Consider the following 53,433-nt stretch of genomic DNA (forward strand, 5'->3'; position numbering starts at 1 on the left):
GGGAAAAGAGCAATCTCTGGAGATCTTGAATGTTGTTAAGGCAACAGAAATAGGTAGGTGGCGTGGCCCCTTGCTGCAAAAAAGCAAAGTGGAGTGAGTGAGCATAAAACTGCACTGGTCAATTTAACACTTATTTAAAGTGTTTGAATTTAATTTAAAATTAAATTAAACAATTTAAATTAAACAATTAACAATTTAAATTTAGCAATTAATTTAAATTTAACAGACATCATAACAATAATGTTTAAAATACAATAATCAGACATTTTTCATGTTCCTGCAGTGTACTTAAATGGATAAAATTGGTTCATACCTGGCTTTTTGCAGATATGACATAATTAAAAAATTAAGACACACTTATAATGAAAAGAAAGCCACCTAAAGGCGCAGCAGGGAAATGACTAGTAAGACAGAGGTTGATGGTTTGATTTCCCGCTGGTATGCTTCCCAGACTATAGGAAACACCTATATCAGGCAGCAGTGATATAGGAAGGTGCTGAAAGGCATCATCTCATACTGCACAGGAAGAAGCAATGGTAAACCCCTCCTGTTTTCTACCAACGACAACCACAGGGCTCTGTGGTCGCCAGGAGTTGACACCCTTTCAAATGGAAAGAACAGCTTTGTTCCTACAAGAAGATGAAACTCTTATTGATTGACAGTAAATGTCTGTAATATGTAAAGCAAACCTGAAACCAGAACCTTTGTTTTGGCAAGAAATCTCCTAGAGCAGGCAGCTGAATATTGGACATTTTTGTCTGTTCATATTTATGTATGCCATTTAATTTGAAAGGATGGCTTTGCTTTGCACTGGCAACAGTAACAGAGAAGAAAGGAAAAGCATTTAAGCCTTAAGCTTCATGTTTCTGTTTAAGAATAAAGCCAGCTGGGCAATAGGTCTGGCTAGAGCAATGGCACATTGAGCGGGTCTTGTGATATGTGAGGAAGTTCTCAAGTTGGGAAAGTAAAAGAGCAGTGGGAGGAATCATCTAACTGGAAAAGGACCTCCTATGAAGTTCATTGATGCAAAGGAAGCCAGCTCATACGTTTTGCTAGACGGCAGCAGAGATGGTTGTCTGGTTCTCGCTTGGAAGGGAGTCTTGTGGGCTCTCATTTTCCTCAGCCGAAATGAGCCAGGAGGTCATGCCAGCTTCCAACATACTTTTTGGAGTAAAACGTCCGTGTGTCCTCATGATTAATCATGTCAGGAATGAAGCCAGAATGAAGCCAGAAGAGTCCAAAATCAATATGCCCTTGGAACTAAAGTACCAGGGTCATTGGCAGGGAAAACTTTGCCAGAAAGCGGTTGTGCTCTAATGGCTTAATTTTTCCCATTCATTGTGCTTACAAACTGGGTCCCACAGCAGCAATGTGTTCTTCTTGGTGTCAACATTTTTAAAAGGAAATACCTAGGCATGTGCATGAATGGAGGTCTATGCACTGGTCCGAATTTGGACTGGTTTGTGGTTCCACATACTGGTTCGTTCTGGTTTGGTCCAAACACAAACCAGTTAGGCGGTTTGAGAGCAGCACCTTTAAAAATGAGTAAGCAGGTCTCTACCTGTGTGCCCGCTGCTCCAAGCAGCTTCTTGCTGCAGCGGCACTCTCCCCAGCAGCCCACACACTCCAGGAAGCTGTCTGGAGCAGCAATCATGCACGTAAGAATCTGTTTGCTTACTTTTAAAGGTGCCACTCACCCTCACCCCCACCCCCACCCCCGGTACCATCCTTGAACTGCCAAACCAGTTTGTGGTTGGACCAAACTGGTTCGTGGAACCCTGAACCAATCCGAATTCGGACTGTGCACACGCCTAGAAACACCTGGAGCGGGGTGGGTGGTGGGTGGAGAGAGGTTGTTTGTACACTTGGTAAACATAATGATATTGGATCTAAAATGTTTCTCAAAGATAATGAATTTCAGCCTCAGAGAAGTTTCACTGTGCTGGAGAGGACAAGGCACTGCTGAGAAACTATGCACGAACTGGCACTGATTATCATGTGCCTCCCCCATCACCTTACTCCACTTTAACACCTTAATCCTGCTGGGAATTATGACCCCACAATTGCCACCAATTGGACTCCAAGGTACAGCCAGAGTACAGACCTTCCTCATGCCTTCCAGCCTCTGGGTGGAAAAGCTGCTCTCCTGCCACTCCTGAGAGCAGATGCAGTTCAGATCCACACTGGAAATGTGGGCACAAATTCAAGTGAGAATGGAACATGTTGAAGCCATGTGGAAAACATTAGGCATGCAAAGAAGAGAGCTCAGCCAAACCCACAGCCTCCTCTCCAGCTTGTCATCTCTTCAAAGAAAATACTCAAGTTTAGGGGAAGTGTGGAAGCAGTGGATTGAGGGTAAGTCTGCAAGAAGATTTTTATGGGTCTTGGGTATTTGATAAAGTACAGTTGTGCAAGTAAATGGCACCCATGTACAGTGTATATTGATGCCCTTCCTGTCCATAAAGCAGAAACCAATGAGAGTCACATGGGAAGTACAATCTACAGCAGAGCCACACTGTTGATGTGCTATTTCACACTGTACATTCTAATATCCCCACTGTTTCCTGTACCTCCAGTTTAATGCCAAAACCTGGAACTGAGAGGGAAGAAGCTCCTGTATGGACCTGCTTTGAGGATGAACAGATGTTAAATTTCATTTACAATGTGAAATGCTGGTGCTGCATGGGGGCCATAGCTGGGGGAGAGCGCAGTAGGCATGTGCTGATAGCTGGGGTCGGGGGTGAACACTGTGAGTATGGCAATGGCGGCAAGCAGAGGAGGGACAGGGATGGACCTGCTTGCCTCCGTGGCTGTGGAAGCCCTCAGCTGTAAGGGGACTGTGCTCTGATTCAGATGCCGAATTGCATTTTGGCACATCCCTAACTTTTATCTCTTTTAGAATATTTCAACAAGATCCCAGTAGCCATTCACCGAGCCCCCAGTGAAGGATTTTTATGAAATGTGTTGGATTCAATAAAACAGTGAGTTTCATGGCTCATTCTTGACTAGAGATGTGCAAATTGAGTTGAATCAAATCAAATCGATTCAAGCTTAAATCAGGGTGATTCAAGTGATTCTAACTCAAATCAAATTGCCCCTAAAATAAGGAGCCTGATTTGAGTTTGAATCGAATCAACGCTGATTCAAGCTCAAATAAATTTGTGATTCAAATGGTGAGCACCATTTTGGAGGGCTGTCTTTCCCTTGCTGGTTGGTTTTCTGGAACTGGCTTCCAGTTGGCTTGAGATCTCCTTGCTTCTTGGTTGGCTTGTTATCATTCAAATCAAGTGTTGTCATAGGCAACTGTTCCCCCATTGGCTGGTGGGAGGGATCAGGGAGTGGAGTGGCCAAAGGAGGGATTTTCAAAATGTATTTAAGGGGCTGTTTGGAGACAGAGAGCCATTTGTGCCTCAGGAGAGAAGGATCAGAGACTGCAGCAGCAATGAGAGCAGAGACTGGTGGTGGTGGTCTGGGCCTGCCTGCCTGCCTGGCCCAGTGAGTGGAGGGAAAGAGAGAGAGAGAGAGGCTGTTCAGCGTGAAGTGCTGGGATCAAGCCTGATCTCAGCGCTGCCTCGGCCCAAAGCCTGGGAATTTACACCAGGCTTTAACCTGGGTTTAAGGGTGTGAGCGCGTTGCATTGAAGATGCATTGAGGGGCTCCTGGCACGATGGATTGAGGGATGCCGGAGGACTTCCTCCTCTGGTTCCCTGCTGTGCTACTTGCTGCAGTACAGCTCATGTGCTGCACAAGTGGCAGAGCCTGTAAGAAAATTTCTGTGCGGGGAGGCAGGCCGGAGCCTGCTTCCCTTCCAGCCCTCCACCCTGCCAGCAGTTTTGAGCATGTGTATGACCTTAGAGCAGGGCTGCACAACTCAAATGCCCTAGTGGGCCAGAACCATCTACAACTTGTCATGCAGGGACCAAGGTCAATTTTTTGCACATTATTACATTAAAATAAAAATATTATTTGTTACTTGTGGATCTATTCCCTCTGTCAATTGACCCAAGAATGGTGACCAGAAAATAGGTCCTGTACCTGCGCAGTCAGTGGAGCCCCTGGAGTGCAAGCCAGCCCCATATAAATGCCAGTCCCCTCCTCTCCCTAAACTGTTGTTGCTTTCAGGCTGCAATGCTAGGCATGCTTACATGGGAGTAAACCTCACTGGGTACACCATGGTGCATATTTCTGAGAAAACATATATAGGATGGCTCTATAAGTCAGTTTCCTGCTCCTGTGTTGCTGCAGGATACCTGGGGGCCAGTAAAATAGTCCCTGCGGGCTGAATTCGGCCCCCGGGCCTTATGTTGTGCAGGCCTGACTTAGAGAGTGCCTGCTGGCTTATCTGTCTCTCTAATTTGTTTATCCTTTTAATTTGCAATGCCAACAACTAGTTTTATTTTCTTTTTCTAATTTGATGACTCACTCATGGACAAAACATATTCTCTCTTTTGTTCTTCTTTTGCAATTCTGCCCTCCCCATATTCAGAATTTTACTCTAATCTAGGGCTTGGGGGGGGGGCAGAAGAGGGAAATTGTGCTGCCATGTATAGAGGGGGCCCCATCCAAAGTATTGTTCAGTATTTGAAATGATTAGACAAGTGAAAATTGTGCAAAGAGGAATTATGTGGCATCATAGCACAATGTTGCACAATCGGTGTTGTGCAATTTTTGCACTTGCACAACAGTGTCAAGGACTGTTCTGGGTGAGTGGGTGGGGAGAGGGAAGTACTGCTTCAGAAAAGTAATTGCAACACACACTCCCCGCCAATTCTGTTTGAGAAATCTCATATGTGGAGCCCAGTTTGCCCACCTGGAAATGCACTTTGCCCCTTCTATGTCCTCCCTCAGTTGTTTTGTGGTGCCGCCACTCAGCAGCATACTTGCGCAACTGTACAAATGTTATGTTCCACCATGTGGATTCCACCGTGTGGATTGTGCTGCTCTTTGGAAACCGAATCATGTTTTGGTACATCCCTAAAAAACACCCTTAAACTTCCAATATATTTATTTATCTATTTATTTATCATATTTCTATACCACCTGATATGTACATCTCTAGACGATGTACAAAATTTAAAATATTTATAAGTTACAAATTAAAATACATGACAATGAAAACCATAGAATAAAATAGCTATTAAAACAAGGTTTTAAAATTATTAAAATTCATTCTAATTAAAAGCCTGCAAAAACAGGAGAGTCTTGAGGTTCTTCCTGAAAACAAACAGAGAAGGAGATGCTCTTATTTCAGTAGGGAGCATATTCCAAAGCCCTGGGGCAGCCACAGAGAAAGCCCGTTCAATATATCAACAAGATCCCATATGTATGTGGTCCCATCAGAGTATCCCTCCTCCTGATATTTGCCCACTGTTTTGGGCTGTAAGCTCCTTGGCAGCGTAGCCCTCTGCAGCTCAGTAAGTCACCTTTGGTTGTACTCAAACCCCACTTTCTAATCACAGTATCTGCTCCTTGTGCAAGGGGGGCACAATTTTAGCCAATTAGGACTTCCTTTTAAAATGTTCCTACACCCCTTGCAAATCTGCACCTGAGGATTCAAGTATCCTCAGGAGCAGATTTTAGAGGTGGCGTGGGTGGGGGGAGGACTGGAGGAAAGGAAGAATCAGCAAAAATGTAAATCCCCTCTCACGAGAGCACTACTTGTGGGGTTTGGATACAATCCCATGTACGCTGATGGTGTGGTATAAATAAATATGTCTTTTCTTAAAAACAGATTTGCAGAATGGGAGGTACCATTGGGGGAAATATAGGATGTAGCGGAACACATGAAAGGACTGAAAGCATAAGTTTGAATGCAGAATTTGAAACATTTCAAAGCGAGCCCAGCATGAATTACAACTGTGATTTTCAGACCAAAGGCAAATATATATTTCTCTGCAGTTTCTAGATATATTTGCATTTGTATTGGAGGCACATGTTGCTCTGAAAAGGTCTCTGAACTCAGTAGCAATACTTATAGGTGGTGGGTGGTGGTAGTAGTAGTAGATGATCAATTTGAAGTTTTTGAACAACAATGTATAAAGGATTATGAGATAAGAAATGGGAACAAGGGTTTAATTTGCTGAAACACAGCAGAATACCTCAAACATGTAGGAAAGGTAAAGAAAAAACAGAAATCATCATATCATGCAAATTAAGTAGGGGAAAAGACAAAATTATGAGAAAAAAGTACATTTCACTTAAAGGCACAATAGTTGGACAAAAGGAAATGCCTGTAAAATTACAATCACAGAAACTAGAAATCCAAAATGTTTGAATTTATGCGCTGCTGGATGGGACAGAAGGGGACAAACTTTGTAGCTAGATAAATGGGTTTGATTAGGGCAGTAGATGAATGATAACCTGCAAGTATCTTGTTCATCCATCCAAGGGTTGGAAGCAGCTGAGAATGAAAAGGAACCTGAGGATTCAAAATAACAAAACAAATTTTAACATCTGAGTCTTTGGACAATGGTGTTGATCTAAAATGGCCTGGAAGGTGATCTAGGACATAAGCAAAATAGGAAAGCAGCAATGGGGACAGAAAGCAACCTTTTATAATGACCAGCAGGGAAATGCTTGACTAACAAGCAGAAGGTTGCCAGTTCGAATACCCGCTGGTACTATATAGGGCAGCAGTGATATAGGAAGATGCTGAAAGGCATAATCTCGTACTGTGCGGGAGGAGGCAATGGTAAACCCCTCCTGTATTCTACCAAAGAAAACCACTATTTATTTATTTCATTTCATTTCTAAACCGCCCCATCCAGAGGCTCTGTGGGTGCCAGGAGTCAAAATCAACTTGACGGCACACTTTACCTTTAAAGAGAAACAAGATCTAAGAAGGGGGTTGAATGCAGGGGGAGAGAAGATAATCAATCCTAATTAGTTTTAACCATATGAATGTTGGGTTTTAGAATATTGATTATAGAAAATCTTATTTCTTGTTCTACTTTGCTCTAATTTGTTTATATTGTTTACTAATCACATCCTAACATGATTGCCATTAAGATCATTACTTAGAATATTGAGGCACTGAGCGCATCAACAAGAGATGGTACATTTTTCTCCCAGCTGCAGAGAATGAATGCAGAAACTGATTTGCTTCAGTGGCTTTCTAAAAGAAGGCAGGAGCTTATATGCCAGAATGCTCTAGGATGGGGAAGGCTCTGGATTGTGGATTTTCTTCTTAAGTCAGGGGGATAGCAATTTTGATACAGGAGAAGTTGGTGCATGAAATCAGAAATTCTATAACAGATGGAAATGGGAGTTAGCTGACTGTTGCAGATAGCACAGAGGATCATCTATATATTTGGACTTAACAGTAATTCTTCTGCTTTCCTCCACAAGTTATTTCAGGATTTTTATTCTTTGGAGCTCACTCCCTATTAATTGGGGATGACTTTAACACAGTGTTGGATATATTCCTGTATTATAATGCATATCAGCTTGCTTGACAATGAAACTCAAGTCAGGAATAAAATCTTGCTCTATCCATAAGATAAAGAACTTCAGAATATAGACAGCATTTGAAGCATCCTACAGTCTTCAGGCAACACATCTTTATACTTTCTAGTTGCAAAGACTCTTCATTTTAAATACCTATTTCACATGTTGATTATAAATAATGGGCTTACTTTTGTGTAACATCAATTGTGCAATTTTTGTCTTTGCACAATTTTCACAGTTTAGCAACTACATGTATGCAACATTACTGGGCTGATGTGCTCTTGCATGATGTGTCAGCTAATATAATTAAGTGGGGGAGGCGATACTATAGACTTCACCTTTGGAACTGAAGATAGTAGACAAAAAAATCAGGAAAGCAAGAGAGTAAACAAAGATGGCTTCCATCCACAGCCCACAGTCAATAGATTTTTACTAGTCCAGGGAAATTTGTTGGTGTTCAGATCAGAACAATTTTCAGTGTAGTAACAATGCACAACACACCCATATGCATAAGTCAGTGCCTGGAAAGAGAATATTGGGGATCCAACCTGCCTGGAAGCCATGCTTTCTGACCTACAGGTCCAGCCCTCTGATACCAGATACTGGGGGACAGGCTCTATGGGGAGAAGAGGCTCAGATGTGCATGCTCGCTCAGATGTGCTCTCAGCAGATCCCCAGTATTTCCATTTCTTCCAAGACCAAAATCTGGCATTAAACATGGGTTTGAGCGAGCCTGAGCCCTGGGTCAAAGTAAGCAGATTATTCTGTGCAGACTACACTCCTCTGGCACACATGATATGTACAGAGGCGTAACTATAGGGGGGGCAGGGGGGGCATGTGCCCCAGGCGCCATCTTTTCTGGTCACGTGGGGGGCGCCGCCATGACAAAAATTTTTTTTAAAATTTTTTTAAATTTTTTTGTTAATACAAAAGTTTCCTGCTCAGTGCAGCAGCGCTGCAGCAGTCAAGGGAGCACGTCAGCGCCCCCTCCCCCATGAGCGGTCCCTTCCGTGACGCCCGCGCCCCCCCCCATTGCTTTGCTGTCGCCTGGCGGCCAGTCAGTGGCTTGGCGGCGGCGGGCGCTTGTGAGGAAAAACCTAAGTATAATGTAGTATGTTGGGGGCGCGGGGGGGGGGTGCCATTTCAGTGCTTGCCCCGGGCGCCGTTTTCTGGATATGTAGCACATATTAGCACTGGCCTACAGTAAGACAAAACTACCTGGGGAAGAAAATAGAATAAATTCTCCAGTGAGAGCTGATTGGGGTCTGATGGTGGATAAGACACAATAAATATTTCAACAGCAAAGTGCTTCCTGGAGAGAAAATGTCTGGGTGCTTTGAAGCAAAACAACAGGAACTGCCTTTGACAACAGTAATTGTGTTTGCATAAAGAGAAGGTCATGAACACGTGTTATTCCGCTTGCCTTGGCTCTGGCTCCATGAAAATGAGCCACTGTGGCTAGGAAAGCTCTAACCGAATCCACAGATCCACTAATTTCTGACATATCGTATTGCAGTGGTTGCCATAAAAGTGTCAGCTTTTTTACCCACTCACCACAAACTGGTATCTGAAGGACCACAGCACTTCCTTTCCAAGTTTTCTAGGGAAATAAAACCACAGCATTGAAAGGACTAGGAGTAGTGGGGCATTTTCACTGTTATCTCTCAGCTGCCCAGTGAGGAAGTGCGAACAATACCAGCAGCCCAACACCCATTGTCTTTGAAAGGGGGAAGCTGGAAACAAGCTAGTCCCACAAAGAAGGCAGAAACATCTTGAGATGCTCAAGACATTCATAGCAAGTCGGACTTCCTGGGCTAATAAAGCCAATGGAAAGGTTCTCATTCAGTCCATCCAGCCCCCAATTCAGTCACTCAAATCTTCTATATATATATTTCTCCAAGGCGTACCCGTCGCTCAGCCCATGTGTGGCAGCTCTCACAAGAGTTTGCGAGCAGCTGTCTGGATAGGGAAGGGGCAGGAAAATGGCAGTGGCAGCAGCAGCAGTGGGTGGGCATGGAAGGAAAGCACCGGCCAGGGAAAGCTGGCAAGGGAAAGCGCTGCCGACGGGCGGGGAGGGAAAGTGCCCATCAGGCCAGGCGGGTGGGGAAGGAAAGTGCCCACCAGGCCAGGCGGGTGGGGAAGGAAAGTGCTGGCCAGACCTCCTGGCGAGGGAAAGTGCTGCCGGTAGGTGAGGAGGGAAAGCGGACTGGGAGGGGGGAAACAGACTGGGGCTGAAGGGAGTGGGAGGAAAGGAGAGTGGACTGGAGCTGAAGGGAGAGGGACAATGAAGATGGGGAGATCTAAGGGTACAGATGCTCTGCGCCACATCAGCTAGTTTTAATTATTTCAACTGGGATAGGATGAATCCCCTAATTTATCTAAAATGTGCTAAGGTTGCCATGAATAATCCATCTACAGTCCCAGACATGCAAAAGATTTCAATTTGCTGTTTGTATAGCTTTTGAAAATTTTGTTTTAGAGGTACAAAATTGTTCAGAAGAAAGTTCTCTGCTTATTTTGGGCATCAGTTGCCAAGTTTCCAACCAGACAAAAGAACCAGCAACTCATTTTAATGGCCCATATTTTGCACAGCATCATGAGGGTGGTATGACCTGCCCACACTGCTGTGAGTGTCGGCTATATGCCAGGGGTTCTGCAAATATTTCACGTAGCACGCTCGGATTCCAGAAGCACTGCTTAGATTGGATTTGGAATATATTTTTGTTCCTCATGTTTTTCACCCTTTATTATTATTATCATTATTTTTATTATTTTATTTTATTAAGAACTCTGTTTTTGGATCAGGGTGTCAAGTAAGAATTGCTTCTCATACAGAGTTTTTTCTAGGGAAAATATATGCACTTCACAAGAGCGGTGCAAATATTTATGAGGCTGTAAATACAGGAGTCACAAAGTTGACATCAACTAGGTTTTGCATGTCCTTTCTCTGCATGGACGGTGCCACCTGCACTTATTCTCCCTCTGCTATGGATTGTACATAGGCACACTGAATGTGGCTTTTCAGAGATCAATGCCACTGAATCAGCTCAGCAGAAATCCCCCAAAAGCCTTGTACAGCAGGCCATACAGAACAGTTCAGGTTTTGTACAATCTGGCTCATCTGACCTTCCTCAAGTCTGCCTGACCCCAATCAATCTTACAGTTTAGAGACAGAGCAGTACTGATTGCCATGTGTGGTTGGCTGGCTAGAAGCAGGGGAATGGAACTTGTTCACCATTGTAAAGCCAGCTCCCCTCCTACAAGGAATGGCATGATTCATGTTCAGGTGTTAGTTCCACATGCCCAAGCTTTGAGTTCACCTTGAGTGAAACCTTTCTGTGGCTTTGCTGTTGGCAGAACGCCCCTCATTAACACAGCTGGTTTTTTTAAACCGTCATTTAAGATTAGCTTAAAAAAAAAAAAAGACAAAAATAATAATGACGTGGCTTGGGGGGCAAGAATGAAAACAAACCATGTTCTCCATGAATGTTGTGCCACCAGGCCAGTCTGCACATTTCTGTGCATTTGTGTTTTGACTTATAAAAACGATGAATGCCAGTAGGGTTATGCATATTTGTTGTGCATGTTTCTTATGATACACCATACAGGCCACACAGTATCATTCCAAGCCAAGAACCAACTTTTTAAAAAATTAACCCTTCAAGGGCAATCCAGCCTTACAGCACTTCAATACTGTCTTTCTCTTTGGACTCAATGGGGCATTATTAGCAGCAGGATTATTGAAAGCAGAACTCTCCGACTTTACAATGAAACCTCTGTGCAAGGCAAAATGTTGCATCGGCTGTTTGCATGGGCTGTTGGTTCCCTTCCTCTGTTTCCCCCACACCCTTTTAACCTCCCATCCCACCTAACATGAAGTCAAAGCAAATATATGAAAGGAGTTTAATAAGCCCCATATCACCTTCCTTATAGCAAGACTTCTGACCTAACGGGGCAATTGGGTCCTGGCCTAAATTACAGAGGGCATTGATCTCCTAGCCTTAGATCTTTAAGAGCTTCCGTTCTGCCTAGCTGATGTGTAGTCCCCACCCCCTGCTTTATTGGGCTTTCGATTAAAGAGGCTAGGAAAGTCAGAAACAAAAATTAAAAAAGCAGTGAAAGCAACTCCTTTGAAACCCATAAAACCTAAGCAAAGGATTCAAAGCTACATGGCTGTCAGGTTTGCTTTGGCTTAGCTAACTATTATGCGGCCATCCATTTCAGTCAATTTTGCTTTTTAAAAAAACACAAAGTTTTCTCTTCGTGCTTTTCTTGCATTAGCCTCAGTTTAACATCAGTAGCACAACATTTCATCTCCACATAATGATGGTTTAAACAAACAACCAGGAGATAGGTGTGCAGCAGTGCTGGAGAGATGAAGTATACCGCTTTTAAAGAACAAAACGCTATTTTTTAAAGCATGCATAGGAGAGGATAACCTGTGTCACTCATCAGTAGTTAAATTGCAAGCACTATTCATTTAGGGAGGAGTGACGTTTACATACATCATTAGTGACTGATGAGCTAGCTAGGGGGGGAATGCATTATTTGGTGATAACACTGAAGTGTGGATGTTGGAAAAATATCATGAGTCCTTTCAGATGGCAATGAACTGTGTGCACAAGTTCTAAGTGAGAACTTGAACAAGTTCAAGAAGCTTGTGCACAAGTTCTAAGTGAGAACTCACCCTCCACACACTCTTGCAGGCTTCTGTCCTCTTTCCAAGGAGAATCTTGTGCTGTGTTCAGATGCCTGGTAGAGATCTAATGCAATTTTCACAATGCCAGCTGCTGGCCAGGTGCTTTCCTAGAATAGCCCACCCTTTTCCAGATTTGCCAGAAAAGTTGTAATGAAAGGCGGGTTGTTCTCAAACAGCAAAAGTTGACCAGTAGGTGGAGCTACAAAAACTTGCATGAGGTCCCAGCTTCATGTCTGAACTGGAAGCCAGCAGGAGTGTGTGTGGAGGTGAGTAAGCTCTCACTTAAAATTTGCATGCAGGCTTCTCACAATGAAATTCATTGCTATCTGGAAGGACCCCACATGTCTGCAAGAGAAGTGCTACTGAGTCGAAAGACATATTTGTTTTTGTTTCTTTTTTTGCAATAAAGCGGTAACAACTGCACATTTTTTACATAAATAAATGACTGGTGGGGTAAGCCCCTGTAGCACTTTTTCTGTTAACAATGGGATCTCAGTGTTTCCATTATATACATCTCAACTGATGGAGATGTATTCATAATGGTCCATGTGTTGCACAGCTATGAGGGCAATGCTGAACTGCCTGTGCTGCTGTGGGCATCTAAAAAAGTGCTGGGGGTCTTGCACTGTTGCACAAGAGTGCAAATACTTCAAGTGGCATGCCCAAACTCCGAAAGTGCTTCTTGAATTGGAAAAAGCATTGCTTGATGTATTTCCATTCTCTCATCTATGAAAATACATGGTAGCTACTGCATAATATAGGACACAGATCTGAAATATGTCCCTTCCTTCCTTCCTTAATAGAATAACCACCATGTGAATTGCTATTACTGGCAGATGTTCACACTGTAGTGGCTGATGAGGAGCCAATGAACATGGAGGACTCACACAAAGTAGTTATATTAATTCTCCTGGGTGTGCCTTGGAATGTGTGTCCCAGCTCCCAGCTGATTGGCTGGGCGGCAAAGGCACCTGATTGGTTGAGGCGCACCCAGGAGAATTGGCCGAGCGGCCGTGGAGGCAACGGTGGGCCCAGCCGTGGTGGCGATGGTGGGCCAGGCCGTGGCAGCAGTTGCAGCGGGTTGGCCATGAAGGCGAGGCAGCAGAGGCAGGCTGGGTTGCGGCGGGCGTGACCGCGGCGGCGGCACCTCGGCCCAGCAGCCTGGGCCTGGCTGGAGACTGGGGTAGGTGGTGGGGGGGAGAGGTAGCCGGCCCCAAAGAGCGCACAGATGCTCTGTGTGGGGGTTGGCTAGTAGTACATATTGTACATATGTAAGTTTCCGTGTTCAGTCCCCAACATTTCTCAGGTAGCAGTAGCAGGAAAGGCCTTTGCCAGAGTCCTTGGATTATTATTGCAAGTCAGAATAGTACTAGGCTAAATGGACCCATGATCTGACTCATTGAGGTCATTCACACAATCGAAAACTGTGTTCTACCCAGGTTTGGGAGCTGTGTGTACTCCCAGTTTTTGATTGTGTGGAAGCAAGGTTAGAGGAAAACCTGGGTAGAAGTGATTGTGTGGAAGCAAGGTAGGAGAAAAAGCTACCCAGGTTTTCCTCTAACCTTCCTTCCACACAATCACTTCTACCCAGGTTTTCCTAACCTTGCTTCCACACAATCAAAAATTGGGAGTACACACAGCTCCCAAACCTGGGTAAAACACAGTTTTCAATTGTGTGAATGACCTCATTGTGTAAAGCAGCTTCATATGAAAGAGGATGTGTGTGGACTGCTGAGTGCAAGCATCAGTGGTGGCAAACACAACTCAACAGTTTACATAAAGCCTGCACTACTAGACTAAAGGAATTTAAAAATGAAGGTAAAACTAAATATCTGTCATTAGGATGACCATAGACAGCATCTCTAAGCATGATGGAAGTACTATGTGGGCAAAAGGTAACATGTAATAACTCCTCCCTGAGATGAATAAGCTCAGTTTATTTCTGCCAAAGATAATGCCCAGGTTCCCTTGGACTCTTACACGTTATGTTTGTACTTAGATTGTTCTGCTATTATTGTTTGTGATGTTAGTCTGCATTGACTTTACCCAGTTGTTATTTCTTACCAGTGACTAAACCTACATTTTCTCTTCCATGTGCACTGGGTTATGTGAGCCCCTGGGAGGTCTGGGCTGTCCTTTGCCATTTTAGAGCAGTATTTACTCATCTCTTACCGTCCAAGATTCACCCTAATCATTTAAAGATATATATTCTAATTGCATCACTGAGCACACACATCACTCTGGAACAGCGCAATTACACATAGACCAAACAAAGGAGCAAAGAATTCTTTGAGATGGACAAGAAGAGCACAGTAGTACATCTGACTTTGTCCATACAAGGCAGACTTGATAGCTGATTCACAAGATTCTTGCCGATAGGCATTTTGCCACAGCAAGGTAAAGGAGGGGACTATGCCTATTGTTGCAATTGTCCCTGTAGCACTACAGTACTGACTCCAATCTCCAGACATTATTTGTACAGGGAACACACAAACCTATGGGTAGTAAAGTTCAATTTAGCACTGCTACATACAGAATAACTAATAGACCAGATAAGCAGGCCTTTGAAATGGTAACCATATATTATACATGCCCGTGGTTTCCTCCACCAACATGATAGCTAACAACTGAATTCTAAAAAATGTAATTTTTTTTTAATGTAGTCAGACTTTAAGAAATGTAATCTAAATGTAGCTATGAGCTGCTTGAGAAGCCTTGGGCAAGATAGTACTTTTAGAGGCATTATCAGTATGTTCTTGAAATTTCTGACCCTTTATGAAAATATGAATTGTATGTTCAAAATGAAATATGTAAATGAGATAAAATAACGAACAGAAGGAAATTCCACCAAGTTGGTGTTGACTCTTAGCGACCACATAGATAGATTCTCTCCAGTCCAGGATGATCTGTCTTCAACTTGGCCTTTAAGGTCTCTCAGTGGTGCATTCATTGCTGTCGTAACAGAATCCATCCACCTTGCTGCTGGCCGTCCTCTTCTCTTTCCAACTTTTTCCAGCATTGTGGATTACTCAAGGGAGCTTGGTCTTCACATAATGTGTCCGAAGTATGATAGTTTGAGACTGGTCATTTGTGCCTTGAGTGAAAATTCTGGATTGATTTGTTCTATGATCCATTTGTTTTTTTTCCTGGCTGTCCATGATAGCCTCAAAAGTCTTCTCCAGCACCAAAGTTCAAAAGCGTCAATGCTTTTTCTATCTTGCTTCTTCAAAGTCCAGCTTTCGCATCCATAGAGTGTCATGGGAAAAACCATTGTCTGAACGATTCTAATCTTTGTAGGTATAGAAAGGTCATGGCATCTAAATACCCTTTCCAAAGCCTTCATTGCTACCCTACCAAGTGCTAGTCTGTGGTTTATTTCTTGACTGCTGGATCCTTCACTGTTGATTGTCGATCCTAAAAGGCAGAAGCTATCCACCACTTCAATGTCTTCATTATCAATTCTAAGGCTGCTTGCTGTACCCGTTGTCATTAGTTTAGTGTAACAGAAGGAAATAATCTAAACAAAATAAGGGTGCATAATACTCTCTAACTGTGGTAGAAGTGAACTGAACATCTATTTGCTGCCTTCTTAGGCATTTACTACCAGGATAAAGAATATGATTTAACAATGACAGGTCCACCACAAAATGTCCGTCTGTCTTCACCTTAAGGTTAAATGTCTTGGGCCTGTCTGTGTGTTCAGATGTCATATTGATGCACCATCCACTGACATGTTGGCCCTGTGACATAACCCAAAATATCTTCCTTGGTTCATTTTCCTTGCTCCCATGTTAAGAGTTATTATATAGGTAGACAGATGCCGTGATGGTACTGTACGTTAAGAAGTGAGCAAACTATGTTTTCATGTTGACTGCTGGCATGAATGAGGACTGCATGGAAAGAGCTGTTTGCTGCCGTGGCAGGTTACAAGTGGACCACTTCTCATTTTACAGTCGTTATTGGGATATATAGCATTATACTAAATTGTGAGGACAAGATTGGGGTGGTGTGAACTGTGAATCCTGAAGTTCTTGGAGGGAGGATGAAATAAAAATGCAGCCAATCAAAATAAGTAAAAATGTTGGTTCATGATTAGTAAAAGAAGTTATCACATTGATTGAGATCCAGACTGCAGATTTTTGGATGAATCAAAATGCTGAATCCCATTAAAATGATATACTAAGAATTACATTCCTGACAAAGCAAACTTGAGTATTACCAGATTACTTGTTGTCTAGAAACAGCTGTCAAAGAACTATCATAGAGTCAGAATTAAACTACCCAGCAGCTCAGCTAAAATAGGCCAGGCCATTTTACTGACTGTCATAAAGATTATGAATAATACAAATGGACATGGCTGTAAGGCATTCTCCACATACCACTGTTTTCTGTCAGTGTCTGGGGAAAGCAGGAAAATGCTGACATCTACTGCAATTATGTCCAAGCCTATAACTGCAGTCTGACGAAGTGCTCAGCACCTTTTGCTCTCATGGCACGGAAATATATATATATATATAAAGACTCTGCAAATTCATCTGAGAGTTCACTGAACATCTAATGAGCTCGTGCTCCTAAGCCTCTTTTACAGTATTTAATTAGTGTATTTATCATATCCGAACATCCTATCTTTCCCTCAAGTTGTTCAGCTTAGTGTACACAGGAGACAGTCACATTTCATCCTTAAATGAAGGATAGGGACATAGGAAACTGCCATATACTGAGTCAGACCATTGGTCTATCTAGCTCAGTATTGTCTTCACAGACTGGCAGCGGCTTCTCCAAGGTTGCAGGCAGAGAGGGAACTTGAAACCTTCTGCTCTTCTCAGAGCGGCTTCATCCCCTGAGGCGAATATCTTGTAGTGCTCACACATCAAGTCTCCCATTCATATGCAACCAGGGCAGACCCTGCTTAGCTATGGGGACAAGTCATGCTTGCTACCACAAGACCAGCTCTCCAAGGATGGGTTGGCAGGGTTCAGGGATTAACAGTAGCAGTCACTAAGACCAGGACAGCACTTGCTCAAGTGCCCGTCCCCACAGCTTTCTTGCATGGAGCATTCTCTCTCTCTCCCCTTAGCCTGCCATTACCCCTGCTAACTTGGCAAAGAGGCACCTTTTAACGTGGTGATTCTCTTTATTTAGCAGGGGGAGAGTAACTGACCCTATTCACCCCCTGCACAGTAGCTCCAGTGACTGTTGCTGCTGTCTATCTTATGTTTCTTTTTAGACTGTGAGCCCTTTGGGGACAGGGTTCCATCTTATTTGATTGTTATTTCTCTGTGTAAACTGCCCTGAGTCATTTTTGGAAGGGCAGTATAATAATTGAATGAATGAATGAAACTGCACTAATATCACATGCAGCCTCCTTGCTATGCGCTGTGCTGTGGCAGTTGCTCATAACACCTGTTAACTTGCCAAAGAGGCACCTTTTAACGTGGTGATTCTCTTTATTTAGCAGGGGGAGAGTAACTGGCCCTATCCACCCCCCGCACAGTACCTCCAGTGACTGTTGCTGGTGTCTATCTTATGTTTCTTTTTAGATTGTGAGCCCTTTGGGGACAGGGATCCATCTTATTTATTTATTATTTATTATTTCTCTGTGTAAACTGCCCTGAGCCATTTTTGGACGGGCAGTATAGAAATCAAATAAATTAAACAAACAAACAAACAAGACAGGTTTATCAGGAATATGCAGATAGGGGAGGGCAAAGGATGCTGGGGGGTCTGCCCCACCACGATCAGGGAAGATGTCACGAAGGGAGACCCTGGCAGAGTACTCCAGCCAGACTCATCACAAAACTGTTGCAAGCAGCTTGCTGCCCGGTAGGCTATCACTCTCATGAGAAGGCCAGTCTATTGGAGAGATGCCTGTTCTATGCAGGTGTTATTCCCACCTGTGGACTGCGAGCTCACGATCTGAGCCGCCCACTTAACCACCAGGGAATCCAGGAGCGCCCTCCCCCCCCCGTGGGGCCCCCGACAATCCTTGTTGAAAAATAGAAAAGGAAACAGACCCCAACTTCCCTCTCCCCAAATCCCTCTGCAGCCTTGCATGTACCCCAGAGGACCCCCCTGCCCCTGGTGGCGCAGTGGTAAAACTGCCGCCCTGTAACCAAAAGGTTACAAGTTCGATCCTGACCAGGGGCTCAAGGTTGACTCAGCCTTCCATCCTTCCGAGGTCAGTAAAATGAGTACCCAGAATGTTGGGGGCAATATGCTAAATCATTGTAAACCGCTTAGAGAGCTCCGGCTGTAGAGCAGTATATAAATGTAAGTGCTATTGCTATGTGCTATTGCCTAGCCACATGCATGTCCGGCGTTACAGCATATGTAGATCTCTCGAGCCATGGAATGCCCCAGTTTCTAGCCACCCCAGGAGCAGCCCTCTATTCCTCCTAAACTTTTTACTGTTGCCACCAAGTAGACTTTTGGAATGACTGGGTCCACTACAACAGCCCTTCAAACAAACCCCTCAGTAGTGTGGAAAGGCTTATAGGTGTGGGGTGGAGACAATCAACAAGCTTCTGCTTTTTAAAAAACAAACAAGAAAAATTACTTTTAGAATAATTGGTTCAATTAAAACATTACTTTTGCAGCAAAAAACAAAAACAAATTCAAAACAGTTATTAACAGAGCAGTTCATGGAAAATAAAAACTGGGGGAAACATATCTACTACCTGACTCTATACTGGTCCCTACTCAGAGTCCTCTGTGCTTTCTTGTCAGTTTCTAGCTTGCTGGGTGGTTCTGATTACAGCACAGATCTGGAGCTTAATCCAGCCTGGTTCTTCTTTTTCTTCTTTGAGATTTCAGGTGAGTTTCTCCCTCCATCAGACTGACTTCCAGGACTTTCTGTCTTCTTCAACCTTCTTCAGCTCTGACTCTCTCTAGCAGACTTGACTTCTCTGGCTTCCAAGACTCATTCGGACTCCTCTCTCCAGCAGACTCGACTTCTCCATCCTCCAGGCCTCTCTCTCTCAGGACTCTGTTGACTTCACTGATTTCCCCTACATATTGAACGCTCCCAATATATTCAGTTTCTCTGGCCCAACACTTTTGTAAGCCATCCAATTAGAACAAATAAAATTTCCCTCAATTTCTTGAAATCTCCTTTCTCTCCAAACATCAACTGTCAAAATGTTAAACCAAAAGTGAAACTACAGAAAACCAAGAATGAACTTTTGACCCTGCCATCTGTCTTCATGCACAGGGATTTGCAAGCACAGAAATCCTATTTACAATACTGCAGTTTTTATGAAGATAACACAATTCATTTATCAGGGCTTATTTACAAGAAGAGGTTTGGGAATATTAATACATGATACAATACAGGGGCTTATTTACAGAAACCCAAGAGGTCTAGGCCTCGTTCCTTCACAATGTTCAACTTGTAAACTGTTTCAGTTTCTTATGAAGAAAAGGGAGGTATACAATTTTTACAAATAAGCACTTTGGAAAAATATCATATGATACATTTCCAAAGTGCTGGAAGCATTTCATCTTTATGAACCATATATTTTATTTTTTAATATGAACCTCTTTGAGAACTTGTTTTTAAACTGAAAAGTGGTATATATTTCATAACAACAACAACATGTTACAACAATCCTGTCACGTAAGCCAGAATTGTTATCCCTAGATTACAGATGGAGTGTGATAGATGGAGAGATAGATATAAAGGAAAGTAGGGTTTTTTGGAGAACATTAGGACATTATCTGGCTCTATTTTGCCTTCTGATTTGTACAGTTCACAGTGTAGCTCAATGGTTCCCAACCAGGGTTCCTCCAGATGTTTCTGAACTACAACAACCATCATCCCCAGCTATAATTTATGGTGGCTGGGGATGCTGGGAGTTGTAGTTCAGCAACATCTGGAGGAACCCTGGTTGGGAACCACTGGTGTAGTTATTAGCAAGGGTGCATAGACAGAGGAGGGCAGAAGTGTATGTTCTGGCAGCTGCTCCCATGTTGATTGGTTAGCTCTCTCTTCCCTCAGACAGTGGAGCATGGAAGAGATGTTGTAAGCATTTGATGCTTTGAAAAGACAAATTGCTTTTGCATCTGGAATGAATTTACATGACTAGTTCACTCCACTTGGGTCCACTTTTTCTCCCTGTCTTTAATATATCATTGAGGCTGTTCATACGAGCAGCCCTACCCAGGTAGGGCTGCTCGTGTGGAGTGCTGGAATCAAGGCTAATCCCGTTGCTCCCCCACAGAGTGGCCCTAAATTTACCCTTGGGCTATTACCCATGCAGAAGGGCATGATTGCACCCTTCTGCCTGGGATCCCAGTTGTGTGTCAGCCACAGAGCCTGGTGCTTAGAGCACCTGGCTTGCTGCATTTCCTCAGCTTCCAGATCTCCATGCTTCTCCCTATTTTGCCCATAGTCTGGCAGTGCCGCTCATTTGGGCATGCGAGCCGCGTTCCCAAGAAGAGGATCATCTAGGACAGGGCTGGTTTAAGCTTATTGCAACTACTGCAACTGCAGGGGGCCACAGCTTGGGGGGGGGCTCATACTGGGCTTGGTTCTGTGTAGAAGAACAGCAACAGGCGGGGCAGAGATGGGCAAAATACTCAAAAAAGTATTTAAGATCCAAAATACAAAATACTTGGTAAACAACAAATAAAAGTACAAAATAGTATTTTAAGGTACATCTTAAAATACAAAATACAATGCCTGAAAAAAGGAAACAAATTTGAGATCTTTGTTACTTATCCAAAACTGTTTCCATTTCCTTTATGCAATGGAAGTTTTTCAAAGTTGTGCCTTCTGGGGCTGTGAATCATCCCAGCAAAGGAAAATAACTGTTTTACAGGACCACTTGATGTTAGACTAGTATATCTAAAAAATAGCCATCGGACAATGGGATACCCATCCAACACACTAATGAGAGTAATCATATTTTGTTATTGCTCTCAATAGATTTCTAACACTCAATCAGATCAATAATTCAAAAACCAGGGGTGTAGACTTCTCAATTTTGGGGGTGGGGGCACATTGGAGGAGAGGTCTTGTGGTAGCAAGCATGAATTTTCCCTTTTGCTAAGCAAGATCCACCCCAGTTTGCATTTGAATGGGAGACTGCATGTGTGAACACTGTAAGTAGTAGAGAGACATACCTGCTGTCAAAAGCCATGTGCTTTTGTTTACAAACAAATGCATGTGGCTGGAGGATGACATCATAGTGATGTCACAGGGGGTGGGGCGTGCAGCTGTCAAAAAGCGCTGACGTCACCGGAAATACGTCACCGGATAGGCGTCAGTGGAAATACGTCAGCAGAAATGGTCAGAGGAGACCCCCCCCACGTGGCCGGAAAGGGTCAGAAGTAGGGGTACACCCTCACCCCGGAGGTTTGGCCCCCACCTTCCACTCCTACCCCCCAGAATATGTCCAGACATTTCCCAAAGGTAGGCATGTGACCCCTCTACGATCACGCCTAGCCACCCTGGACCAATGGGGAAGCTTCCTGCACTTCGCAGATGGCAGGGAAGGGGGCGGGCGGGCGGGCGGAAGGACATCTTGCTGCCGCCCGCCCGAGCACGGTCGGACTCGGTCTAGGCGAGATTTAAGGGGGCGAAAGAGCTTTGAGGGGGCTTCAGCGGCAGCAGGGGGTGGCAGGGAAGTATCCTGCCGCCCGATTTTTTAAACAGGAAGGAGCAGCTGAGCCATCGTGGAGGATAGAAGCGGGCAGAGAGGGATCCTGCAGCCCGCATTTTTTTTTTATATTTACGGCGCAAAAACTGGAAAGCGCGGGAGGGGTGAGTAAAGCCCCCCCCGCCCTTAATGGAACACCCCACCCTAACCCTCCCGAACCAAAACCACCCCATGTCTGGACCGGTTCGGAGGCCAGTAGAATGGCCTCCGAACCGGTCCATGCACACTACTACCTAGGAGCTGCATAGTGAAAAAACCTGATGAGCTTTTCCAATACCTCTTTTCAGATAGCTATGAGGTCTCTATGTGTGAATTCCTTGATAATGATACATGTTGTGTGTCTTGGAAAGATGCAAAAGAACATATAGTTCCACCTGGTAACACAAATGTTTTTCTGGTGTTTTTTACAATGTCGTATTCATGCCTGCATTTGTACTCTATCATGGAGAAACTAGAGGAACGATGCCTGTACCATGACACAGATTCTGTGATTTATGTGTCTCGTGAGGGGGAGTACAATCCTCCCCTTGGAAACTTTTTAGGGGAGCTGACAAATGAACTGCCATCAGAGAAGTACATAACAGAGTTTGTGAGCACAGTTCCTAAATCTTATGGCTACAAGTTGTCTGGGAGTGCTTCATGTATAAAAGTCAAGGGGATTACTCTGAATGTGTCTAGCTGTCAAAAGATTAAGTTTTCCCAGTCTGAAAGATCTGGTTTTTGCCTACGTTTCCGAACAGGATCCTGCACACGAGATCGTGGTAGAGCAGAATGGTATAGTTAGAAATAAGAAGAGATGGCAGATAGAAACACGGCTTTTGAGGAAGACACAGAGAGTGGTATTTGATAAGTGCGTCATCATTGAGGATTTTAAGACTATACCATACAGGTATTAAAAATGGACGTCCGCTGGCAACACCCCTTCTCTGCCATCCTTGTGGGGCCTAGCAACTGTGGTAAAACTTTTTTCTAAAAAAAAAAAAAAATGCTGGACAATGCACACAGTGTGCTATCTGTGATGCCTGAAAAATCCTGTGGTGTTACTCTTGTTGGCAGCCTTTGTACAAACAAATGCTCTGTAAATTCCCCTATGATAACATTTGTAGAAGGTATGCCTGAGAAAATTGATGATGATGACTTGTTACCCCCAAATAAAATCTGTTTTCTTGTTCTGGATGACCTGATGAGTGCTTCATCTGACAGTCAACAAATTGAATGCGCTTTCACGGAGTTTGTTCACCACAGAAATCTACGTGTTTTTCTCATCACACAGAATGTTTTCTACAAAGGGAAATTTGCCCATACCATAAGCCTTAATGCCAAGTATATGGTGCTCTTTAAAAACCTGAGGGATAAATTACAGATCATTAATTTGACACACAAGATTTTCCCCGGGAATGTCAAGTATTTCACAGAAGCCTAACACGATGCCACACAGGAACCTTATGGTTACTTAGTTGTGGATTTAAACCCTAGAACTCCTGAGGATTATAGGGTCAGAAAGGGTCTTTTCCCTCCTGACTGGCTTGTCATATACATCAAGAAAAAACCAAAGGGGGGATACAAATGGGGGACACACTGCACTGAGACATGTCTACCTGCGTGAAGAGAAACCTCGCCCTCTTAAAACTCCTTATTAAGGCCTCACCACGTCAGAGGAAGGCCATACTATGTGCAGCTTCTGATGATGCTAACTGGGCAAAGAGGCACCTTTTACCGTGGTGATTCTCTTTATTTAGCAGGGGGAGAATAACTGGCCCTATCCACCCCCATCACAGTACTTCCAGTGACTGTTGCTGGTGTGTGTCTTATGTTTCTTTTTAGAATGTGAGCCCTTTGGGGACAGGGAGCCATCTTATTTGTTTGTTATCTCTCTTTGTAAACCGCCCTGAGCTATTTTTGGAAAGGCGGTATAGAAATCGAATTATTATTATTATTATTATTATTATTATTATTATTATTATTAAATTAATTTAATATCAGCCATATCTGAGATTGCCCTGAACACCTTAAAAGGAAATATTCCATTGTCTCCACACCAAGTGTGTGTGCTAAGAAAAAAACGTGGATTAATTAAAAAGCTGAGTAACAAGCACGTATCTCTGAGCAAGAAGAAGCTGTTGGTCAAGCAGTCTGGAGGTTTTCTTGCACCGCTGTTAAGCATTGCAATTCCTTTGATAACAAGCCTTTTAACCAAACAATAATGGAGTATGCGGAAAAGATGTACTTGGTCCCCAAACACCAGCTAGATCTGCTAAAAGGGAACCCTCCTCCTAAGGAGGAAAACATCAGAGCTGCTATGATCTATGCTTTAGACACTGAAATGCAAGGTGTTCTTCAGAGGTCTGACTTAGAATATGAAAAGGCTAAACTTTATGAGGGTCTACTTCAAAAATATTTAACACATGTGAGGCTGGGTGATACCGAAAAGGGAAAACTAAACCTCTTTCTACCACAACCCGAGATGCCTGCTGCTGAAGTTCCACATAGCTCTGACCCCTCCTTTCAGGAGATCTTGGACACTTTGCCTGTGTGCTCTAGGAACCTGGCAAAGATTTTGTTAAACAAATTGAGGCAGAATGCTGCAGTTACAGCGTGGGATGAGAGGGGTCATTTCGTCTATAAGGGGGCTGCTGTTGAGGGTTCCAACATGGTGGACCTGATCAAAGCATTCACCCAAGTTCATGCACTGCTTTCCAAACACTTCCCTAAAGGCTGGGATCTGTTCATGAGCAGTTTGGCAGAGTTAAATGTCCCTACCTCTGTTGCAGGAAACCATACCAGCAGGGAGTTTTTGGAGCATGTGAAGAATCTTACCCCTGCAGCTAGCCCTCTACCCTTAACTCCTACACCCAGGACTTCTAAAATACCCGCTTTGCGGGTAAGGAAGACATAAGCACACACACACACACACTCTTTTTAAAAGCCTCAAGGCTTACTTTCTTGTTCTGTGAAAATCAGTACAAGATCCACACACTTGTGTCTTTTGAAAACAATTTGGGGCATATCTGGGCATGCATTTCTTTTTCTTAACATAAAGCTCAACCATTTGGTCATTTCTTTCTAAATCCCCAGAATACAATTCTTGAATCTGCTTAAATGTTAAACCCCTACCCCTCTGCTGTAGAAAGAACACACAATGGTAGCCGCAGGTCACAGAATCAGGAGCTTGAAGCTGTCGGGGTTGAAAGACTGTCTTAGAGGCATTTTTTCTTAAAAAATTCATTACAGCATTGGGAAACTGTGGGTGATTTGGGGGGTGTCCATAAGAATAAAAAAAACTCTCTCTGCTTGTCCTCTGTCAGGTAGATGGCTAGCCAGTGCTCTCCCCGGAGGTTATGGGTGTGTGTGTTCACTACAAGACCCACAGGTCTTTGTAGCATCTCTTTCTAGGTAACCAGTCACTAGGGAAAACTCCAAAGAAAGTCTTTTGGGTGCAGGGGCTTGCAGACAGTACACGTGTTAACTGTATGCTATCTGTATTACACATAGTCGAACAGTACATCCCTCCTGTGGTTTATCTCGATGAGGTTGTCAAATACCGCATACACAATCATATTGATGGTCATTTGAAGTGGTCTGGCAAAGCGTATTTCGGCCCTCAGATGCCCTGTTTTAATCAGGGAAGAGTGGCCCCCACATTCTTGGTCAGGCGTTAGATCAAATGCAAACAGTGTGTAGCCTTTCCCATATTCTTCCCTATTAATGAGCAGGGGTCTGTCTTCTAGGTGCTTGCTTGTGGCCTGTACCAACCCCATATACTCACGGACATAATTACGCGCTGCAAAATCTGGCTGGTAAGGTTTCATGGGGACTGGAGTACTATCCATATAGAGGTAGGCAAAGTTAATGTCATAATGCTTGAAATTAAAGGGATTTTTGGTATATGACCCACTAAATGCATCATTATCCACAAATCCAATGATGACAGTTTTTGGCAACTGTCCTAAATACAAATTTTCCTGGTTGCAGACACTACTTCCACCGGGGATACTGAACACTTTCATACTCACACGGTCCACCGGGTATTTTGCATTGGCTGTGATCAACGCCTCCACATGTGCTAACCGCACAGCGGGGTTCAGGGAACATTTCTTGATAAAGAGGGATGCTGACAAGATTTGCAGCCTGTAGCAGGGGTTAGCTCCACCTGCCATCAGACAGAATGTGTCCTTGTTACGCGTTAGTTTAATTTTCACATCTACACCGTTTAAAAGCAGTTTTTCTTGAAACATAAGATCTGTGTGTAGGTATCCCAATAGGTCCACTTTCCGACTTTCAGATGTAAAGGCGGCTCTGTCAACAAACCCATTGTTCGCTCCATCTAACGTCGTTATCTCATGGAACCCTGGGGCTTCCTTATAAAATAAGCCTGCTGAAAACTGTGTAGATAGAGTGGCCTCACTGTAATTCATCATCGCTTCAATGAAAGCCCGGTAGGGGTAGGTGTTACTGCTCTGACTGACAAGATGGTCTCCCAGGGTCACATCCACCTGGGTAAGCATAGTGGCTATTGGGTAGTTCACTAGCCCCACAGCAGAATCCTGGGCCAGGTTGGTTCCATCCTCCTTGACAATTTTACAGCACACACATAAAAGCATGTTATTCAAATCCAGGTAAAAATCTCCAGCCCCAGCAATGAAAAAGTTCAGAGGTGCCGTGTCTGTCAGTGCGGTAAGCGGTGGCACCTCAACATATACGGTTCTCTCAATACTTGTTTGTGTTGGTGCAATTTGGAAAAGGTCCAGTTCCAATTTCATGCATTCTTCGGAGCTGCAGTGTATAAAGATATCACCGGGAGCACATTTCCTCTTCCCCTTAGGATGCCTTTGAAGCTTCTGAGGCTTTTTCAGGCTCACCCCTTTCCTTTTAAGAGGTTGGGGAGGTCCTGATAGCTGCACACATGATGCTTTTCATTTTCTTTTGATATACATCAGCCCTGACCCCCCTTGTGAGGAAGAGGCATGATCCATCTTGTTCAGAACTGCCTGGGAGGCGTGCCCCACCACATCTTTAGCAATGCCTCGTGCTGCTGTTTTGATGTGTGGCTTAATGATTTCCAGACCCCGTCTCAAAAGAGGGACCGCTTTCCTGAAAAGGGTCCAAAATATACCACCAATTCCTGCCCCATACATGACCGGGGGCCCCATGAAGCCAGGAAGGGTGCTTCCAGCTTGGGCCCTGTAATAGTTCTTGTAAAGGGTGGGGTTGCCATAACTTTTCAGAATTGGCATTTTTTTTTCTTTTCCCTTAAAGTTGTAGTCCTTTCCTGGGGCAAAAGTGTAGCTTCACAATAACCTTGCCAAAACAGAATGGCACACATTTGTCCTGGTCCGTCTTTATCTGGACCGTGATTGTGTCAACGTGGTGCTTGCTCACAGAGATGTAATGTGGCTTGTCATAAACAATGTTAACACATTCACTGTTCAGCCCCTTCACGGTAATACTTCGCAAAAGGGGGACATGGTGATCTCCCACGATCTGATACTCTACAATGTCTGTATAAACAAACAGAGTGTTGAACCCCCCTGTTATGTCAGCGGGGAAAGGGAATCCTTTGCTGGGTGTATCATGAACAAACAGAGTTTTGACCCCACCAGCTATGCTCGATGGGTAAGACAACGCTTTTGGCTGTGTGTCAGGAAGGAGTCCTAATATGTGTGCTAATTCTGCCCCGGCAGAAAAGGTGAATGCATTGTTAGGACTCATAAACTGAATATTTCTAGTAACAGAGTCAAAAAGCAGGGATGCCCCCTCTAGAGCCTTCTGGGTGCAGGTGATTTCATTCATATCGTGCAGCAAATCGGCAATGCAGGAGTAATACCCCTTTCATAAGTAGAAGGTCCATTTCTTTAACCCCTTGTTATATTGAAAGGGGGTATCTGTCGTGATAGTGTCCCATGTGCATGGGTACTGTATCTCCGAGACCCCCACTTCCTACTCCCCGGGAAGATCCAGCGGCCTGGCTAGTTGGATGGTGAAGTCTGAACTAGTGTTCTGTGGAAATGCCTTCTTGCTGGCGTTACTAGGGAGCATAATGTAAAAAACCCTGTCACCCATTGCAGAGGTCTGAAGCAGGCACCCAACTATTGAACTTGTCAGGTCACCCTACCCACTTCACTAAATGTCGTTTTACTTTACCACGCCCTTTTGTAGCTAGAATTTTTTCAACCCTGTACAGTTTGTCCTCTCCTGCTTTAACTTTCTGTAATTCTTCATGATAGAAGCTCCTGAGAACTGGCTCACCCATGTAGTCTTTTAGCAGATAGACCGGCCGTTCAGCTTTTCTGATGACTTGGTCCACTATAAACAATTCTGTGGTGTAGTTCTGTTCATAACTTTTCTCAAAAACCACTTTAATTTTAGAAATCCTGACATGATCTCCTTTTCTTAACATTGGAGACTTTGCTTTTTTATGGCTACAGCGGCCATAGACTCTTCTCCAAACAGACAGGTCATTGCTGGTTGTGACATCTACTGGCCTGCATTGTATGGTTCTGTGAAAGCTGTGGTTATAGCTCTTTAGGAGCTGAGGCAGGACATCAATATACCGGAATGTGTTGTGAGCAGTAAAATACCTCCACATACGTGTTTTCAAGGTTTGGTTCAGTCTCTACACAAGAGCAGCTTTAACATCATTGTTGGTGACAAAGTGGTGAATACCTTGCTCCTTTAACAGGGCCCCTACAGGCTTATTTAAAAATTCCCTCCATCTATCTGTCTGGAGCTTGCCAGGCTCTCAGCCTTCTCTGAAAATAGCTTTAAAAGCACCGGCCACTTCCCTCTCTGTTTTATCTTTAGAGGTACAGCCCAGGCATATCTAGATAGAATATCCACTACAGTCAAAATGTACATGTACCCATTGTTGTATTTACAATACTGTTGCATGTCTACTAAATTGGCCTGCCATTGTGCATCCACCCCTGAAACAACAGTCTTGTTTCTTTTAAAATGAATCCTTGCAGGTCTGTGTAGAGTGTAAGCATCCTGCTCTGAAAGCCATGCCTCAACATGCCTTTTACGCAGCTCTTTATTATGCTGTCTGGCCTCTTGAAATAGCGGGTTTAAACCTCCAAAACTCTCCACTCTCCCAGGGTTGTAATATATTTTCTTTAGAATTTCTTCGGGCCCTGCCATGGTTCTGTTTAACACAGGTATGAAAACACATATTTAAAACAAATTTCTTTTATTGCTCCCCATCAGTACACGCACAGGAAATGCAAGACACGTTGACATCCCTGAGGTACATGTTCTCAATCCCCCATACCTGCACAAAAGAGGGGAATATTTTAATACTGACAGGTAAAAACACAGGCAAACAAAGCAAGGCAGATTAAATCCCCTCCAACTCACCAGCTTGTCGGTTTCCGCAATGGGGTCTGGTTCTTCAGGCTTTGTAAGCACAAGGCCGTCCATGGTTTCCTCCTCCTCACCGCTTTCAGATGATGAAGTAAAGCACACAGCCCCACAGTAAGCGGCCCGTGGTTTGCTGGGGCATGGGGTCAGGCAATCACAAGATGACCAGTCTTCGCTCGACCTGCAGCACTTACGCTCACAATTGAATAGCCTTGGCCTGGATGACAAGTAAGATTCGCATCCACACTCATCTGGATAAGTATACTCTCCACATGAGCTGTCACAACAACGCTCGTCGCACCATGCAAATTGGGGTCTGCTCTTCACCCATTTTTTCTTCTTCCTACGCCGCTTTTGTTTCACAGGCCCTTCTGTTTCAGAATCTGATGAACACTTTGGAGGTAGTAGCTGGAGGCTCTCCATCTTCAGTTTCCATGGGGGTTACAAGGCTGGTGTTACAGCGCCCGCAATCACATTCTAGTCTACCATCCTCATCCATTGGCTCTGCTGCAAAGTTAGTTTCTGGAACCTCACCAGCAATAAGGGCAGCCATCTGGTGGGTTTCCATACCAGTAGGAGGGAAGGACAGACTCCGCGGTTGCATAGGCTTAATCTTCGTGGGTGCCTGTGGCAATGATGGGTCAGTGGGGCGCGGTGGAGTCCTAGCATCAGCCATCGTCTCTGTACAGCTGTAACATGGTTTCCTTCTAAACACACCGCCCCCTAGTCCTGTTCGTAGAGAGATCACTTGACCCCGTTTCAGCCAATAAAGTTACACAAAATGGCTGCCTGGTCATTATCACGCCTGCGCACACGGACCTTTCCGGGATCTGAAACCTGTTCCCATTGGTCCAGGGTGGCTAGGCGTGTTCGTAGAGGGGTCACATGCCCACCTTTGGGACATGTCTGGACATATTCTGGGGGGTAGGAGTGGAAGGTGGGGGCCAAACCTCCGGGGTGAGGGCGTACCCCTACTTCTGACCCTTTCCGGCCACGTGTGGGGGGGTCTCCTCTGACCATTTCCGCTGACGCATATCCAGTGACATATTTCCGGTGATGTCAGCGCTTTTTGACAGCTGCATGCCCCGCCCCCTGTGACATCACTATGATGTCATCCTCCAGCCATGTGCATTTGTAAACAAATGCACATGGCTTTTGACAGCAGGTATGTCTCTCTACTACTACTGTAGATATTCCCCATTGGGCAGGCCTGCTCAACAGGCACCCCAGCTGTTTTTGGATAACAACTCCCATAAATCCCAGCCACAGTAGCCAATAGCCAGGGATTATGGGAGTTGTAGGCCAACATCTGCTGGAGGGCCGAAGTTGAGTGAAGTTGAGCCTTAGGGTATGGGACCACTCTGGGAAGAGCACCTGCATGCTTGCATGAAGAAGATTACAGGTGCCCTCGCTTCCCTGACAGCAACAGGGCTGAGAGAATCTGCTGCCTGCAATTTTTGAGAAGCTGCTGTCAATCTGTGCAGAAAATACTGAGCTAGATGTACCAAGAGTTTGACTCAGTATAGGAGATTCCTATGTTCCTTCCTATGTTCCTGTGGCTGAACCCAGTCCACAGGACAGGCACACATGTATTCATCTATATGTATTCATTATTTATATTTCTAGAAATCACTCTTCTTCATCAACAATTGATCACATAGTTTAAAAAATGGAATATGCTTTTCACTCTGTAAAATTTTCACTCTGTAACTTGTCTACAATCTAAAATAAAAATCAAGTAACTTTTTACATGAATTAAATGAATTCTCTAGTAGAGCTGCCACCAGTCTCCTATAAGATAAAACTAACATCAAACCCTTCTCTGTTCTATTTAGAACCAGGGTGAACTCAAAATATAGCCAAAATGCCTTAAAACCTCTTTGGAGCATGTAGTCGGGCCAGGCACATAGGGAGACAGAGCCAAGCATGGTTCCAGCCAGATCTCGTTTAAAACAATCAAAGGCTAATTTATTTAAGTAGATATAAAAAGTAGGACACTTCACAGGCAACCAAAGCAAAATGGTAAAAATGCACAAGTGAGATACCTTTCTTCCTATCCGGTTTTAGACAGGAGGCTTGGTAGCTCTTAGGTTTCAAATTGCAGTTCAGAGAACAAAAGCTTACATCATGGTGAAGTCTGCACATTCCCAGGAGCCATGAAGCCTGGTCTCAGCTAACAAAGCTAAACTAGCACCAACCAAAGTAGCATGATGCAAATAAAGATGAGGAAACGAGAAGTTGCTTGGAGGCTGTTAGTTGCTTCTCTTTCTTTTGTTCTAGATCAGGGATTCTCAACGTTGGGTCCCCAGATGTTATTGGACTTCAACTCCCATAATAGCAATAGCAATAGCATTTACATTTATATACAGTGGGTATAGGAAAGAATCACCCCCTTTGATAGACCTTAAATTCTGGTTCCCTTACATCCTGAAATGAAAACACAAAGAAAATTCCCTTCACCAGCTGTACTTATCCAATGCAACCTATAACATCCAACTGAAAAACATCACAATTACAGTCCAGAAAAAGTGTCAGAAACAAAAAACAAGAATTACTGAGATTGAAAAAGGATCACCCCCCCAATGTCAATATTTTGCGTTAATAACAGCCTTGAGTCTGTTGGGATACTTCTCTATCAACCTTGCACATCTAGACGGAGCAATATTTGCCCACTCCTCCATACAGAACTGTTCAAGTTTGGTCACACTGGATGGTAGGTGTTGGTGGGCTGCTATCTTCAAATCTCTCCACAGATTTTCTATGGGATTTAGGTCTGGGCTCTGACTGGGCCACATTAGGACGTTCACTTTTTTCTCCTTCAGCCACTGTGTGGTCAATTTTGCTGTGTGCTTCGGATCGTTGTCATGTTGAAAGGTGAATCTTCTGCCCATCCTCAACTGTCTGGCAGAGGGTAGCAGGTTAACTTCCAGAATCTCACAGTATTTTGCCCCATCCATTTTTCCTTCTACCCTAACGAGAGCCCCAGTCCCTGAGGCAGAGAAACACCCCCATAACAGGATGCTGCCACCTCCATGCTTCACTGTAGGTATGGTGTGTTGTGGATGGTGAGCTGCGTTGGATTTACGCCAGGTGTACTGTTTGTTGTTGAGGCCAAATAGTTCAATCTTGGTCTCATCTGACCATAAGACCTTTTTCCATTTGGCATCAGAATCTTCAAGGTGCCTTCTGGCAAAGCTCAAACGAGCTTTAATGTGGCCTTTCTTGAGAAGTGGCTTTCTCCTTGCGACCCTCCCGAACAAGCCACATCTGTGGAGCGCTCGTGAAATTGTTGTCACATGCACAGAACAACCACTCTTTGCCATGAAGTCCTTTAACTCCTCCAGAGTGGCCATTGGCCTCTTGGTAACCTCTCTTACCAGTTTCCTCCTTGCTCTTCCATCCAGTTTGGAGGGCCGACCAGATCCAGGGAGGATAGCAGTCCACCAATACCTACCATCCAGTGTGACCAAACTTGAACAGTTCTGTATGGAGGAGTGGGCAAATATTGCTCCGTCTAGATGTGCAAGGTTGATAGAGAAGTATCCCAACAGACTCAAGGCTGTTATTAAAGCAAAAGGTGGTTCAACAAAATATTGACATTGCGGGGGGGATCCTTTTTCAATCTCAGTAATTCTTGTTTTTTGTTTCTGACACTTTTTCTGGACTGTAATTGTGATGTTTTTCAGTTGGATGTTATAGGTTGCATTGGATAAGTACAGCTGGTGAAGGGAATTTTCTTTGTGTTTTCATTTCAGGATGTAAGGGAACCAGAATTTAAGGTCTATCAAAGGGGGTGATTCTTTCCTATACCCACTGTACCGCTCTATAGCCGGAGCTCTCTAAGCGGTTTACAATGATTTTTAGCATATTGCCCCCAACATTCTGGGTACTCATTTTACCGACCTCGGAAGGATGGAAGGCTGAGTCAACCTTGAGCCCCTGGTCAGGATCGAACTTGTAACCTTCTGGTTACAGGGCGGCAGTTTTTTTTACCACTGCGCCACCAGGGGCTCCCCAGCCAAAGGCCACTGGGGGGGGGATTATGGTAGTTAAAGTCCAATAACATCTGGGGACCCAACGTTGAGAATCCCTGATCTAGATTGTTGCCAATTTAGCTGAGGTATCAAGGTGCTGACAACCTCCCCACACTTTAGCCCAAAGGAAACTAGATGTACATAGGGGGCCCCAAACCTACTTTTGCAGTAGGCCCCAAAATAGAACCGGCCCTAGTATGGGGAGAAGGTAGGAACAATCCTGCCTCCCCGCCACCAGCCTCCCCAGCCCCAAAGCTTAGGTTGTGTGAATGACCTTATTGTCTAAATAGTATTCAATAAAAGCATACTCAAATTCAAGCAAAAGGGATTGAAAAATGAGCTTGGAGCTAGGCCATGTTCCTACTTAGGTTCTCATTCTTTGTGTTGGCTGGACTGGACTGTTCCCATCCTCATTGCTCCAAAACCATATCTAACCTGACACTTTTAGTAGGCCAAATTCTGCTTAAAATTACAGTTTCATCGATTTTGAGTCACTCCAGCATAAATGAGAGCTGTATCTAGCGGTTAGAGGTTTTGTGCATTGACTTGGTAGCAAAATACGTGGGAAATACATCACTGCTGGGGAATGAATGGAAGTTTTCTGAAAGTAGTACTCTACACATTTATAGATTCTAGGAACAGAACATACCCCCAAAGCAGTTTGGATCCACACTGCTTCCCAGTATTATTTCTTCTTAAGCAGTCATGGAAACGTGTTTTTATCTTAGAGAATTATTATCCCATTCCACTCCAATTATTGTCCCATTTTTCCTTTAAGCAGCTCACAGCAACATATATAGTCCCACTCTCCTTTTTAAAAATTCTCATGAAAATCCTGTGAGGTCAGTTAGAACCAAGCTTGCGTCCCTAGAAGTTTTTAGACTACAACTCCCATCATTCCCAGCCACAATAGCCCTTGGCTTCTTATGAAGAGTTGCATAAAACCTCTTAATGAGAAGCCCAGGAAGCTCCTGGTCTGGGAGATGCTGCTGGCCAGCCCAAAGTTACCCAACAAACCTTGATGCCCAGGGTCTCCCAGTCCAGCCAATACCTCACATCAGCTCTTTTACAAATACTGCACGTCCCTTTTATCTATGAAATCTCTCTCAGTCATCTGGGTTCTTTCGGCCTTATTACTTTGTTGTCTGTTGAAACTTGGCTTTTGAGTTCAGGCTCCATGGAGGTGTTGGAAATGTACCAGATTTATTTACAAGGCTATACAGTATACAGCTCTCTGGCAGGGATCCTAACACTGGCCTGAGAAAGTAGGGGGAATCTGGAGGTTGGGCTTAAGAGGCCTGTGCACATCCTGTGAGGCTATTTCCACCCATGTGCAATACCGGACTAAGGGAGCCCAGCCCAGCGCGTGTGAACTGCCGGGATCGGGCCGATTCTGGCAGCTCCATGGCAGCAAACTCGCCGTTTTAGCCACCCAATAAAATGGGGTAACCACTTCTTTTGCTTGTGAGTCAGCCACAGCTGCTTGCAGCCCTGGCTGGCACACTCGGGGAGGGGAGGAAGGATTCCCATAATGCACCGCACACTCATGCAGTGCATTATCGGAGCTCCGGGGGGGGGGGGGCGACCCCTTGCAGCTTCTGAGAGATCAGCTGCTTGTTTGTGCGGGTGCCCGCCCAGGGAAGGGGAGATGTCTATGGGAGATGTCTATGGGGAAGGTAGGTTTAACCCGCCTTTCCTGCAGCCCGCCCACCAGCCCTCCTCACTGCTCGTGAGAAGAGGCTCGGAGACTGAATACAACACAGGTATTACTGCTACAGCTACTATGAATATTTATGTACTGCTTTTCAACCAAAGTTCTCAAAGTGGTTTACACAGAAATAAATGATACATGAGATGGTTTGCTTCACCCTGTCCCCAAAGGGCTCACAATCTAATAAGTAAGATAAGGTTGACACAAGCAATAATCAGTGGAGGATACTGTGCTGAGGTTAGATAGGGCCATTTGCTCTTCCCCTGCTCAATATAAGAGAGACACTATGTTAAAAGGTGCCTCTTTGCTTAGTGAGCAGGGGTTACTAAACCACCTAAAATTTTTGATCGTCTTCCCCCCGCACCACTATTTTCTTTTCACAAATGCCAGAGTAAGGTAGCCGTTAAGGACACAAGAGCTATAAGGTGGGTGTCATGGGTTCATATCCCAGCTCATTTATGAATTCCCTGGAAGCCCTGAGGCAAGCTACTGTTTTCCAGACTTTATAATGCCTTCTTAAAGGAGAAGGCCATTTATGCACACTTTGGAAATATGAGCTTACAAGTCTGAGAAGCAAGGGAGGCCAACCTGAGGCACTCCAGCGATCGTTGGGCTATAATGATTTATTGAGATGTTGAAAGTTGTAGTCCAACAACAGCTGGAGAACCTCAGGTTGGCCAGTGGCCACCCCTGCTGAGAAGTATCTGTACCTGGTCGGAAGCCAACTCCTCTGTTGTACCCTGCCCTTGCTCCACCCTTCCAGCTCTTCTGCCCTCTGTCCCTGCCCATTGGGAGTGTGTCAGTCATTACACATTGGAAGCATTAACCCTTACGTTGCATAACTTACAGGGTTATAATGTTAACCTTACTGAGACAGAATACCTTGAGCATTGGGATTTATGTGTGTATACATTGAGGCACTTCACACAGGCAGTGTGAAGCGCCATAAGGGGATTTGTGGGGAGAGCAGGCTTGACCCACTCTCCCCACACACGAGCAGGCAGCTTGCCCTGGTCGGCTGGATCGGCCACCCACACAGTTACCAGCTCTCTCATGGAGCCGGTTGGGGCAGCAGGGATCTGGGGCCCCCAGCCCCCAGAAGTACCAGAATGTCCCACATGAGTGTGTGAGGCATTCTGTGGAGCCCCCCAATGCCAGGAGGTTTGTTGTAGCAGCCCCATTGGGGGTCTACTCATGAGTTGTCATGGTATGGAGCTGTGTCGCAGTGACACACGACCAGGAAAATGGGGTTAGCAGAATGCATGCTCCGCTAACCTCATTTTTTTGGGGGGGGGTATTTAAGAGGGCTGGCTGCCAGGAGCTGCGCAGCTCCCATTGCAGCACATGAGCTGCAATGGCAGCTGGGCTCCCTTAGCCTGGTTTCAGCTGCTTGCGAGAATAGCCTCATTGTCTTTTGTTTTTGTACTGTATGTATATCTGTATATAGGCTTGTGGTAGAGTTTAGAATGTTTGTGTCAATCATGAGTTCTGTATACTGATTGGTCAGTTTGTATTTCTTACTGGACATTTGAGATTCGTATTTTTCTATTAGGATGATCTTTCACTCAGATTAGGACTGTTGCCTATGATTTGGTAATAGTTGAGTAATAAACCCTAGTAACTTTGTTCAATAAACATAACAAGCTTCAGTTTCCACTCTGTTACACTCCGCTACATGGGGTTATGGGCCCAGAGTGCTGGAAATAAAATAGGCAAGAAGAAGTTTATGAACAAGAAATGGCTGCTTTTGGGTCTACAAAGATGCATCCAGCTGTAGAGATGCTGAGTGATGCAAACTATAGAAGTTGGTCATATAAAGTAAAGATGTGGCTAAATACTCTTGGACTGTCTTTTGTACTGGAAGACCATTAGAGAGTGGAAGAGAGCAGCAGGCATGGGATGTTGCAAACATGCAGGCCATGGGGCATATCTCCTTAACTGTAAGTGATAAATTGATATATCATATAGAACAGTAGTTCCCAACCTGGGTTCTTCCAGATGTTGCTGAACTACAACTCCCATCATTCCCAGCCATTATTCCCATCATCATTTATGATGGCTGGAGATGATGGGAGTCATAGTTCAGCAACATCTGGAGGAACCCAGGTTGGGAACCACTGATATAGGAGGTAAGAAAAGTGCAAGAGAAATGTGGGAGAGATTGAAGGAGGTTTTTCAACAGAAAACTATGACCTGTCAAGTCTCTCTCATGCTAAGATGTGCAAAAAAAGATTCAAAGAAGTAAAAAAATTACAGGAGCAATTGGAGCAATTATCTTGGGAGGGTTGAAATAATTTGAAGAGCAAGAAATCAAATTACCCGAACCAGCCAAACTGGGCTCCTGCTAAATACTTTGCCTAAGCATTATGAAAGTATTATTAACTTCCTGCAAATAAAGGAGAATGTGATTTTCAGTTATGTTCACAAATGTGTGTTGGAGTTTGATCTGAGGGAACAAACAGAAAGGGAAGAAACAGTCCAAAATTATGCTCATAAACTTACTAATAGGCAGTTTTATGTGTGTGGTAGTACTTTACATTTAGAGAGTACATGTCCTAACAGAGAACAGAAACACAATTTCCAAGAGAGGAAGAAAGATAAGGATAAATCTCAGAAAGGTGGATTTTTTAATAAACAGACTTCTTCATGTAAAAATGAAAGTAAGGGAAAGAAAGTTGTGAATAACAGAAAGGCATATACTGCAAGAGACATTATTTGCAGAATTAATACAAACCAGAGTAAAAACAAGCTATTTGTATACAGTGGAACAACTTCACATTTCTTTAACAATCTACAGGATTTCTCAGACATTGACATGAATGATAAAGCTGAAATATTCCTGGGAAATGGTCAGTTTATTTTTGCAGAAGGAAAAGGCACTGTTCTTCTAAAATGTAATGTTGGAGCAGGTGAAATAAATAAAGTAAGCGTCCCAGATGCCTCTTATGTGCCATGTTTCCAGAATAGTTTACTGAGTGTGAAAACAGCAACAAAAGGGGGCTGCAGAATTATTTTTAGAAGAAATCATTATTTTGTGTTTAAAGAAGGAGAGTTGTTACTTAGAGCTATGTTAAAAGATGCTGATTGCAGAAGAGAGTTGGCAAATGTAGCAAGTGATTGTGTATGAAAGGACTTCATAACCTTTTGACAGCATATTCAAGCTGGAAAAGGAGCAGTTGGCGAGGGAAATAAAAATTAAGCCAGGCAAGTTTGGAAACAGGTGCACCGAGTATGTTAAAGCAAATGCTATCAGAAGCCAGCCGATCGCAGCCGCTCTAGGCTGCGCGGCTTGTTTGCCCTCAGCCCCACCCCCTGGAGCACGTGGCACTGGGAGCTAGCTCCCATTGGCCCGGCTCCGTCTCGGAGGCGGGGCTAGCAGCAGTGAACCGGCAGCAGGCCTGTGCCAGCTCAGTCCTTCCCTGACCGAGCAGAAGGAAGGACGTGCTGCTGCTCGGCTTCGGGGCCTCCACGTGGCCGGCTGGGTACCCGAATCGGAAGCCGGAGCAGGAGGCCCACGGGAGCGGAACGTCGGGGAGCAGTGCAGCGGCCCTTCGAGCGAGCAGCGGATTGGAGCGGCTCGGTGGCCAGGGCCTCTGTAGCCCGGCCGCCTGTGGTAACGGGCTCTGGGGGGATCACAGGAGAGGCTTTTAAGTCCTCCTCGGAACAGCCTTTGATCTTCGGGCCTCTCCACACAAGGGCTTCTAGGCCCCGGCAGGCCCAAGCTGCCCGGCATCGAGTGAGGGCAGCAGGCCGCCCCAGGCCCTCAGTAGGCCGCGCCAGGCCTTCAGCGGGGGGGCAATTGACTAACCCGGTCATCTGGGGGGAGGGTTGATTGGACGTTGGGGGTGTTGGCTTGAACTGTGTGGAACCCCTTCAACCCAGGGCCCGTTTAGGCCTTCTGCTAAGGGCGGCCTTTGCCTTTATTGTCGGGCCTGTAGGGCCTAACCCCACACACACACCCATTTTGGGGGCCTGCATTGACTAGGTCTCCCTGGTGGGCTCGTGGGCCTCCCCTGCCGGGCCTAAGCTCCATTTGGGGGCCTTTCAGTGGGGCTGGGCCTTACCACGGCTAGGTGGGGCAGGCGCTGTGACTCATAGGCCTTCCTTGCCAGCGTAGGCCTCAGTCAGGCCTTGCGCCGGCCAGGTCACTCGTTTACGCACTTGAGGGCAGGGTACAGGCCCATAAGCTTCATCCTTTGGGACATGGGCCCTAAGAAAGCCCCAGTTAAGAAAGCCCCAGTTAAAAAGGGTGGGAAGGCTCCAGCCAAGAAGGGTGGCAAGCCAACGCGGCCACCTAAGAGGCCAAACGCACCCGCCGAATCCTCCTCCGACGATGAGGGCGATTTGGAACTGGGCGCCATCAGGGCGTTTATAGCACGGCTGCAGGCCCTTGAGAGGCAGCGCACCACTCTAGAGGGCGACGAGGCGGGCGGGGGGCCTTCGGGGGTGCCCCCACATGCAAAAAAGTCAAACAGGGTGGAAAAGAAGGCAAAACTAATGCAGGGCTTTGCTGACCGTCTAGCAGCTTTGGAGGCGGCGGCGGGAACTGCCCACGAGGAACCAGCGGGGATCACGACACAACCGGCGGACTCAGGACCGGGAGACGGCAGGGACGACAATGGTGAGTCCCCACAGGGGGCCTGGCCGTGGGGACTGCCCTTTAGCACCCCCTACGGACCATATGGGTGGTTCCCAGGGCCAGTTAACTGGGCATCTCCACACGCCACCTGTAATCAGGTCTGGCAAGGGGGGAGCGCTGCTTTGCCCACCCAGGGGCCAACGGCGCAGTTCAGCTCTGCTTGGCATACTGGGGATGGGCCCGTACCCTTGGGGGACCACCTCCTTCCAGCAGTTAAGGAACGGATTTGGAAAGGAGAGTGCATTGACGTGTTCCAATTGCTCTTCAAGGGGCCGGAGCGACTGGAGAAGGAGGGGTCCCAGGGGAAGGACAAGGAGAGGACAAAGCGGAAGCCCATTGAGCATAATTGGGCAAATTGGGTTTCGGGGTACACAATCTACATGGGTGTTCTGATGCAGAAATATCCAGAGCGGGGCCCCGCTCTCGTTAAGTATTTTGATATTATACACAGAGCCTTCATGGACTTTGCTGGTAATGCCTGGGAGCGCTACGACCAAGCGTTCCGCGAGCGCGCCTCCAGCAATGCGGGTATATCCTGGGAAAGGCAGCACCCCGAGTTATGGCTTCAGATTATGACACCCGCGAGGCCCTTGGTTGGCGAGCGCGCCGACAGCGGGCACCTCATTTCCAAAACACCGGCAGCGTCAGCGGCTTCGGCCTCAGGCGCACAGGGGGTTCAAGGTCCCCTGGTGTGCTGGGAATTTAACAAGAGCGGGAAGTGTGCCCGCTCCCCGTGCAAGTACCGGCATGACTGTGGCTTCTGCGGTGGGCGGCACGCCAGTATCTACTGCCAGCGGGCCAAAGCCCTTAGGGGAAAAGGGGGATACCAAGGCCCGGGAGGGGCAAAGGGCCCAGCAGCCACGGCTGGAAAAGGGCCCCAGCCCAATTAAAATCCCGGTGCTCCGGAGGCTGCTGCGTGACTACCCCAACAGGGAGCGCGCACGCTATATTGAGGACGGTTTTGTGAAGGGGTTTAGGATTCCATGCCAATCCAGGCGGGTCCATAGTTTTGCACGCAACCTAAAATCGGTTAGGGGGATGGAACACATAGTAGCGAAAAAGATAGCCAAGGAGGTGTCTCTGGGGAGGGTGCTGGGCCCCTTTGACAGGCTGCCACTGCCAACATTGCGGGTATCCCCTTTGGGCGTGGTCCCTAAGAAGGCGCCGGGAGAGTATAGGCTTATCCACCACCTGTCCTACCCAAGGGGCGACTCGGTTAACGATGGGATACCGGCGGACCTTTGCTCAGTACGGTATACATCGTTTGATGAGGCTGTGGCCATGATCAGGGGCTGCGGGCCTCGGGCACTGATGGCGAAGTGCGACATTGAATCCGCCTTCCGCCTCCTGCCCGTGCACCCTGATGACTTTGACCTTTTGGGCTTCGCATTTAAAGGGGGATTTTACATCGACAGAGCCCTCCCCATGGGATGCTCGGTCTCCTGTGCGGCCTTTGAGGCTTTCAGCTCTATGCTGGAATGGGCACTGCGCCGGAGGGCGGGGCTACGCTCCTCCGCTCACTATTTAGATGACTTTATTTTCGGAGGAAGGGAGGGCTCTGGCCAATGCCTACACTTACTGCGCTCATTCAGGGCACTCTGCGGGGATCTGGGGGTGCCACTGGCTAAGGACAAGACAGAGGGCCCGACCACGAAGCTTACATTTCTGGGGATAGAGCTGGACACGGTGGGACAGCTCTCACGCCTCCCCGGGGACAAGCTCGGCATCATGAGGGAATTGCTCAGGGAATGCAGAGAGGCTAGGAAGGTAACGCTACGCAAATTGCAATCGCTGGTTGGCCACCTGAACTTCGCTTGCAGGGTGGTGGCTCCAGGCCGCCCCTTTCTAAGGCGCCTGTGTGACGCCATGGTGGGGTGTAATCGACCCCATTTCCTCATTAGGGTGTCTACTGCCATGAGGGAGGATATGGGGCTCTGGCTCAGGTTCCTGGAGTCCTTTAATGGGGTGTCATTCTGGCGTTCTTCCCAGCTGCTCGAGGCCGACTTCCAGGTTCAGTCAGACGCCGCGGGCGGCCTTGGGTTCGGCCTGTACCTGAGAGGGCACTGGTGCGCGGAACGATGGCCGGGCAGCTGGTCGGAACGGGGAATCACAAGGGATCTCACCTTCCTCGAACTCTTCCCCATTGTGGTGGCGGTGCACATTTGGGCCGAGTCCTTCAAGGACTCAGTCGTGCGTTTCTGGTGCGATAATTTGGCCGTGGTTCAGATTATTAATAGCCAGACTTCCAAATCACAGAGGGTGATGGGGCTGGTGCGGGCCCTGGTTCTAACATGCCTTCGCCATAACACGCTCTTCACCGCCCAGCATGTTCCAGGGGTGCAGAACGAGGTGGCAGATGCCCTGTCTCGCTTCCAGATGCAGCGCTTCCGGAAGCTGGCACCTGGAGCCGCCAAGGAGCCCGAGCAGGTGCCCGAATGGTTGTGGAACCTTGGGATGTAGAGGCGTTTAGGGCCATCCAAGCCTCCATAGCGCCCAGGACACGGGTTGCCTACGACAAAAGGGTCAGGGCCTTTCTGCAGTTTAGAGCTCAGGTAGGATTGGTCCATGTGTGGCCTGTGCCGCCGGAACAGCTGATGCAGTACCTGGTGCACCTCCGTGCCCAGGGGCTGGCGGTGAGCACCATGGCCGGCCATTTGGCTGCGCTGGCTTTCTTTGGGAAAGCAAGGGGCCTCCCCGACCATTCTGGGGACTTCAGGGTCCGGCGCATGCTGGAGGGCTGGGCGAGGGAGACGCCCGTGCAACCTGACCGACGTAGGCCGGTCACCCCAGAGGCGCTGCAGCTGGCACTGCGGCAACTTGCCGGGGTTTGTGCGTCTCCTTATGAGGAGGTCCTGTTCAGGGCGGCAGCCTTGGTTGCTTTCTTCGGGGCCTTTAGGGTTGGAGAGATGTTCCCCAGGAGCAGGCGCAGCCCCACGAGTAGGGTACTTCAATTCAGTGACCTCACCGTGGGTGCTTCCCGGGTGGTACTGCACCTTAGGTTTTCAAAAACAGATCAGAGAGGCAAGGGGCAGAGTGTCGCGCTGCATGCCGCTGGCGACCCAGGCTTGTGCCCAGTCCGTGCACTGGAGGACTACACGGAGGCCAGGGGTTCAGCTATGGGGTGCCTCTTTATCCACGCTAATGGGCGCCACGTGACCCAATTCCAGTTTTGGGCGGTGATGAGGAGAGCCTTTGTGGCGGCGGGGGTGCCTACCCAGGATCTGGCCCCCCACTCCTTTCGGATTGGGGCGGCTTCCATGGCTGCTCGGATGGGTTATTCGGGCCCGGAAATCCGGCGGCTGGGCAGGTGGCGGTCAGCGGCTTACCGCCGATACGTGCGGTAGATGGGCGCATAAATTCTGCCCCACCCCACCCCCACCCACGAACCATTTATTTGTGCCGCTCCTAATGCTTTCTCCTCTTGCGCAGGGCCTCAGTCAGCTGGGCCGAGGGCGGCCGGGCAGCGCGCAAGAGTCCTCATACTGGGCCATTCCTTCATTTTCTGGGCACGCAAGTGGGCGCAGAGCGCCGACCCTGGAACCCAGCTGGGTTTGGGGCGTTGGGCCACTGTGGAGTGGCTTGGCCGGCGGGGCATGCGGAGGGCCCAGTTCCTGCCGATGCTGCACGAGTTCCTGGAAGGGAATCCTGTCCCGGATGTCCTGCTGCTGCATTTTGGAGGCAACGACCTGGTGGACCAGTCTGGCATTTCGCTCTCAAGACAGATTGCCCAGGACCTGGTGGTCGCCCTCTCCTGGTGCCCAGGGCTGGTGGTCATCTGGTCTGACATCACTCAGCGGCGAGTCTGGAGGGGGGCGGTGAAGCAGAACAAGGTAGATAGGGCTAGGCGCGGGGTGAACGCGGCCATGGCGCGCTTCATCACCTCAAAGGGGGGTGGGTGCATCCCACACAACGACATCGCGTTCTCGCTCCCCCAGTTATTCAGGGGTGATGGGGTGCACTTGTCCCCCCTTGGTATGAGGTATTTCTTAGACGATCTGCGGCTGGGGTTGGCAACAGTGCTGTTAGGCCTGTGGGGTGGCGGGGCGTCAAGCTAGGCTGACGCCCGCTGTGGCGGGCACAGTGCGGAGGTGAGCGGCTGATGCGGTGCGGCACCTTAGGTAAGCTTTAGCTGTAAGGTGGAGGGGCAGATCCCTTGAGGCTTTACAGATCAGGGATGCTGCCTTGCTCCCACCTCCCTGCAACCGACACCCTTCCGTATGGCTTTACAGCGTCGGACAGGTGATGTAAATTGCAGGGTCCTGACCTTAGGTCGGCAACGAAGGGCGCCCCCTTCTGGAAGGTGGGCCGCCTGGAGCCGAGGTGTCTGTGCCATGAGATTCTAGGGCGGGGGTGGCCACGTGGTGGCCCCCCCCATCCGAGCCCGCACTGTTGCTGCTCTGAATGCCAACCCCAGCTGCCGTGCCTGTGCAGGCACTGTCTTAAAACCTTGTACCCCTAATAAAGTGACCAGTTCCTCCATAATACTTCTGTGTCCGTGTCTCCTTGGGTCTGGGTGCAAGCCAGCCGATCGCAGCTGCTCTAGGCTGCGCGGCTTGTTTGCCCTCAGCCCCACCCCCTGGAGCACGTGGCACTGGGAGCTAGCTCCCATTGGCCCGGCTCCGTCTCGGAGGCGGGGCTAGCAGCAGTGAACCGGCAGCAGGCCTGTGCCAGCTCAGTCCTTCCCTGACCGAGCACCCTCCCTCCCTCCCTCTGGCATAGGTTGGGCTTTGCTGGTCGCCGTTTGGGGCCGGGCAGGAATTTTTTGGGTATACGCTTGATTGGCCTTAGCGTGCACCTTTTTTCGCCTGCCTCAACCTATACCAGTTAGTAGCAAGGTTGCTTAGCGGGATTGATTAGTTAGCCAGGGAATAGCTTGTGGTCACTTTTACCATGGGGTTGGCGGGCACAGTGCGGAGGTGAGCGGCTGATGCGGTGCGGCACCTTAGGTAAGCTTTAGCTGTAAGGTGGAGGGGCAGATCCCTTGAGGCTTTACAGATCAGGGATGCTGCCTTGCTCCCACCTCCCTGCAACCGACACCCTTCCGTATGGCTTTACAGCGTCGGACAGGTGATGTAAATTGCAGGGTCCTGACCTTAGGTCGGCAACGAAGGGCGCCCCCTTCTGGAAGGTGGGCCGCCTGGAGCCGAGGTGTCTGTGCCATGAGATTCTAGGGTGGGGGTGGCCACGTGGTGGCCCCCCCCCATCCGAGCCCGCACTGTTGCTGCTCTGAATGCCAACCCCAGCTGCCGTGCCTGTGCAGGCACTGTCTTAAAACCTTGTACCCCTAATAAAGTGACCAGTTCCTCCATAATACTTCTGTGTCCGTGTCTCCTTGGGTCTGGGTGCAAATACATATTCTTCCCGCAGCAGTAAAACGATTCTTGGCAAAACTCAGCTCCCAACTTCTCTATGGAGCCCAGCTTGGTCCATATATTGCAGTAACCTTGTTGCTTCAAGTTCTAAGAGAGCAGTTCACCAAAAGCTAAACTTATATGACCTCAACCTGGAGTCTTTATTAAGAATGGGATACGCCCAAGCTAAAGCAGCCCTTAAACTTCGTGCTGCTGACATGGACACCCAAGAACACTCTTTGATCCCCATGGATGTTTTTCTTGAAAGTCAACCAATCAGCCTTAATTCTGCCAAATATTTATCCCAAATCACAATTTGGGATATTGCAGGATGTTTACACTAGCCCCTTTTAACGTGTTACCTACCACAATGCTCGAAGGAAAATTTAAGAAAACCCCATATGCGCAAAGATCCTACCCCTGCGCATCATATGCTATTGAAACTACAGCTCATGTTTTACTCTACTGTGAGCTTGCTGGCTTTATATCTCCCCATTTTTAATGGGTTTTCCAGGTTATTTGGATTTCTTTTAACTAAGTCTTTTACTATCAGACCAGAAAGATGAGGCATCCCTAAATGTCATCAAGTTCTGTTTGATTGCCAGTAAAATCTGGCAACAAACATTAGTTCCCATTTAGCAAGCTCAGATAACGAAGGGTGCTCGAATTTACTATGTATAGGGGGTCAGCACTGGATACAGTATTAACTGTGCTACTGTATTATGTTTAATAACTTCTCTTTTTTCTAACTGGTACTGAGTTATCTGCTAGTCTGTGACTGTATTGATAAAGATTGATTGATTACTCTTCAAACATGGAAATTCAGTCTAGTGTGGTCTTGGATTTAATCCATAGTGATGTTTGTGGTCCCTTCCCAATGAAAACACAAGGGAGAAATTTGTATTTTCTGATGTTTAATTATGACTTCTCTCTCTCTCTCTCTCTCTGGTATTTGCTCGGAAAATGAAGTACTGATGAATCTCAGAGAGAGAGGCGATTCTCACATTCACCCAAAAGCGGGCTAAGGGAGCCTAGCCTGCTTTTGGCCTCTCATGTGCTGCAACAGGAGTTGTGTGGCTCCCGACAGCAAACCTCCATAAATACCCCTCCCCTTAGACGAGGTTAACGGAACAGACCTCGTCTTTTTGCTCATGTGTTGCCACAGCATGCGACCACACACAAGTAGATCCCCAAGCAAGCAGCCTCCCAGGCTCGGGTGTCTCTCCAGGAAGCCCTGCTCGCTCACCCCGCTTGCTCACGCTCACTCACGCAGGGCATCCTGGAACTTCCAGGGGCTGCATGGCCCCCGATCCCCACAGCCCCTGCCAGCTCCATGACGGAGTCGGCAGTCGTGCAGGCGGCCAATCTGGCCACCCAGGGTACCTTCTGATCGTCTGCAGGGAGAACGGGCTAAGCCCGCTCTCCCCGCAAACCCCCTTCTAGTGAGTCTCACTGATTGTGAGACTCGCTTCAGTATGTGAGCAGAGTCATTAACAGATTTGGGAAGAAACCTAAGACCTTGTGTACTGATAATGGCAGTGAATATTGAGGAAATGACATTGAGCAGTATTTAAAGGAACAGGGAATTAAGCATAAAAGAACCATTCCCTTTACACCAGAACAAAATGGAGTAGATGAGAGGAAAAACAGGACTTGACACAGGACCCAAAAAAAGCATGCTACTTGACACAGGACTGGAGAATAAGTACTGGGGGGAAGCTATTAAGACAGCAACTTATCTACAAAATAGATTACCTACTAAACCCAAAGATTACAACTTTTGAATTGTGGAATTGAAGAAAATCTAGTTTAAAGATTCGAATCCCTGCTGGTACTATATTGGCCAGCAGCAATGTAGGAACATGCTGAAAGGGATCCTGTCATACTGCATGGGAGATGGCAATGGTAAACCCCTCCTACCAAAGAACTCCACATGGCTCTGTGGGCTCCAGGAGTCGAAATCGACTTGACAGCACATTTTACCTTTTAAATATTCAGAAGTAAAGCATACACATATATCCCCAAGAAGCAGAGGGAGAAATTGGACAGCAGAAGTGAGGAAGGAATTTTTGTGGGATATAAATTGGGCAGTAAAAATTACAAAATATTTGACCCTGTTACAGACACTATCAAGTTGTGCAGTGTTGCTTACTTTAATGAGAAATAAAAATCTAATGTCAACACAATGTCTAATTGTGACTTAGTTTTTCCAACAGGTGAAGAAAACTACAATGTCAAAATAAAGAAGTAATCATCAATCTTAATGTTGCAGAGAGATCTGATCAAGAAGGGGTTATTGAACCACAATTAAGAGGTGGGATGTTCAAATCGAATTAATAAAGGGATTCCATCTAAAAGATTCTCTTTTGAGTCAAAAGAGGAAAAAATATGTGAATACACAGAATGGTATAAAATAAAAGGAATACCTGATAGGGATGTGCTGAAACGCGATTCCATCGTGGCACAATCTTGTTAAAACTGAGGGCTTACCCAGCCCCTTTAAAGTGGAGGAGAGCAGGTCCATCCCTTTCGTACTGGCGGTGCTCCCCCCAGCTATCAGCACGCACCAGTGGCGCTCTTCCCCAGCAGCCTACATGTGACACCAGCATGCACATGGCCTCCAAGCATTCACGGCAGCCATGTGTGTGCCGGCATCATGCACAGGCTGCTGGGGAAGAGCGCCTGGGCTGGGTAGGCAAATGGGTATTTATCATTAAGCACGATGGAAAAAAGAGACATTCAAAGATATAAATCCAGGTTGGTTGCTAAGGGGTATGCACAGAAATATGGGGTCAGAATTCACTGACAAATGAGGACTGCATTGCACTTAAAAGAACTGCACAGTATTTAAAGGGCACAGCAGATCTGGAATTAGTGCTGCTAGCATGTGAGCAGCCTAAGTTAGAAGGTTACATGGATGCCAGCTGGGCCGTGCTATTGCTTGCTATTAGGCTCCCTGCATGGCACATGCTGCAACAGCTCCCTCCCTTTCCATCACCAACTCTCAGCTGTTTGGTGGGTGGGTGGGTGAGTCTTCCAGACGCCTCTCTATGCTGGCTTCCCTGAAGCTCTCCTGTGTGGTGGGCTGGAAGGCTGCCTGCAGGCAACAGGGATGGGAGGAAGCAGGCAGAGGGGCCAGTGCTGGCCTCCCACCACACCGCCGTGCACACCCTCTCCCCGGCCCTGCCCTGCCCTGCCTGTGCCTGCACTGGACAGTCGGACTCCTCCTCAGATCTAGCAATATGGGGTTTCCTTTTTGTGGTTATTCCCCCTCCTCTGAATATTTATGGCATGGCTTGCCATAGGGCTTTGATACTGGCCACAGATATGGAGGCGGGTGGGTTGGGAAGGCTCTGAATATTTAATTTGAAATGGGTTGATTTTAAAATATTTTAATTTAAAAAAATAAAATTAAAAATCCTATAAGTGGCTTGTTTCATGACAGAAAATTACAAAAATGTCTGTTACTGAAGCCCCACCCGCCAGACCATCATTACATTCCCATATGGAGGAATCTGCCCTTTGCCTTCATAAAAAAGGGTAACGCACCCCCCCCCCCCACTTTGCCTCACTGTTTAGATAACCTGGAATGACTTGGCATAGGGCTTTGATATTGAGCACAGATGTAGGGCAGGGAGGGAGGACTCTGTATATGTAATTTTAAGTAGATCGGTCAATCTGTTGGTTTAAAAAATAATAAAATAAAACCCATTTAAAGAGTCCTATAAGTGGCTTGTTTCATGGCAGAAAAATTATAAAAACCTCTGGAATAAACAAACTCTGTGTGTGGGAAACATACCAGCGGAGATAAAACAGAGGTACTGTCTGCAGAAGCCACCTAATGGTGCAGCGGGGAAATGACTAGCAAGCCAGAGGCTGCCGGTTCGAATCCCCACTGATACGTTTCCCAGACTATGGGAAATATTGGGCATCAGCGATATAGGAAGATGCTGAAAGGCATCATCTCATACTGTGCGGGAGATGGCAATGGTAAACCTCTCCTGTATTCTACCAAAGACAACCACAGGGCTCTGTGGTCACCAGGAGCTGACACCAAATCGACAGCACAACTTTACATTAAGACAAGGACACATCCTGCAATGGTAAATCCCTCCTGTATTCTACCAAAGAAAACCACATGGCTCTGTGGTCTCCAGGAGTTGACACCAACTCAAAGGCACACTTTACTTTACCTTTGCTGTCCGTAGGAGGTCGGGACTGGAGAGATGGTTTGAATCTGCCTGTTCTGGATGGGGTTACACTGCCCCTGAAATTTCAGGTCTGTAGTCTGGGAGTGCTCCTTCTGGATCCTAAACTCTCCCTGGTCTCTCAGGTTGAGGCAGTGTCCAGGAGTGCTTTTAATCAGCTTTGGCTGATATGCCAGATTATGTCTATTTCTAGAAGTAAATGACCTTAAAACAGTGGTACATATGCTGGTAACCTCTAGGCTTGTTTACTGTAATGCACGCAAATGTGATGTAATGGCTGCCTTTGTACATAGTTTGAAAACTACAATTGGTACAGAATGCGGCAGCCAGATTGGTCTCTGGGTTTACCTGAAGGGACCATATAACATTCTGGAAAGAACTGCACTGGATGCCAATATGTTTCTGAACGAAATACAAAGTGTTGGTTTTTACCTATAAAGCCCTCAATGGCTTAGGTCCAGGGTACTTAAGAGAGCACTTTCTCTGTCACAAACCCTGTCACCTGTTAAGATCATCCAGAGAGCTCCAGTTATGGGTGCCACCACCGCTTTTGATGACAACTCAGGACTGGGCCTTCTGTGTGGCTGCCCCAGGTCTTTGGAACGCGCTCCCTGCTGAAAGAAGAGCATCTCCTTCTCTGTTTGCTTTTAGGAGGACCCTAAAGACGTACCTGTTTTCTCAGATTTTTAATTGAAATCTAAATTTTAGTGTGTTTTTATTCATTGAGATGTTATCTGTTTTATTAATTTTAATGGTTTTATATTGTTTTATGTTTTAATTTGTACTCTGCCTAAAGATTTCTATATCAGGTGGCATAGAAAATAAACAAACAAACAAACAAACAAACAAATAAATAAATAAAGCATTATGCTCAAGTTGGTTTGCAACCCAGAAGGTCTGAGTGCGAACTGTGAGGCAAGGGGCATGCGTTGTGCTTTTATTCCCCTCTCCTTAGAAATGCACTATATGTCCAAACTATATGTCCAGAAACCTCACTCATTCACTCACTCACTCACTCACTCACTCACACTATTTACACAGTATGTCATCAGTTAGTATAATTCTGTAATCATATGAACTGTTAAGGAGGCCCTGCACATGCTGATTCACTCCCAGTCCTGCACCCCCCGCCCCCCCACCCAAGGACAGCCCCACATGGCACAAGCTTGTCAAGAGATAATTGGGTTGCATAAACTTCTAGAAGATTGTGGAGTAGCTGTACTGAAGCCTACTATAATGTATGAAGACAAAGTTCTGCCACAAAGTGAGAAGGTTACACAATGAAGTGTAAATGATGTATTTTTAACCTTTTCCCCAAACCCCCATAGGATCCCCATAGGAACCATATGGCGGTTTTTGGGAGGGGTTAAAAATTTGTGCCTGCTTGCAATGTGGTGAGAAATGGACACTTTCTTTTGTGGGTTGGGTGGTAGGTAGCATGCATTATGCCCTACCATGCAACCCACTTTGATGTCCCTAGGAGCTATCCATGGGAAACAATGAGGTATTTCGAGTTCCCCATTGTTCCCTATGGCCAGAACAAATTGCACTCACAGAGTGCATGCACACAATTTCTGCATTGCAATTTGCAATGCATTTTGCAATCCTGCTTTGAAAAACACTGCAGATTAGAAGCACACAGTTAAAGGGAATCTGTCCCTCCCAACACAGGACACACATTTCAAACACAGTCCAAAAAGGGCCAAAAAAGAATCACTGACCCAGAATCCACTGTCAGCCACTGCCTGTGCTGCAGTAACATCATTGGCACAAGTTGCTCTCTCACATATGACTCCTTTTATATTCCTAGTATTGCAACAGCAGCACCCTTAGCAGCAAGCATAGCCATAAGTTCAACTAGAGCAACTTCAGCCACCCCTCCTAACTTGGCAGACATGGAGCTCATCACAGCAATCACCAAAAAATATTACAGAGCTTGAGAGAGAGAGAGAGAGCTGCCAGTGTCCATTTCTCGCCACAACAGTCTCTCACAAACAAAACAAATCACAATGCCAGTCAGGGCACAGTTGCTCATGACAACACTTGATTTGTATGATAGTAAGCCAATCGGAAACTAGTTCCAGAAAACCGACCAGCAAGGGGAAAACAGGCCTCCAAAATGGTGCTTGAAACATCAAAACGTTTCAACTCAAAACAGGGTTGTTTTGTTCCAAGCTCAAAACAGGACCTTTATTTAAAAAGGTGTTTTGTTTCAAGTTTGAAACACTTGAAACGTCCCATTTCAAGTCGAAACATTTTGACATTGAAAATTTTTGCATGTCCCTACTTCCCATTCCCCAATATGCATATTTTATGTGTGTTTCTTATTGAGGTGGGAAACAGTTCAGGCTAGGCTGTACCACTTCAAGAGCAGATCAGAACCACTGTGTTCAAACAAGTTCCTACACTTTAAAAACAAATCAACAAGCAGAAACAGGATCAGAAGGTGCCTTTGAGAATGATAAAGAGCCTTTCTCTCCTCAAACTTCAGAGGGAGTTCTTTTTTTAAAAAAAAATAAACACCTCTGGAAACTGTTGAGGGAGAGGGAGAGACTAACTCCTTTTTCAGAAACTCTCCTTCCTGTGTTAATGAAATGTGTGGCATGGGACCACACTGGCTAACTGTGCCCCACACTGAGATGCCTACTGGCCACAAAATGCAGAAGTAACAGACCATTTCTCTCCCACATAGTTCACATTTTACCACATCCCACATTCTTAACTTTCCAGCCAAGGGTGCAAAGTCGAGTTTTCTCCCACTACCCCACCCCAGGATTATGGGAGTCCCAGCCAGTTTTGGGAACAGGAACTACAGAGTTTACATGTTGTCACTGAGGTGAAGAACCAACACAACCACAAACTGGACACAAAGTTGCTGAACTTGGAAACAATGGTGGGTTTTCTACAGCTGCTCTCAAAATTAATAGATAATTTGAGGGGTCCTTTGTGCTGTATACCTGTGGGCCCATACCAAAACTGATAAGCCTCCATTGGCTCTCATGTGGATATCACAAATACTGACGCTAAACCCTCTACAACTAGCCGCCTTTGGTTTCTTGCAGAATAACCAAATGGCATATTCCAAGCTCTGGACCCCTAGGTCAAGACATGTTAAGATTTAATTAATCCCCAGACAAGACCATTATTTTACTAGTATATATTACTTGGGACAAATTGCCCAGGGTTACCGGCTGCTATAGTAATGACCTCTCTTACTAAACCTCAAGAATGGGTGTCCTTCATTCTTCTGTCATTAACTCAAATGACGTGTTCTCGTTATGTAAAATGCAATCACCTACTCACTATTTCTCTTCGGTTTGGTAGCAACAGTTCACAGAAGCACTTGTCTCAGTTAGTCATCATGTGTCTTTTGAAGCCTAACATAAGGATATAACCACACTGGATCAGACCAAAGGCTTCTCTAGTCTAGCATCTGGTTTCCCACAGTGGCCCACCAGATGCCTCTGGGAAGTCCACAAGCAAGGCATGTCAGCAGACACCCTCTCCCACCGTTCAGATTCTGCATGCCAATAAATAATTGACATGCAGAATTGATGATTAACATTAATCATTAACAGATTATTAAGCAACCTCCCAGGATGATTTGCCTATTTGCATAGGTCTTGACCAGACCAAGACCCCCACATATTTTTGCCCCATCCGGATTGTTTTAATTAAAAATGGGTAAGAATTTCATTTCTGAAAAAGGCCGCAATTTGTTAAGCCCTCCAGCAGTAGCCAGCCAGATACCTCTGAGGGCTCAAAAATTGGATATGACCATCATTTCATGATACTTGTCTTTACCATCTGGTATTCAGAGGTATCATGCCTCTGGACATTAGGGGTGTGTACAAAATCACCTGGCTGGACCCGAACCAGACCAGGCTAGTTTGGTTTTGCTCCCCCATCAGAACCCTCCCCCCACCAGGCCAGTTTGGTTTTGCTTCCCCATCAGAACCCCCCCCATTTGGTTCAGTTCAGGGGGGGTTCATTGAACATTTTTAACCCCCCCTTTTTTTAACTTACCACTGCTGGGTCCACAGAGGTTCCCCTCACGGTCCCACTGTGCAGGCATCATGGCCTCCAAAATGGCGACCACACTGGGGAATAAGCCTGGAAAGGGCTGAAGAAAACACCCAAACTGGGTGATTTTTACAAAAAGGAAGGTCGGTGGGGGAAGGAGAACCTCTGTGGACCACCCTGCCACCTTGGAGAAGCCCCCTGGAGGGGGTAAGTTTAAAAAAAGGCTCGACGAACCCCCGAACAGGGTGTGTGTGTGTGTGTGTGTGTGTTTTCAGTCTGGTGTCAAGCTGAACCAGGGGTGGTTTGG

At 46.3% G+C, this 53,433-nt stretch overlaps 1 protein-coding gene and 1 long non-coding RNA gene across 3 annotated transcripts; both read left to right on the forward strand.

The window, feature by feature from the left end:
• The first annotated feature begins 1,802 nt into the window (after positions 1–1,802).
• On the forward strand, positions 1,803–22,936 carry LOC128346558 (uncharacterized). 2 transcript variants are annotated; one of them, XR_008317048.1, is made up of 3 exons: positions 1,803–2,355; positions 2,900–2,981; positions 22,545–22,936. It is a non-coding gene; the product is annotated as an uncharacterized LOC128346558 (long non-coding RNA). The 2 variants fall into 2 exon arrangements; XR_008317047.1 differs by lacking the exon at positions 22,545–22,936 and adding an exon at positions 18,952–19,245.
• A 15,399-nt stretch (positions 22,937–38,335) lies between these two features.
• Positions 38,336–44,876, forward strand: LOC128346557 (uncharacterized). The gene is made up of 3 exons (XM_053299987.1): positions 38,336–38,518; positions 39,431–39,526; positions 41,921–44,876. The coding sequence occupies exon 3, from the start codon at positions 41,980–41,982 to the stop codon at positions 42,886–42,888; it is 909 nt and encodes a 302-aa protein (XP_053155962.1). The 5' UTR covers positions 38,336–38,518; positions 39,431–39,526; positions 41,921–41,979; the 3' UTR covers positions 42,889–44,876.
• The last annotated feature ends 8,557 nt before the right edge of the window (positions 44,877–53,433 follow it).

This window comes from Hemicordylus capensis, chromosome 2 (genome assembly GCF_027244095.1).
Source record: "Hemicordylus capensis ecotype Gifberg chromosome 2, rHemCap1.1.pri, whole genome shotgun sequence".
Taxonomy (NCBI): Eukaryota; Metazoa; Chordata; class Lepidosauria; order Squamata; family Cordylidae; genus Hemicordylus; species Hemicordylus capensis.

Coding starts and splice junctions, on each gene's coding strand:
- LOC128346557 (XM_053299987.1), top strand. CDS start 41,980: ATGGTTGTGGAACCTTGGGATGTAGAGGCGTTTAGGGCCATCCAAGCC.